Source organism: Cucurbita pepo, chromosome LG07 (genome assembly GCF_002806865.2).
Source record: "Cucurbita pepo subsp. pepo cultivar mu-cu-16 chromosome LG07, ASM280686v2, whole genome shotgun sequence".
In the NCBI taxonomy this organism is placed as follows: domain Eukaryota; kingdom Viridiplantae; phylum Streptophyta; class Magnoliopsida; order Cucurbitales; family Cucurbitaceae; genus Cucurbita; species Cucurbita pepo.
In genome coordinates, this window is record NC_036644.1 from 2205569 (window position 1) to 2272631 (window position 67063).

The 67063-nt window shown below is 36.8% G+C and overlaps 13 protein-coding genes and 1 non-coding gene across 16 annotated transcripts; 8 read left to right on the top strand and 6 right to left on the bottom strand.

Annotated features, from left to right (window-relative positions):
* Positions 1-5311: 5311 nt before the first annotated feature.
* Positions 5312-7553, top strand: LOC111798202 (pentatricopeptide repeat-containing protein At2g33680). The gene has a single exon (XM_023681209.1). It carries the CDS (start codon positions 5312-5314, stop codon positions 7442-7444), a length of 2133 nt encoding a protein of 710 aa, XP_023536977.1. The 3' UTR covers positions 7445-7553.
* Positions 7554-8551: 998 nt separating this feature from the next.
* TRNAA-UGC lies at positions 8552-8624 on the bottom strand. Its single transcript has one exon. It is a non-coding gene; the product is annotated as a tRNA-Ala (tRNA).
* Positions 8625-9209: 585 nt separating this feature from the next.
* LOC111798768 (glutathione S-transferase F10-like) lies at positions 9210-10345 on the bottom strand. Its single transcript, XM_023682094.1, has 3 exons — positions 10134-10345; positions 9897-9945; positions 9210-9805 (listed from the first exon to the last, which is right to left on the bottom strand). The coding sequence occupies exons 1-3, from the start codon at positions 10284-10286 to the stop codon at positions 9345-9347; spliced, it is 663 nt and encodes a 220-aa protein (XP_023537862.1). The 5' UTR covers positions 10287-10345; the 3' UTR covers positions 9210-9344.
* A 3483-nt stretch (positions 10346-13828) lies between these two features.
* On the top strand, positions 13829-17223 carry LOC111798766 (ornithine decarboxylase-like). Its single transcript, XM_023682092.1, has 3 exons — positions 13829-13848; positions 15710-16472; positions 16699-17223. Exons 1-3 carry the CDS (start codon positions 13829-13831, stop codon positions 17221-17223), a joined length of 1308 nt encoding a protein of 435 aa, XP_023537860.1.
* A 1345-nt stretch (positions 17224-18568) lies between these two features.
* On the top strand, positions 18569-19942 carry LOC111798957 (ornithine decarboxylase-like). The gene has a single exon (XM_023682315.1). It carries the CDS (start codon positions 18598-18600, stop codon positions 19849-19851), a length of 1254 nt encoding a protein of 417 aa, XP_023538083.1. The 5' UTR covers positions 18569-18597; the 3' UTR covers positions 19852-19942.
* A 755-nt stretch (positions 19943-20697) lies between these two features.
* LOC111799288 (thioredoxin-like protein CDSP32, chloroplastic) lies at positions 20698-22214 on the top strand. 2 transcript variants are annotated; one of them, XR_002815800.1, is made up of 3 exons: positions 20698-21259; positions 21542-22069; positions 22107-22214. XR_002815800.1 is itself a non-coding variant. In XM_023682771.1 (2 exons), exons 1-2 carry the CDS (start codon positions 20808-20810, stop codon positions 21984-21986), a joined length of 897 nt encoding a protein of 298 aa, XP_023538539.1. In that variant the 5' UTR covers positions 20698-20807; the 3' UTR covers positions 21987-22070. The 2 variants fall into 2 exon arrangements, 1 of the variants encoding a protein (XP_023538539.1); XM_023682771.1 differs by lacking the exon at positions 22107-22214 and having other exon boundaries at positions 21542-22070.
* Positions 22215-22296: 82 nt separating this feature from the next.
* On the bottom strand, positions 22297-27872 carry LOC111799287 (RNA pseudouridine synthase 2, chloroplastic). Its single transcript, XM_023682770.1, has 9 exons — positions 27452-27872; positions 27111-27254; positions 26761-26997; positions 26399-26601; positions 25323-25401; positions 24809-24984; positions 24259-24361; positions 22740-22821; positions 22297-22606 (listed from the first exon to the last, which is right to left on the bottom strand). Exons 1-8 carry the CDS (start codon positions 27785-27787, stop codon positions 22807-22809), a joined length of 1293 nt encoding a protein of 430 aa, XP_023538538.1. The 5' UTR covers positions 27788-27872; the 3' UTR covers positions 22297-22606; positions 22740-22806.
* Positions 27873-30898: 3026 nt separating this feature from the next.
* LOC111798991 (GDSL esterase/lipase EXL3-like) lies at positions 30899-34277 on the top strand. 2 transcript variants are annotated; one of them, XM_023682365.1, is made up of 5 exons: positions 30899-31156; positions 31260-31390; positions 31460-31693; positions 33576-33831; positions 33978-34277. In XM_023682365.1, the coding sequence occupies exons 1-5, from the start codon at positions 30904-30906 to the stop codon at positions 34166-34168; spliced, it is 1065 nt and encodes a 354-aa protein (XP_023538133.1). In that variant the 5' UTR covers positions 30899-30903; the 3' UTR covers positions 34169-34277. The 2 variants fall into 2 exon arrangements, with proteins under 2 accessions (XP_023538133.1, XP_023538134.1); XM_023682366.1 differs by lacking the exon at positions 31460-31693 and adding an exon at positions 32428-32661.
* A 1353-nt stretch (positions 34278-35630) lies between these two features.
* On the top strand, positions 35631-39031 carry LOC111798109. The gene is made up of 3 exons (XM_023681081.1): positions 35631-35924; positions 36337-36804; positions 37825-39031. Exons 1-3 carry the CDS (start codon positions 35814-35816, stop codon positions 38521-38523), a joined length of 1278 nt encoding a protein of 425 aa, XP_023536849.1. The 5' UTR covers positions 35631-35813; the 3' UTR covers positions 38524-39031.
* Positions 39032-39790: 759 nt separating this feature from the next.
* On the top strand, positions 39791-41834 carry LOC111799070 (SKP1-like protein 1B). Its single transcript, XM_023682466.1, has 2 exons — positions 39791-40198; positions 41426-41834. Exons 1-2 carry the CDS (start codon positions 39899-39901, stop codon positions 41597-41599), a joined length of 474 nt encoding a protein of 157 aa, XP_023538234.1. The 5' UTR covers positions 39791-39898; the 3' UTR covers positions 41600-41834.
* A 1364-nt stretch (positions 41835-43198) lies between these two features.
* Positions 43199-50883, bottom strand: LOC111798657 (UTP--glucose-1-phosphate uridylyltransferase-like). Its single transcript, XM_023681945.1, has 20 exons — positions 50090-50883; positions 49899-49999; positions 49717-49807; positions 49073-49133; positions 48906-48983; positions 48774-48824; positions 48619-48671; positions 47553-47625; positions 47036-47093; positions 46894-46940; positions 46765-46827; positions 45806-45838; positions 45529-45566; positions 45370-45445; positions 45228-45284; positions 45063-45146; positions 44858-44956; positions 44679-44783; positions 43893-43964; positions 43199-43792 (listed from the first exon to the last, which is right to left on the bottom strand). Exons 1-20 carry the CDS (start codon positions 50740-50742, stop codon positions 43763-43765), a joined length of 1923 nt encoding a protein of 640 aa, XP_023537713.1. The 5' UTR covers positions 50743-50883; the 3' UTR covers positions 43199-43762.
* Positions 50884-52233: 1350 nt separating this feature from the next.
* On the top strand, positions 52234-53480 carry LOC111799111 (UPF0496 protein At1g20180). The gene is made up of 3 exons (XM_023682515.1): positions 52234-52273; positions 52397-52892; positions 52975-53480. The coding sequence occupies exons 1-3, from the start codon at positions 52234-52236 to the stop codon at positions 53441-53443; spliced, it is 1005 nt and encodes a 334-aa protein (XP_023538283.1). The 3' UTR covers positions 53444-53480.
* Positions 53481-55638: 2158 nt separating this feature from the next.
* Positions 55639-56935, bottom strand: LOC111799110 (peroxidase 64-like). Its single transcript, XM_023682514.1, has 4 exons — positions 56732-56935; positions 56456-56644; positions 56212-56374; positions 55639-56126 (listed from the first exon to the last, which is right to left on the bottom strand). The coding sequence occupies exons 1-4, from the start codon at positions 56927-56929 to the stop codon at positions 55729-55731; spliced, it is 948 nt and encodes a 315-aa protein (XP_023538282.1). The 5' UTR covers positions 56930-56935; the 3' UTR covers positions 55639-55728.
* A 3533-nt stretch (positions 56936-60468) lies between these two features.
* On the bottom strand, positions 60469-62611 carry LOC111799039 (expansin-A11-like). Its single transcript, XM_023682424.1, has 3 exons — positions 62454-62611; positions 61234-61555; positions 60469-60781 (listed from the first exon to the last, which is right to left on the bottom strand). Exons 1-3 carry the CDS (start codon positions 62590-62592, stop codon positions 60469-60471), a joined length of 774 nt encoding a protein of 257 aa, XP_023538192.1. The 5' UTR covers positions 62593-62611.
* Between the last annotated feature and the right edge of the window lie 4452 nt (positions 62612-67063).

Below are 67063 nucleotides of genomic sequence, written 5' to 3' on the forward strand. Positions count from 1 at the left end.
TCTCACAATCTATCCTATTTTTAGGTACATGTTAGGACAGTTGACGGGGTCTTATACCATTTGCAATGGTCCAATCACACTACAAGCAAATATTGTCCATTTTGGCTCATTACATCTCATTGTTAGCCTCACGATTGAAAAATATATCTATTAGGAAGATGTTTTCACACTCTTATAAGAAATATTTAGTTTCCCTTTTCAACCGACGTGAGATCTCACACATTAATATTGAGATCATATAAGATTATTCATGTCCGTTTTACACTAAGATTATTGATTTAAGGATAGTACGTACGTGTATGTTACCTTAAATGTGAACGACATAGCATAGCGAGTTAGAGATGAAACGTGTGGATGTTTGGACATCTTTGGAGAAGGGTATTAATGGTTTCAAGACATAAAGTTAGCTTCCCAACCAAACCTAATGACAAATTTAATGAATGTTTATGGCATCTCAACGATCACACTACGAACAGGGAAGACCCATATTAGGTGGTGGGAGGCTGTGGTTTGGAGTTATTCCCATTATTGTTTAAGGTACACACACCAGCTAGCAACCCGTCTGCACCGCTCAAGCTGTTGCTATCAAACTCCAACAATTCCCCCACTTGGCATCACATTTGGGTATCTAACCTTGTAACCCTACATTTTTTATGGGTTGAATTGGTGATTCGAGTAACTCGAACTATAATCTAATTTGATCTAACCCTTTTTCTTTTGATTGGGTTGAATTGTAAACTCTATTTTTAAGTCGGGATAAAAAAACCGTTAAAAAAAAAAAAACCTGACCCAAAACTCTTATGATTTGAGTTGGGTAATCTCTGATCGTTTGAGTCATACGATGGTATGAACACTCCTACTAACCTTCTTAGCTGAAAGCACATAGGATATTTTTAGGTTGATATTAATTTAACCATGCTAAGACATGAGTAGGTTTTGATTTTCCAAACCTATTAAAAAGTGAAGTGTAACAGCTTAAGCCCACTACCGTTGGCAGATATTGTCTGCTTTGACCAGTTACTTATCGTCATACGTTTCCACGCCATCGCTAGCAGATATTGTCCGCTTTGACCCGTTATTTATCGTCGTACATTTCCACGCCTTTATAAGGAATGTTTTATTCCCCTCTCCAACTAACGTGGGACTTCACAAGCTACTCCTTAGGGGCCAGTGTTCTCGCTAGCATACTGCCTGGTGTCTAGCTCTAATACCATTTGTAATAGCTCAAATCCACTATTAGTCCACTTTGACCCATTACTTATCTTATCACTGTTAACGTCACGATTTTCAAAATGGTCTTCTAGGGAGAGGTTTCCACACTATTATAACCACTATTATAACGAATGCTTAGTTTCTCTCTCCAACCAATATGAGATTATAGGATTAGATTGCAACGCTCACAATAAAGTAAGTTTAGCTTAATAGTAAATTCATATAGTTTAAACTTCGAGATCAGAAATTTGAATCGTTTGATTTTGAACGTCGTTGAACGGAAAAGGGAAGTTAAAGCACCTTTATTCCATTGGTATATGTTGTTTAAAATGGCATTCAAGAGTACACATTCTTCTTCTTCTTCTTCTCCTTTCTTATTGGCATTTAAATTCGACTTTAGTTTGCTTTGGACTCAAAATTCAAACACCCTTTTCTTGTTCTTCCACCCTTTATCTTCTGCCATTAAAGCATTTGCCTTCCCTTTACCAAACAAATAACCTAACATAAAAAAGTGTAGGTCTTCTCATCGTCGTTTTTTTAAAGTTCGGGTTTAAATCATCCACTATTATTGCAACAGCCCAAATCGATAGCTAGTAGATATTGTTTTTTTTGGCCCGCTACGTATTGTTGTCAGCCTCACAGTTTTAAAACGTGTCTGTTGGAGAGAAGTTTTCATACCCTTATAAGGAATGGTGGTGTTGATGTGGGATCTCACAATCCACACCTTCAAGCCGAGCATCCTCGTTGGCACACTAGCCAGTGTTTAGCTTTGATACCATTTGTAACCGTTCAAGCTATTGCTAACATATATTGTTCTTTTTGGCCCGTTATCTATTGTTGTCAGCCTCACGATTTTAAAACAGATCGGTTGGAGAGAAGTTTTCATACCCTTGTAAGGAAGGGTGGTGTTGATGTGGGACCTCACAATTCACCCTTTGGGGCTCAGTGTCCTTGTTGGCACACTGGTCAGTGTTTAGCTCTCTCATACATTTGTAACAGTCCAAGCCACTGCTAACATATATCGTCCGCTTTGACCCGTTACGTATCGTTGTCAGCCTCACAGTTTTAAAACGTAGGGAGATAAAGAAATGTTTCATTTCTCTCTCCAACCGATGTAGGATCTCACAATCTACTCCCTGGGTCCAGCGTCCTCGTTGACACACTGCTCAGTGTTTGACTCTGATACCATTTGTAATCATTCAAGCCCATTACTAACAGATATTGTCTCATTTGGCCCGTGTCATCAACCTCACGATTTTAAAATGCATTCCTACGGAGAGGTTTCTACACCATTATAAAGAATGTTTCGTTCCTCTCTCCAATTGACGTAGGATCTTACAACTACAATCGGGTTTGAATTAAGATTTATAAGGGTTCAACCTAAACACTAGAAGTGGAGAAAAGGTTGATACTTTTTGTTTCTCTTTGCCTTTGAGCGACTCGAAATGGTCACCTTTATTTTCCTTCTTCAACGCTCTTTCTTTCCTTTTAGAAAAAGGCATGAGCGTCATGGTGCGATGGTGGGGAGCACTCTTATTTCTACTTGCACAGGAACCACTAGGCACCCCATCCAAAGATCTACTACCCAAATTAATAAGACCTAGCCACTGTAACAGCTCAAATTCACCGCTAAAGATACGGAACAAAATATTTTTTTAAGAGCGTGGAAATCTCTCTCTAACATACTCGTTTTAAAAATATCATGTTGACGGGTTATCGTAAAGGAGAAGTACGTGAATGAACCGAAACCACATTCAAATGAAAGTAATCTTGAGCACAGGATGATCTTAGAGCAATTCTATGTTGAGTGTTTTCTAAAAATTTTACTCGGAAGCATGTGAGTGAAAACAAAACATGTTAAAACGACTCGTGTTAGTATATGAGAATGTTGTAGGGGATGTAGGAAAATACAAATTCTGAACATAAAACGTTACAAACACTGTCGTTATGTGTTTTGCAAATTTTGTTAATATGAAAGACAAAGAACAAAGAGAAAAAAAAAAGGTGAGGCATTAGGGTTTGGGTGGCCATGGCCCCTATGGCGCAGGTCAATGGGATGGGAACCCACCATTAATAATGATCGTGAGCTGCATAATGTGGACCATATGCATACATTTATTCCCATAAGAATTAAGAGAAATAAAAGCATCTCATAATTATTCATACCAATTATCATGCCCTACCTTGCTTTATCTTTGTTGTTTCTCTACATTAAAACCATATTATATACCAAAATTACAGAAATTTATGCATAAAAACTTTGGTTTAAGAGCTCCGAAACGAAATGATGAGGAAGATTACGATGGGTTTTATGATATCAATTCATTCATTCACCCCATTCTATAATTATTACCCCTCAATGTCTTAGTGTGGTAGAATAATCATCTCTAACTTGGTCCACTCCATAATTTTTTTTTACTATGAACCTTTATGCTTCGGTCTAATATTGTTCTGAAGTTTAAAAATGGTTTAACAGATTCATAAACTTTCAATTTCGTGTATTTATAGGGTTTCGAATAGATGAGATACACCTTGAGGCCGTGCAAAGCTAACTAGAAATTTGGAGGATCTTATTTGAACAAGACGAGAAATTTTCGTTTAAATGAAGAATGACAAACGTCATTCATACATGTTTAAGGATCGTAATATTTTACACGAGCTTACATACAAACATCGGATCTTCTTCTCTAATAGAAAAGTAGAAGAAGAGGACAAAGTCTTTCTTTTCTAGTAAGGTCCCTAATTGATGGTGAATTTATCATCATTATTTTTTTTTTTTTCCTTTTATAATATATATAAATTTTTTAAACAACTCTCTTCGAGGGATTCGAATTCAGCTCTAATTAAAAATAAATAAATAAAATTAGTTTGGTCCCTATAATTTAGATTTTATTATATTTTAGTCTCTATACTTTTAAATGTAAATCTAGTCGATCTATTCAAAAGTCAGATATCTATTTATAGTTGGCTAGTCCCCACGGGTGTGTCCTTTCCTTTATGTGAGTTAGATCAGTCTTTGGCTCTTCTTACTTCCGACTCCTTATGAACCGTTTGACAATCTTACGTTTTTAAGGGACCGGCTGAACATAGGAGCCTCAGCTCATGCATCCGTTTACCACTTCTATGAAAAAAAAAATGATAGCGTTAGCATTTATTTTGCATGATTTGCAGGCCGGCCCAATTGAATTTGGGCTAAAAACAGGCCGAAGTTTGCAGTCAAGCCCAATTGATTTTGGGCTAACCTAAGTTTGCAGGCCGGCCCAATTAAATTTGGGCTAAAACGGGCCGAAGTTTGCATGCAGGCCCAATTAAATTTGGGCTAAAAACAGACCGAAGTTTGCAGTCGGCCCAATTGACTTTGGGCTAAAAAGCGGGCCTAAGTTTGCAGGCCGGCTCAATTAAATTTGGGCTAAACGCGGGCCGAGTTTGCAGGCAGGCCCAGTTTAATTTGGGCTTAAAAAGCGGGGCGAATCTTGCAGGCAGGCCCAATTTAATTTGGGCGAAAAATGCGGGCCGAAGTTTGCATGGCGGCTCAATTAAATTTGGGCTAAAAATACGGGCCAAAGTTTGCAGGTCGGCCCTATTTAATTTTTGCGCTAAAAAGCGGGCGGAAATTTGAGTCCGGCCCAATTAAATTTGGGCTAAAACTGCGAACCGAAGTTTGCAGGTCGGCCCAATTAATTTTGGGCTAAAAATGCGGGCCAAAGTTTGCAAGTTGGCCCGATTAAATTTGTGCTAAAAGCGGGCCGAGGTTTGCAGTCCGGCCCAATTGAATTTGGGCTAAACATGCGGGCCGAAGTTTGCATGTCGGCCCAATTAAATTTGGGCTATAAAGTGGGCCGAAGTTTGCAGGTCGGCGCAATTTAATTTGCGCTAAAAAAGCGGGCCGAAGTATGCAGGCCAGCCAATTGAATTTGGGCTAAAAAGCAGGCCGAATTTTCAGGCTTGCCCAATTGAATTTGGGCTTAAAAGCGGGCCTATGTTTACAGGCCGGCCCAATTTAATTTGGGCTAAAAAAGCGGGCCGAGATGCCGCAGCCCAATAACAAATGGCATAATACTGAATCGGTTGCGTCTCATTTGAAATTGAAACAGAGTTGATGAGTCTTCATCTTCTTCCTCAGCATCGCGCTCTCTTCAATTCGCTCTTACGGTACACAAGTCACAAAGATTTTCAGAAGGGCAAGGCCATCCACGCTCATCTTCTCAGAACTGGTTCAATCTCCTCAGTTTACCTTTCTAACAGCCTTGTTAACTTGTATGCTAAATGCGGAAGCCTTGTGAAGGCCAAGCTTGTCTTCGACAGTATAACCAACAAAGACGTGGTTTCATGGAATTCTTTAATCAATGCCTACTCTCAACAGGGTCCCGTTGGATCTTCGTTTGTAATGGAGCTTTTTCAGAGAATGAGGGCGGAGAACACGCTGCCGAATGCCCATACTTTTGCTGGGGTTTTCACGGCTGCTTCAAGTTTATTCGAAACTTTAGGTGGCTTACAGGCCCATGCGCTTGCTATCAAGACTTCTAGCTTTTATGATGTTTTTGTCGGCAGTTCGCTTCTTAATATGTATTGCAAAATTGGGTGTTTACTGGATGCTCGTAAGGTGTTCGACAGAATGCCAGAGAGAAATTCTGTTTCGTGGGCTACTATGATTTCGGGGTATGCAATGCAAAGGAAGGCGTTTGAGGCTTGGGAATTGTTTTTATTAATGTGCCGTGACGAGGGAATTCATAATGAGTTTATCTATACCAGTGTGCTTAGTGGACTGACGGTTCCTGAACTTGTTGACTCTGGTAAGCAAATTCATTGTCTTGCCCTTAAAAATGGATTGTTATCGATTGTTTCTGTAGGGAACGCTCTTGTTACAATGTATGCTAAATGTGGGTGCTTAGATGATGCACTTAAAACATTTGAATTGTCTGGTGATAAGAACTCTATTACATGGTCAGCTATGATAACTGGCTATGCACAAGCTGGGAACTCGCATGAGGCTTTGAAGTTGTTTTCTTATATGCATTTTAATGGGAATAAGCCTAGTGAGTTTACTTTTGTTGGGGTGATCAATGCTTGTAGTGACTTGGGTGCTCTGGAAGAAGGGAAACAAATGCATGGTTATTCCTTGAAGATGGGATATGAATCCCAAATCTATATAATGACAGCTTTAGTTGATATGTATGCTAAATCTGGAAGCCTAGTTGATGCACGAAAGGGGTTCGATTACTTAAAAGAACCAGACATTGTTTTGTGGACGTCCATGATTGGAGGATATGTTCAAAATGGTGAAAATGAAACTGCTTTGACTCTGTATTGTAGAATGCAAATGGAAGGGATTATGCCAAATGAGTTAACCATGGCTAGTGTCTTGAGAGCATGTTCAAGCCTTGCTGCTTTAGAACAAGGTAAGCAAATCCATGCCCGTACAATTAAGTATGGATTCAATCTAGAAGTTCCAGTTGGGAGTGCACTTTCAACAATGTATGCAAAGTGTGGTAGTTTAGAAGATGGGAACCTGGTGTTTAGGAGGATGCCTACTAGAGATATTGTGTCATGGAATGCAATGATATCCGGTCTTTCTCAAAACGGAGAGGGTCTTAAGGCCCTTGAACTCTTCGAAGAGATGCGACAAGGCCCGACAAAACCCGACTACGTTACTTTCGTGAACATTCTTTCTGCGTGCAGCCACATGGGATTGGTGGAAAGAGGTAAGGTCTATTTCAAGATGATGCTTGATGAGTTCGGCATTGTTCCAAGAGTCGAGCATTATGCTTGCATGGTAGACATTCTAAGCCGTGCAGGTAAGCTACTGGAAGCGAAAGAGTTCATAGAATCTGCGACGATTGATCACGGTATGTATCTATGGCGTATCTTGCTAGGAGCGTGTCGAAACTATCGAAATTATGAATTAGGAGCGTATGCAGGTGAGAAACTAATGGAGTTAGGTTCAGAAGAATCATCTGCTTATGTGTTGTTATCTAGTATCTATGCTGCATTGGGAAGGTCTGATGATGTCGAACGGGTGAGACGGGCGATGAAACTTCGAGGGGTGAATAAGGATCCAGGTTGTAGTTGGATTGAATTGAAAAGTCAAGTTCATGTGTTTGTAGTTGGCGACCAGATACATCCAGAGATTGTTAATATACGTGTAGAGTTGAGAAGATTGAGCAAACATATGAAGGATGAGCGTTCTGAATCGCAATATGATATAGATTCTATGACATTACCAGCTCAATGATTGCATGATTGAATCTGTCTCGCTCTGAGGAAGCATTGTTTTAATTAACGTTTGACTTCACCAAATACATTTTTGATAGTAACATGTTCTGTCCTGATTTTTCCTGTTAGTTATTTTAGAATAGGTGATTGAGTGGGCCTTAAAATTTTCAATATATTTGATTCTTAAATCTTAAATTTTTGCGTGTTCTCCACAATGGGATAATATTGTCCACTTTGAGCATAAGCTCTCGTGGCTTTGATTTGGGCTTTCCCAAAAGGCCTCAATGGAGAGAGTATTATTTGATAAATCTATGAACAAAATACGTCTCCCCTTAATCGAGGCTCAACTCCTTTTTCTTTTGGAGTCTTAATCATTTTTTACTATGTCTTCAAGGAGGCTCGACTCCTTTCTTTTGGAGTCCTCTGTTCGACATTTGAGGATTCTATTATCATGGCTAAGTTTAGGGGTATGGCTCTGATACCATGTTAGACAAACACGACTCTCTACAATGGTACGATATTGTCCAGTTTGAGCATAAGCTCTCATGACTTTGCTTTGAATTTCCCCAAAAGGCCTCGTACCAACGGAGATAGTATTCTTTGATTATAAACTCATGAACATTCCCTAAACTAACCGAGGTAGGACTTTCATCATCCAACAATTAGGACTCTCAATTCTTCCCGCTATGTCCCAACCTTCTAAAGAATGTGCTGAATTATCAGCTTCAAGTCCTCTGTTACGCATTTCGTCGAACATAACGTGGGCATTCCTAGTCTAAGCTTTGCTTTTGCTACACAACCACCAAATCACAAGACTGTATACGTTGAAGAAATCAAAATCATTCATCTTGTTTGATCTCATTACCTGAAAGAGTTTCAAACCTTCATCAAAATTTTCGGTCTTGAAAACAGCATTCATCGTCTCCTCGACAGCTTCCGTTCCACATGTTTGAGGCCTCAATCAATTCTCCCACACCTTCCTTTTCTGGATATGTTAATAAAACGACTGCCATTTTTTGGCCATTTATAAAGAAAATGAAGCGGAATCTAGCAGCTCGAATTTAACCAGAAAGAAGGGTGCAGAAATCAGATTTGGAGGAGCGAAAAAAAAAATGGAAATCGAAGATGGAGATGCAGGGTATCGAACCCTGTACCTCTCGCATGCAAAGCGAGCGCTCTACCATTTGAGCTACATCCCCATTTGCGTGTTGGATTATATTTTACATTAAATTTTTAAAATTAATATCCCAGAAAGATGAACAAAAATAACCAAAAACCCACCATGAAGTTTTGATCTTTTTGCCATTTTTGCAATTGGAAGCTCAAATTCAAGCGAGGAAGAATCCTTACACTGCACCGAGTATGAGGTGGCCGACGACGGTGGCGAAGAATAACAGATATTGTCCTCTTTTGAATTTCCACGTAGATGAAAACAAAACATTTTTATAAGGTTGAAGGGAAGCTCGAAAGAAAAAGCACAAATAGACTAATATTTGCTAACAGTGTGCTTGAACCGTCCGCCCACATCGATTGGAGAAAGGAATGCGAAGTCCACGTGCCAATGAGGACTTAGGAAGCTGATTGTGAGATCTCACATTAGTTGAGAGAAGAACGAAACATTCTTTGTAAGCTCTCTAACATAAGCTCTTTAACATACACGCTTTTAAAACATAGAAAGAAAACACGAAACCGAAAGCCCAAAAAAAAGATGATAATATTTGCTAGTGATGTGATTGGGTCATTACATATTTAAAATAATTAGAATAATTAGAAGTAACAACATGTTTCGTAAAATAAATTTGATTGAGAGGGAGAAAATCAAAGACTAATAGTTATAACTCTTTAATTTTTATTTAGAAAACGAAGAACACACGACCCTTTATTATCCCCAAATATTCGATCAAATGCAAAAACAAAGCTCATGAAGATCCCTGCTTCTGCATTTCAACCACCTCCTTCCAAGATTCCCTCCCGGAGATCTCATTCCACCACCGCTCCACGTTCTTCCTCGACGTGAAAAGCTCCGCCCTATCCGTCAAATTCACTAAGTAATGAATGTTAGGCAAGTGAGAAAGATCGGCCAACGAGAACTCATCTCCGGCCAAATATCGGCTCTGTTCCAGCCTCTGCTCGTACACATCAAGCACCTTCGACAGCTTCTCCTCGCTCTCCTTAATCGCCTTCTCGTCCTGTGGAACATTCATCCTCGGCGCAAAAATCAATTGAAAACCTAGAATCGTACTCGGCGGATTGAAGCTCTGCCCCTCCGCTTCAATCCATTGATCGATCGAAGCTTTCTGTAACTGATCAAGTCCGTACAGTCCTTTATTCCCCTTCTCCGCGTGTTTCTCGCAAACGTATCGGCAGATTGCTCTTGATTCTGCGCCGAATCGCACAATCGGAAACGTTAGGGTTCGTAATCGATGAACAATTTCAAGTTTAAAATAGCGACCGAATCGAAGATCAATTACCGAAGAGGGAGATGCTTTCGTCTTGAAACGCAGGGACTTGACCAAATGGCTGTTGAATCAGAAATTTACGAGTAAAACGAGAGTTGAATCGGAAATTTACGAGCAAAATCAGAGTTGAATCTGAAATTTACGAGCAAAATCAGAATTGAATCGGAAATTTACGAGCAAAATCAGAATTGAATCGGAAATTTACGAGCAAAACGAGAGTTGAATCGGAAATTTACGACTAAAATGAACCTGAATCTTAAGATATTCGGGGCTCTTGTGCTCTTTTTTCGCCATGTTCACCGGCGAGATCTGAAATGGAACATCCTTCTCGAGAAGACAGGCGAGGACTCTGGATACGGCGGTGGATAACGGCGGTCCGAACACATTCACCGGCGTCGCCATTGCTAAAGAAAGAAGAGTAATGGTTGGGTTTAAGCTTCTGTGTGCTGATTCTCACTTTTAATCTTATCTTTTCTCTATATAAAGTAATATTTTGAAGAACATTCAAAACAGACACGCGGATGAACAAAATAAATAAATAAATAAATAATGAATGTTTAAAAAGAAAATAGTTAATTTGAGATTAGTATTTAAATAGTAATATTAAATTTTAATTATATTATCAATTTATTATGATTATTATTATTTTACAATTTTTAATAAAAATTATATTAAAAAATAAAACTTTTAAAATAATTGCATATTTTTTTAAAAGAATAATAAACGAAAAAAAAAAATTACTCGCAGGAACTCGATCCCGGTAAATTATCCGTGGGAAATATAATTTTATTAAATAAATATATCAATTCTTTATAAAATTATTAGTTAAATGGGTATACAAGTAGGATTATTAATTAATTTAAGATTAGCTACTCCATAAAAATATTTTTTAATAATTATAATTAATTATTCGGATTATTTATAGTCAATTAATTATTTATTGGAATTAATTTTGACTAACCCATTTATTAATATATCATAATTTTAAAATATAATTATTTGACTCCAAAATTAAAATTAGAGACTTTTACTACACTAATTTAATAACCAGACAAAAATCGTTGTATAAATAACAAATTGCTAAATTTAGAGACAATCAATAAATAAGCCATAGTATTTTAAATTTATTAATTTAAAATAAATAAAAATATTTAATTAAAAAACTTAAAAGGATATATATCTATTAATATTAATAAAATATAAATAGCATTTGAATTTGATAACGAAGATATCAATTAATATTTAAAAATTAAGCCCCGTAAATTAATTATTTTTAATAGTCGAACTCTTTCGATTTACTGATATATCGATATATTGATGAATATTTTAATATTTAATTTTATATAAATCGAGGCTCGACTCCTTTTCTTTTGGAGTCATTTGTTCGACATTTGAGGATTTACCAATCTATTGGCACGACTAAATTTAGGGCATGGCTCTGATACCATGTTAGACGAACACGACTCTCTGCAATGGTATGATATTGTCCAATTTGAACATAAGCTCTTGTAGCTTTGCTTTGGGCTTTCCCAAAAGACCTCATGTCAATGCAGATAGTATTCTTTGATTATAAACACACGATCATTCTCTAAATTAGCTGACGTGTGACTTTCATTATCCAACAAGGTTAACCTGACTAAAAACGAGCATCTCTTTATGACTCTGTAAGAATGAACGGAAAATTAAGACATTTATTATGAAATATGTCATTTATGGTAATATAATATAATAAAAATTAAGAGATATTATTAAAAAATCTGTAGAGACAGCCAATAATAACAAATTTTACTGAAAAATAATAAATGATGAAAAAGAAAAAGCCAAAAACGACCAACAACCTAGAAGTTAATTGGAGACACACCCCTAGAGACTTCCAATATTACTCTCTTCCCCATTCATTTAATGATTTTACAATCTCCCCCCTATATTTTTATGATATTTCATAACCTAAAATATTGTTTCAAAAAATTATATTTTTATCACTCATAAGATCGGGTTTTAAAATATGGAGATACGAAAAGTTCCTATAAGTGAGAGGGGCATAAATGAACTGAGATCACACCCGAACGAGAGAAATCCCGAGAACTGATGGCTAAATAAAACTTAAAATAATTGAAAGTTACCACCTATATCAACAAGGTACATCTTTCTTTTCGGTGCCTTAAATGCATATAAAATGTTGAAAGGTCTTGTATTAGTCCGTGGGAATAGTTTTCACTCTTAATAACGTGACCATGTCGTAGAAGAATGTCGGGAGTTAGTATAAGTAGTAACTTTCAAATGCAATCTTAGGTATTACTCCGTTTTTACTCGGGCGTATAGAGCATATAACAGCCCAAGCCCATGGTTAGCAGATATTGTCCTCTTTGAGTGTTCTTTTCAGACTTTTTGTTCAGGGTTTTTAAAACACGTCCGTTACAGACAGGTTTCGTTCCTCTCTCCAACCAACCGAAGTGGGATACCACAGAACATCCCGTCCCTCTATAAAAGACGACAACAACAAAGGCAAATGAGAACATAGGGATGAAAGAAGCCATTAAGTCCTTAGGGTTTTCTTGATGAGTTTGAATATCATCATCATCCATGGCTGCCCACCCTTTTCTGATACCTCATTGAATGCATTTGGTCCTTTTGGAGGGTTTTGGTTGTCCATTGCCTTTAATGCCATCCTTCAAACCCTAAACCCTTTTCTCCCTTAAATCTCATCTTTCTTGCACATTCCCTACTTACCTCTCTTTCTTCTTCTTACAATAAGCCATTTTGTGAACGAGAACTCCCGATCGTCTTCATTTAGCTTGAAATAGTCGTTTTGATATTGGCTCGGTTCACTCAGATCAATACCTACAAGTACGATTACACTATCAATACGTCGTGCATGTAGTGGGTTTAAACCGTAGCTGAGTCTGATTGAGCCGCGCCAATATCTTAGCTGCTCTTTCTTCGTTATCTTCGAAATTTAAGTGTCTCGTCGAAAGATATCGAAACCCTTTTGAGGTACTTCCGCTTTTTTGTTCTTGTTTTTCGTTTTCTCGTTCATCGAAATTTGAAGATCTGAAATGTTGTAAAGATATCAGTAAAATGTTTGAGATTTCAAATTATTATTATTATTATTTTATTATAAAATTTTCATTTTTTTTTAAAGAAAATACGGTTTAAAAAATATAAATAAAAATTTAAAATTAGTTTTTTTTTAATTAAAAAAAATTATCAGAAGGTTTTATATTATAAATTAATGCACTTTATACAAACACATTTTAATATATGGTAATTAGTTTCATTTATATGCATGTGACATCCTTAATATTCTCCATGTCTTTTTGAATTATATATGTCGAATTTGATGGAATAAATATTGAACTTTATAATATAACTCAAGATAAATTTAAAAAACGAAAAGTTAAGATCCACCGCTAGCAGATATTGTCCTCTTTTATACTAAAAGTGTTTCGTTCTTCTCCCCAACCAATGTGGGATTGTAGAATATCACAATTCACTCCCCCCAGGACCGAGCGTCCTTACTGGCACATCGCCTCGTGTCTACCCCTTCGGAGAACAACCTCTGTCACAATTCACTCCCCTCAGGGCCAAGCATCCTTACTGGCACATCGCCTCGTGTCTACCTCCTTCGGGGAATAACCTCCTCGCTGGCACATTATCCGATGTCTGGCTCTGATATCATTTGCAACGGCCCAGATCCATCGCTAGTAAATATTGTCCTCTTTGGGGTTTCCCACTCGAACTTCTCCTCAAAGCTTTAAAACGCGTCTGCTAGGGAAAGGTTTCCACACTCTTATAAAGGGTGTTTCGTTCTCCTCCCCAACCAATGTGAGATTGTAGGATGTCACAGAAAATTTGTTGAACAAATCCCGAATCAAAATAAAACCATTGAATCGATCCATCCAAATTGTTGAACCACTCAGATTGGACCAAATTGATAAATAGAGATGTCGAAGCGTAGGGACAGGTAGTCCTTCCCGATCCCATCTATGTCTCCACCTCTTATTTCAATATTTATTATCGTAAAAATTTTCATTTATTTTCATGGAAATAAGCTCTCGTATAATTTTTTTCAATATTATAATATAGTTTTTCACTCTAAAAAAAACTTTAGAACGGTAGAGAAATGAATTACTAACCACGATTCATGACTACAACTATCACAAGGGCAAAACCCGTAATTGAGCAGTTGTGCGAGCACGAACGGGACAATTGTGATTTGTTGCATGCATATTAGTACACAAATCTATGGTTTAGCCACAAAAGTGAGCTAGAATGAAAATCACGAACATCACCTATTAGAATGGTAACTAGAGTCTTGTCGAACAAGTTACCTCGAACATCGTCTATTAGAATGGTAAATAAAGTCTTGTCGAACAAGTTACCAAACACATCTGTATTAAATTTACAGCCAATAAAATTACATTAAAAGTTAAATAGTGTATTAATTTAATTATTCTATTGCAAGAAATTAATTTGTTAAAATTATACTTATTTTTATATTAAAATCATATAATAACTCGATTCATTATTGTAATGCAAATGCAATAATCAATTATGAAAACATTAAATTACTAATTAATAACAATTAATTAGCATTATTTTTACTTTATTACCTAGGTTCATTTTTATAATATTTTAACTGAAGTGAAAACAAGATCGATTGCACTCACGTGCGCACGAACATAAATTAAACGAGTGGCAACCAATCACAGTAATCAAAGTGTTTACGAAGTGTATATTATCTCACACTCTCACACTACAAAGTTGCACGGTAAGATGAGAAGTAGAGAAAAGAGAGAGCGAGGAAGACAACTGGTTGAATAGCGGGAGCGACGTGGTCGGGCCTTCGACGTGTTTTTTTTTTTAATTACATTAATGATATTATTAATTTCGAGATTTAAATATTTTAATAGTAAATATCTATTTTATTCAACATAAAGCTTGTAAATATCTATTTTGTAGCTACCACATCTCCACATATATAAAAGGCCCTCTCCCACTTTTTCTAATGCAATCCCATTTCCACGTCACCTTCACCAGCTCTTCCTCCTCCCGACATTCTCTTTGCTGTCTCAAACTGCTCTTTTAAGGTATTGTCTCGTTCTCCATGTGTTATTTCGACCCGTTTTCTATCGATTACATCGACATATCGAAATAGGGATTACAGGTGATTTTCTCTCGAGAATTTTTTATTGATATTTCTAGTTCAAAGCTACCGTGACTTATAGTATGGTAATAGTGTCTTATCTATTGAAAACTCTGCTCAAACATAATTCGTTATTGTAAAGAAAATTTAGACCGATTGGGTTGGTGACTCGAGTAATCCAAATAGAGTTCACAACACAACTCTCTATTTTCGGATTGGGGTAGGTTGGGATCTCATAAAGCTCGAATATCAAACATTTACAAGTAATAATGCATCACTAGAACTGGTTACAAAGGTCAAATATTCTTAATCTTCGTAATAAGTAGAGTAGGGTTGGGTTGAGTTGACTTGTAACCCTATTTTCGGGTTGGTTTGTTGACCCAACTAAAACAATGTCAACTTGGGAACCGAACCAAATTTTTAATTTTCTAAAAATTCAACCCAATCCCAACTGAAAAAAGTCTAGCCCAATCCAACTTTTATGATTTGGGTTGAGTAGTTCGAGTTGGTTGAGTTATTGAATCATATGAACACTCGTAGATAATTGTATTGTGTTTTTTATTTTTAATTTATAAGAAACCTTTCTAAAATTATTTATAAATTTTAGATTCCAACTAAATTTAGTTTCTAGATATCAAAATTATTTTGACAATTACTAGGTTTAATTTCCAAGTAATAGAATAGCTGTTCCTCATGACCATGGAGCAACTCTCTCCCGCGAATGCGGCGGAGACAGGTGGCGCATACAGAGCTTACAAATGGCTCCGGGGATTAATGGTCGGAAGATCACTTGGCTCAATAAAAATGGAATCTTGGGTTTGGTTCAATCCATTATTTGGAGCCAAAAGGAAGCCAAAGAACCCTTTTACATACTTGACCTTAGCCTCCTCATCAATCTCCTGAACCACTGGGCTCGTCATCTACCAATGATTCAGCCGTATTACGCCGTCAAGTGCAACCCCAACACTGCATTTCTTGGTGCCATGGCTACTCTTGGCTCTAGTTTTGACTGTGCTAGTCGAGCTGAGATCGAATTCGTTTTAGCTCTTGGTGTGTCGTCGGATCGAATCATCTTTGCCAACCCATGCAAGGCTGAGTCCCACATCAAGTACGCGGCAAGTGTTGGTGTTAACTTGACGACTTTCGACTCGATAGCTGAAGTCAAGAAGATTAAACGATGCCACCCAACATGCTCAGTGTTGATCCGAATCAAAGCTGTGGAGGACACTACGTCGCGGTCTCCATTGAGCTCCAAGTATGGTGCACTCCCGAACGAGATAGTGCCGCTCCTACAAGCTGCTCAAGCTGCAGAACTCGATGTCGTTGGCGTTTCGTTCCACATTGGAAGTGGAGGTAGCGACGTGGGCCTTTATCGTATTGCCATAGCTGCCATCAAAGCCGTGTTTGATGCTACAGTTCGACTAGGAATGTCGAGAATGAAGGTAAAATTGCAAAGGGTATCATCGAACCGGTCTTCTATAAAAAAATTTGCTAAAACCACGACACGTGAATGATAGTGAAAGTTATCTATTTATAATCATTTACAGAATCAAATAAATAAAAATAACATATACAATCTATTTGAGTGTAATAAAAGGACAAATATGATAGTGTTAATATTTGACTATAATAAAAAGTCAAATATTTAGATATTTAAATTCTTAACAGGTGCTCAATATCGGAGGCGGTTTCACGGCCGGCCCGCACTTCGACGGAGCGGTGGCGGCCGTCAAAGAAGCGATATCGGAGCATTTCTACAAGGAAGAAGGGTTGGTGATCATGGCGGAGCCAGGGCGGTTTTTTGCAGAGAAATGTTTTACATTGGCGGCGAACATAATCGGGAAGCGCGTGAGAGGAGATCGCCGGGAGTATTGGATAACTGATGGGATATACGGTTCCATGAACTGCATAGTCAACGATCATGCGGTTGTCACGTGCACACCATTAGCCACCACCTCTAACCCTAAAAATCTGACGTGTCAAAATGCTGATCTGTACAAATCCACTGTGTTTGGACCAACCTGCGATGCTTTTGATACAATTTCGACTACTTACTGGCTGCCTGACTTGGAGGTGGATGATTGGTTGTTGTTTCCTAACATGGGTGCTTACACGTCAGCAACTGGGTCAAACTTCAATGGGTTTGCCACGTCCTCCATATCCACTCATCTTGCTTACTCAGATCGTTTATGAGCCATGTCACCTCCTACCAATAATTTCTAGTATTACAATTCTTGTCCCAAAAACTTTGTTAGAGTGTAATAAAAAAAAATATTGTATTACAATTCTCCGCTCAAGCCCACCGTTAGCAAATATTGTCTGATTTGGCTCGTTACGTATAGTCATTAGCCTCATGGTTTTAAAATACGTCTATTGAGGAGAGCTTTCTACACCCTTATAAGGAATATTTCGTTCCTCAATATTTCGTTCCTCTCTCCAACCAATGTAAGATCTCACAATTTACACTTATGGGGTCCCAACGTTCTCGATGGCACACCACCCAGTGTCTGACTTGGATACCACTAAGTCCACCGCTAATAGATATTGTCAACTTTGGCCCATTACATATCATCATCAGTCTCAAGATTTTAAAACGCGTCTATTAGAGAGAGGAACCTCGCCCTTATAAATAATGTTTCCTTTCTTTCTCCAACTGACGTGAGATCTCACAATCAAAGATCTTTCATCTAGTGACGAACTCACCTCAGTCTAACCCAGAGGAGGGACATTCTAACGACAGACTTAAAACAACCAATCAAACGAAACTCAATGAGCCTAACACACCATCACGAATCAATTTTCAAACCCAAAATCTTTCGTGATAGACTCGTTGGCTGCGGCACGTAGTTTGAGACTTTTCGGTCTTGTTAGTTCAAAATTTCCATTATTGGGTTCTTGTCTCCCATTTTTCAAGCTTGTATTCAATTGAATATTAGGCACTATATGACTAAAATGGCATAGCTTTGAACCCCAATTCTAATACGCCCACCACCCCTTTGGACTAAGAATTAAACTCACAATTGGGGGCCAATTGGCTTTTGAATGCTATGAATTGGTAGCGTGGGAAGCAAGTTTCTCCTCCAATTAACAAAATTTCCGTCCACATCAACGAATAATTGACTATTATGAAGAAAAAAAATTAGGGTTTACTGATCTGAACTCTCAATTTGCGTAACACGTTCTAAGTTGCAGAGAACACACATCAGGCATCAGTGGAGATGCATCACACGAACTAACCTAACTGACCCGAATTCGACTTGATAACCCTGCAGCTGACCTGCACCTACGACTTTGCACCGACCAGCAACTCCCGACAACATTCTCTTTTTGCGTGTATGATAATTATAATTTTTAAAATTTTATCCATTTAAAAGGATATAATATTGTAACTTTTAATACATGGAAAGTACTTTTAAATTTTTAAATAAAATTAAAATTTTTGTAACAAATCCAACGGTCAATAAAGTTGTAATTAATTATATTATATTTTATAATTTGGGCTGTTTTTTATAGAGCTCTTCCCCTCCTCTGTTTCCAATTCCCGAAGTGTTCTTCTAGTCCGCCGCCATGGCCGTCGACCACCTCCTCCTCCAAACCGCACTAGGCCTCAGCCCAAAATCCATTACTCCGATTCCCCAACATGGCCTCCTCCATTTCCTCCAATCCATCGCCCTGAGCTCCGACAACCCCAACGAACCCTTCTACATCTTCGACTTAGCCACCATCACCGCCCTCATGAGCCTCTGGACCCAATCTCTTCCGACCGTTCGCCCTTTCTACGCCGTCAAATGCAACCCCAACCCGGCTCTCCTCGCCGCCATGGCCGCCCTTGGCTCCAATTTTGATTGCGCCAGCACATCCGAAATCCAAGCTGTTTTAGCTCTCGGCGTCTCCCCCGACCGAATTGTCTTCGCCAATCCTTGTAAACCGGAATCCCATATCAAATTCGCCGCCGCTGTCGGCGTTAATCTCACCACTTTTGATTCTGTCTATGAAATCGAGAAAATCCGTTCCTGCCACCCGAAATCCGCCCTGTTGCTTAGGATCAAACCGCCTGAAGATGGCGGCGCTCGGTGCCAATTGGGTCAGAAATACGGCGCACTGCCGGATGAAATTATCCCTCTTCTTGAAGCTGCTAAAGCGGCTGATCTCGCCGTCGTTGGCGTTTCTTTTCATATTGGAAGTGGGGATGCTGAAACAGAGGCTTATTCCTCTGCTATCGCCGCTGCGAGAGGGGTTTTCGACACGGCGGTCCGACTTGCCCTTCCGCCTATGAATGTGCTCAACATCGGCGGCGGGTTCACCGCCGGACCCCAATTTGAAAAAGCGGCCGTAACGATAAATTCAGCCCTGAAGGAGTATTTTCCGGCAGAGCTGAATATCACCGTCATGGCTGAACCTGGTCGGTATTTTGCGGAATCGGCGTTCACTCTGGCCGTCAATGTCATCGGAAAAAGGGTAAGAGGCGATCACCGGGAGTATTGGATTAACGACGGGATTTACGGGTCAATGAACTGTATACTGTACGATCACGCGACGGTGAGTTGCACGCCGTTGGCTTTGAAATCTAACCGGAAAAACCCCACGTGCGGCGGAATGAAAATGTACGGCAGCACCGTGTTTGGCCCCACGTGCGACGGATTGGACACTGTTTTGACAGGATACCAGCTGCCGGATTTGGAAGTTGGAGATTGGCTGGTTTGGCCGAAGATGGGAGCTTACACGGCGGCGGCTGGGTCCAATTTCAATGGGTTCAACACGGCGGCGATTGAGACTTATATCGTGTACTCCGATCAGGGAAACGGCGCCGTATTAGGTTGAATTGTATTGTCGGTGTTCTACATTTTTGTCGTGGAGAAAAAAGAGAGAAATGTTGACCAAATTATTTAACGATTAAAATAAAAAGAAAATTATTTAATGGTCAATGAAATTTAGCTTTGGGAACATACAACTAATTAGTTAGTGTGGGCTCAGACATTTAATTCTTTCCTTTTTAAAAAATAAATAAATTAATTAAAATAATAATAAATAATATTATTATTATTATTATTATAACCGCTCAAGTTTACTGCTACCATTTTTTTGTCGACTGGGAGAGTTTTTACACCCTTATAAATAATGTTTCGTTCTCTTCTACCATCGAGATGAGATCTCACAATCCTCCCCCATTCAGGGTCAGTGTTCTTTCTTTTTAGGGGTGATTTTGTATTTATTATTATTATTATTATTTTTTTTTTATCTATACCTTTTTACTGAATAACTTGGAACTTTTGGTAGGTACTAATATGGAATGTCTCTTAAACGGGCGTGAAATTTTACTGTATTTTTCGCTTATTTTGTTTTGTTTGTGTTTAATTTCGTTTTTACATCGTTACCCAATTTCTCGAAATCTCAAAATTTAGGTCGTGACACAGATAGTCTCACTCTCGTGCTATTCTCAACCCATTTTTCGAGGTATTATTGGTTACTTTTTTTCATTATGAGACGAGCTCTATTATAGAATTCAAAAAGCTACGTTCTCAAATCATATGACAGGTCCCGAAATATAAATCTTAGCTTCCCGAACCCAAGATATTACGAGAAACAAAACAAAAAAAATCATCTAAAAAACATCCAATTTGAACAAACCACAGCCACAAAGAGAATGTGTGGTCATCCAAAGCTCCCCCTTCACTAAGATCTTCTTGATAACTCCATAGCCATCCCCTGCAATTCAGAGCAGAGCAGAGCAGAAACAGAGCCTCCCCTGTTCTATTTCCTTTCTCCGCCGCACTCCGATGGCTTCCTTCTCCCACTCTCTCACCACGCCTCCACCCTCTCTCTCTCTCCACACCCACAACAACCGCCTCCTCTCCGGCGCCTCCCTCCTCCCCAATCTCATCAAACCCACCGCCTTCTCTGCAAATTTACACCTCTCCCACCGCCGCCGCGGCTTCACAATCAAAGCCACCGCTGCTCCGAGCGTGAAGAAACCCACCGGCGATGAGCGAGTCCAGCAAGTCCACAGCGCGGAGGAGTTCGATGAAGCCCTTAAGAAAGCCAAGAGCAAGCTGGTTGTGGTGGAATTCGCTGCCTCACACAGCGCGCAGAGCAGCCGGATGTACCCGTTCATGGTGACACTCAGCAAAACGTGTAACGATGTGGAGTTCATTTTGGTGATGGGCGATGAATCGGAGCAAACCAAAGAGCTCTGTAACAGAGAGAAAATCGAAAAGGTTCCTCACTTCAGGTAAATTTCTGTAATTAATTTATAATTTATTTGGTTTTTAAATATCTAAATTTTATTGAATTTAATAAAATTATTATATTAATTAACTTTTAAGATATGTTAAATTCTAAATAAAGAATAATTTTTCACAAAAAAAATTATTAAAAATGACGTGAGATGACGTAACGGTGATTAGAATTAGAATACGTGTATGGATTAAGTTTAGAGATGAGTTTAGCTTTAAAATAAAACGCTTCCTACGTTCTAAAATCACTTAAGAAAGTATCGTTTTTCGCCCTCCAGCTTCTACAAGAACATGGAGAAGATCCACGAGGAGGAAGGGATCGGGCCGGATCAGCTGGAGGGCGACGTATTATACTACGGCGACAACCATTCAGGAGTTGTTCAGCTACACAGCAGGGAGGATGTGGAGAAGCTGATACAAGACCATAAGGAGGATCACAAGCTGATTGTACTGGACGTGGGGTTGAAGCATTGTGGACCTTGCGTGAAAGTCTATCCCACAGTGATCAAGTTGTCGAAGAAAATGGACACGGCGGTGTTCGCTAGAATGAACGGCGATGAGAACGAGAGCTGTATGCAGTTTTTGAAAGACATGGACGTTGTCGAAGTGCCTACATTTTTGTTCATAAGAGATGGAGAGATTAAAGGTAGGTACGTCGGGTCGGGTAAAGGAGAGCTTATTGGTGAGATTCTTAGATACCAAGGAGTTCGTGTTACTTATTGAGTTTGAGGGTTAGGGAGTTTAGTTTCTAATTAATGGTGGGATTTTGGTGTATGACGGGTCTATGATGAGTTGTTTATTATGGTTNACTATTATATACTGTGATGAGTTGTTTATTATGGGTTAAATTCGGTGTCACTTTGAAATATGATTCAAGTTGTGACAGGTCACCGTTATATATATAACCTCGACTAAGATGTCATAAATTTTGAATCTTTCCACCGAGAAAAACATTTCATACCCTAATCCCTAAACCCTGAGATAAATAACCTTACAAAGGGATGTCGTAACTTGTAATGTTCATAACGCCTAATTTGAATTGAGTCCCAATTTACTGCAATCATGTCTTTCAAATATATTTCCAATTGAATGATGATGAATATTCAACTACATTCCTATGGATTAATAGCAATGGTGGCTGGCTTACCATCAATATTAAGTGAAACATGAGGTTCCATTGGACATGGCGATTAGGCAAATGTTCAACACAAGCAACGATCATCTCGACCGTAGAAGCACCATCAACTGTACCGATACGGTGTGTCGTTTCCATTTCTAATGCCATTGTTGCGTGCTGCTATGCCTCGATTTCGATATTGGGATATTGAGTTTAGGAACATTCCCTGTTCATATCAGATCAAATTAGCAGTGTTGAATTTCCAAGAACACCAACCAAAAATATGTCATTTACCAAAAACTTCAATAGATTTTTCAAACATCCCAACTTAAATGGTCGTATATTAGGGCCACATGTACCTTCTCGGTCTTTCATGCCCGGGTCGTTTCACGCTAAGCATATATGCCAGATACTGAAGGATCCCAATTAAGATTTGGTAACCTGCAATTTTAATCCCAACACTCTGTTAATGGTTAAACTGATACACCGCAAAAACCACCTCTCCCGCCTAGATTCTATGGCAGCAACCATTGTTCAATAGCTAATGTGGTTGTAAATCTCAAAATTATTTCAATGTGTACTATGTATTAGGACTACAAGAGATTAAACAATGAGATATGATAAGAAATTGCCTGATGATGTAGAGTTCAATATTTTGCAGGGAATTTGTTTCCAGTATAATCTTTATATCTTTTGTATAGATTATCTGGAATACCTATAAATGAAAATAAAGTGTCTATATTCATATTACATATTAGATGCAAGCGGAAGAAAGACTTTTAAGTTCTGTCTGCTCTTTAGTTATTATATTATATCTATCATGTCTCCAATGTTTTTGTATCAGCCCAAGTCCACTACAAGCCGATATTGTCCTCTTTGGACTTTCCCTTCTGAGCTTTCCCTCAAAGTTTTAAAACGCTTCTGCTAGGGAGAGGTTTCCACACCCTTATAAGGAATATTTTATTCTCATCTCCAACCAATGTGGGATCTCACAATCCACCCCCTTGGGACCTAGCGTCCTCACTGGCGCACCGCCAAGTGACTAACTATAATTCCATTTGTAACAACTCAAGTCCACCGCTAGCAGATATTGTCCTCTTTGGGCTTTCCCTTCTAATCTTCCCCTCAAGGTTTTAAAACGCGTCTGCTAGGGAGAGGTTTCCCCACCTATATAATTAATGTTTCGTTCCCCTCTCCAACCGATGTGGGATCTCACAATCCACTCCCCTTGGGAGCCAGCGTCCTTGTTGACACACCACTCGGTGACTAGCTCTAATACCATTTGTAACAGCCCAAGCCCAAGCCCACCACTAGCAGATATTTTCTTCTTTAGGTTTTCCCTTCTGAGCTTCCCGTCAAGGTTTTAAGACGCGTCTGCTAAGGAGAGGTTTCCACACCCTTATAAGGAATGTTTTGTTTGTTTTGTTCCCATCAACTCACAGTTGATGGGGATCTCAAAAAACCATTTGAAACTTTAACACATATTTTATGTATGACTAAATCCTCACTTATTCATTAAACAACTTGATTTAGTTCAGTCGACTTCATAAGTAAGAGATGAAGTACAAAAGGAAAGTAGACCTATAAAATAGACATTCAAACGAAAGAAGCAGGTACCACATGGCTAGGAAATAGAAAAGACATGGTATTAACTATCGTGTCAAGGAGGCGACCAAAAAAGAGGCACAAATGCGCGTATTAGCTATCTAGGTTATCCATACAGTAGGTTGGGCGTGTAAATCGTAGCCCCCTGACCATTCTTGATCGATATTGTTCTATTTTATGGATTAAATGCTAAATCCGTAAAACCACTAATCACCATGAAAAGAGCTTGGGTTGAGTAAAAGATAACAGAATTCATCAATACTTGAGAGATACCTTTTTTGTGCTAATTTGACGAAGCTGACCCAGAATTTCAGCAAAATCTGTAGGGGGTGGGCATGAAAATCGTATGTTCTTCCCTGTGTGAGGATGTATAAACCTACAAATTGTTCAGTGATCTTGGATTAGTTGTTTACAGAAGAAAAGAACAAGCCAAGACTCATACTACGATCTTGTTTCTTGTTTCTCACTTCTTATTTCTGGCTCTTTTATCATAAGAAATAAAATAAAAAACAAATTTCTCTAACATTTCTTGCTTTTGCACTCTCTTTTTAGTTTAAAAAAGAACAGACTGTGATTAGCAATCATTCTTGTTTATCTCTCTAAAATTTTTCTTTTAAAATGTGGAAGTTTTAACTGAAAATTAAATAAGATATTCCAAGTATATGTCACATAGATGTTTTGATATTATGCATACAATTATTAACGAAGAAAAATAGAAATTCCAAGTTTTAAAAACTTTGAAATAAGAAACCAAAATTATAAGCTATTTTAGAGAACAAGAAAGAATGTAACTAAATGAGCTCTTAAGAATTTATTTTCTAACCCGAGAGTTAGAGCATGAAGGCAAGGTCTCTCTAATGAGGAAACAAGTTGCATAAGTTGGTTGTGACAACTAGATGATGTTCTAGTCCGAAGCAGCGACATGGCCATGCTCTTGGTACCTCCATAGACATCATCTCCAAGTAAAGGTATTCCCATATACTTCGCATGTGCACGGATCTACTTCACAAATATTCACTCCTAAGATTTGAGTGGTGATAAAAACTACATTTCAATTTTCAGAAAGAGGAAAGAATTGAAACTTGGCATGATAAATATGGCTGCTTGTACGTTCAAGGTGTAACTCTGACTCATTAAACGGTTTAGCGTACGTATGCACACACTATGATTTGAAAACAAAAGCAGTAGCGTACAGAAATGTTATTGAAACAAAAGAATGTATATGTCTATGCACGTGCATACATGGTGATTGGTGAAAACGCATTGTTAGATGGATTGTAATATATATTCATTGCCCTCTGAAGCAGCTTAAGGAGCAAGAAGTGTACAATACGCACCTGATGTGTGCGGCCTGTTTCTAATCTCCACTCAACCAATGAAAAACCTCCTTGAGCTAAATTTTCAATAACTTTGTACCTGTGAAATGTACGCCATTTCAACTTAGCATAATGAATGACCAAGCTTAATAATACTAAAATAGTTTCTATAATCGAAAAATAACAAGGTAAACACAAAAAACAGAACATCTTTCTCCACTAATCCTTAAATTCATATTGATGTCACCATAATGAGAGATGGGACAAGGATGGAAATGAAAATCCCAGAGATTACTTCTTCCAAATTTTGCATGACTTTGTTGGATGAGATGTATCTCGCAAACTAGTTCGAGGGGGAGAGATGAATATATCTTTTTTCAGAAGAAAAGAATACAAAAAAAGGGCAAGGAGAAGAGGCATCTCCTCCTGAAGAGCACAAGGGGGGATCCATAACAATAGTACAGGACCCCAATCAAAATTCTTATGGAAATTTGGTACAAGAGGAGGCAGTGTACTATACAGTCACCCAACCAAAATTTTACCACTCTATTTGAACATTCTATCATTCCTTTCTATTTATTTACTCCAAAGCTTACTGCTTTGTTACTCTCTTTAAAAATCATGTTATTCCTTTCTATTTATATAATTCAAAGGATGGCTCAAGTTGCATTCTTTCAAATAGTCCTAGCTTTGCCTTTAAGCCACCAACATGACAATGTCTCTAGAAGCACCACCTTAACCTCTTCATGTAAACAACCAATCCAACCAAGAGTTTGAGCAATCTGTCCAACAGTCTGTCGGAGATGTGGAGTTTTCTTTCTAAATATTAGTTATCCAAATTTATGATGATGACAATTATATTATCATTACTTTTTAGTTCTGGCCTTATATGTAGATGATTTTTTTTACAGGAAACAGAACCCATTTCATTAATCTGATGAAATGAATACAAAAAAAGACCCTGTCTGTACACAGTTATAAAAAAATAGCTCCAATACGAAATGAGGGTAGTAACATGGGGAAGACAGCATTTCAAGAACCAGTAGATTTATAATTGTGTTTCATATGATAATAATTGACGAAGAAAAAGTAATTACCTACTCGCAGCGTACTTTGCATTTGAATTGTTATTTGTTCTAGATATTGCACTCATGCGAATACGATTATTCGGATCACGGCCTATTGGTACCTCGATACGTCCAGCAGTTGAGGGTGGAACTCCACATGTGAGACTGATATAGACTCTCTCAATAGAATGTTGCTTGAATTGAGCAGATAAGTGAGCGTGGGCATGTTCATCCTGATATTCAAATGTAACAAACGTAGGAGTTAGATATAGTTAGGGGACAAAAAAGGGAGCTATTGGGCTGCAAATTCTTGAAACACAAAACTTGAATTGTTTTGCTTTGATCTTGAGTTAAGCAGCTGCAAGGAAGCTGAAGGAGGGACAGTAAATCACCTTGGCAACAACAAGCAATCCACTAGTTCCTTTATCTATCCTATGCACAATTCCGGGACGAATAGGTGCCTCAGAAACTCTAGAAGATAAAATCTCAATGGAATTGAGCTCATCATCAGAAATATCCATGTCTGACAGAAGTTCCTCATTTGTCGTTGTAACCATTGGGAGACTGCAGTGGTTAAGAATGGCATTTACTAGTGTTCCTGTAGCATTCCCAGGAGCTGGATGAACAACCTGAATCAAGGAGAAAGTAAACCGCTATCACAATGTTTTACAAATTTCAGACACAACCTTGCCACTAAGCATATAATATCGAACTTGAGGCATAACGTCTATTGAATCATTACCATGTGCGCTGGTTTGTTTACTACTAAAACATGTTCATCTTCATAAACTATATCCAAATCAATATCTTCCGGTTCAGCTCTCAATGGCTGCAATTCCGAAATTGTACAATTAATCTTATCCCCAGCTCTAACATTGTGAGAAGCCTGCTCGAGCATAAAATATATGGTTGAAAGAAGCCAAATGAAAAACATAGAGACAATCGAAGAGTCATAAATGCAGCTGTTCTTCAGGAGTATAAGCTACAAACGTCGTTACCTTATCGATAACTCGGCCATTGACTGAAACCNTCATAAATGCAGCTGTTCTTCAGGAGTATAAGCTACAAACGAAACGTCGTTACCTTATCGATAACTCGGCCATTGACTGAAACCAGTCCGGCCCTAATACTGGACTGCACCCGAGCCCTACTAATCCCATCGATGCGGCAGGATATCCAAGAATCAAGACGAACTTTACCGGATTTTGTCTCCACGATCTCTTCCAGTCTCATTCCGGCGTAATTGGTTCTCGGTTCAGGAAGAGTTTCATCACCACACTCATCGGAACCCGAGCATCTGGCAGAGTGATTGGTGGCGATTCGAAGAACATCATAAGAGATTCTTCCACGGTTTCGAGGGAAAAACAACTGAATTGAAGGTGCAGCTTGAATTGCTCTAGCAGAGCAAATGGAAATCATTCTCCCGAGTTCGATATTTGGTTCTTGGGTTTTCGCCTATCGGCGGTTGCTTACCGGGAAAAATTAAGATTTTGTTTTTCCTACCTTTTTCAACTCTTAATTTAATTTAGAGTACATTAATAATTAATTAATATATATATATATATATATATATATATATATATATATATATATATATATATATACTATATTTTATTTAAAACATATCTCTAAATTTTAAAAAAAAATTACGAAAAATTACTCCCGCATTCTCAGCATACTTACGTTCAAAGTAGCATTAATACCCTTTACTTTCTATTTATAAATATAAAATAAAAAGTTTAAAAAATTACCCCGACATTGCATAGTTACGTTACCTATTAGTTAGGTTACTACTTTTTATATATATATAAAATATAAAAATAAAAAAATAAAAAATAAAAAGTTTAAAAAATTACCCAAATTACCCCGACATTCGTGTGCAGCATAGTTACCTTACCTATTAGTTAGGTTACCTATTTTCCCACAAACTAACACGAGTTATTCTTCCAAGATGTTTTGTCCTCGCTCACATATATCCGAGAAAAATTCTTAGGAAGTCACCCAACATAGAATTGCTCCAAGTAAAACATGAAATTCCTAGGATGTCACCCAATAGAATTGCTCCAAGTAAAACATGAAATTCCTAAGATGTCACCCAATAGAATTGCTCCAAATAAAACATGAAATTCATAAGATGTCACCTAACATAGAATTGCTCCAAGTAAAACACGTTTAAATATGAAGTTTCTATGATTAAGCCACCGAAAAGGAAGGTGCACATGGCAAACTAACACGAGTTCTTCCAAGATGTTTTGTCCAAATTCCTAGGAGGTCACCCAACATAGAATTGCTCCAAGTAAAACACATTTAATCATGAAATTCCTAAGATTAAGTCATCGAAAAGGAAAGTGCACATGGCTGGTATAGATAGTGACTTTCAATTCTTTTACGTCTTTCTTAACTATCCTATCCTATCCTCAAGATCTCTCTCATTCGGATATGGTCTCGTTTCATTCATGCATCTTCTTCTTTACTCGGGTGTGACAACTCTACTTAAAAGCCATTTATGAATCATTTTTAATTTTCAAATTTCAATGACCAATCTAAAATCAAATTTGAACATTACGAACCAAACCGTTATGAATCCATATGAACACTAATAGAAACTGCATTAAAAATTTCGAAAGAGTTATAAAAAAACGCGTATTTTTTTATTAACTAGAAGGAAACTTTAAATTAAATGCCCAACCTACCACATGGGCTACAGTCAAAATATTGTCTTTCTCTACGACGCCAAAAGCATCCAAGGTTGGAAGATCAAAGACTGATAGTTACTCTTCCTTTAGTTCAACACGTGAAACCCGAGTTATAACTTGAACATCTAACATTTTTTATTTGAATTCAACGACATATAAAGGTAGAGAATTTGAACATCTGACCTCTTAGTTAGTGAATATGTATCTAAATCAATTGAGCTATGTTCATATTGGTAAATCTCTAATTTATACATGCTCAAGTTAGTAACTTCAAACAAACGCTTAACGACATGATCGTTGATCGATCATGCCATGATTATATGAAATTTGATAACTATTGAATAGCTAGGGAAGATGGTACCGCTTTAAATAATAATATGAATTAAATCTTCTATGTCATAAACGAGAAAGGGCCAACTCATTATCTCATAAATGTGAGACCACAAATTATTTAAGATCACGTAACCACCACGAACACAACAGTTCAATAATAGACCAACTTGAAATTTCAAATTGGTTCAGTTGGTGATAACTTGAATAGAGTTCACAACTTAACCCTTGTTCGGGTCCCGTAAGTCACCAACCAAAAGACTTTTCCAGTCCAACTCGTGTATAACTTTATTCAAAATTTTATTTTTATTTTTTGAATTTTGCAAAACGTTCAAATACTTTGTTACGAAATACGAAACTATTATAGAGAAATTATAAGAAATTTAACACAAAATTTTAATTAAAAAAAATAGTTATTAAATATATTAAATTTTTATTTATTATTTCATGTTTGGTGTTAGTTAATACAGTGGGGTGGGGGGATATTAAATGAAAATAATAAATAAAATGAGATACATATTAAAAGTATATTCTACCAAAAATAATAATAATAATAATAATAAACATAAATAAATAAATAAATAATAATAATAAAGTAAAGCATTCCTTTCGAGAGGATAACACAGTAACTTCTCCCTAACAGACGTGTTTTATAACTGTGAGGCTGACGGCGATACGATGGGTTAAAGTGGACAATATCTACTGGCGGTGGGTTTGGATGGTTAAAAATGGTATCAGAGCCAGACATCGAGTGGTGTGCTAGCAAGGACGTTGGATCCCTAAAGGGAGTGGATTGAGAGATTTCACATCGGTTGGAGAGGAGAATGAAACATTCCTTATAAGAATGTGGAAACACGTACACTAGAGTTCTCGAGACGGTAGTTCAATTGGTCAAACCCCCAAGGGAGGTGGAGGACGCTAACCCTCAAGGGAGACGGATTGAGGGATCTTACCTCGATTGAAGAAAATAACAAAATATCTGTTATAAGAGTGTGGAAACCCTTACATTAGAGTTCTCGAGACTGTAGTTCAATTAGTCAACCCACACGGGAGGTGAAGGACGTTGACTCTCAAGGAAGGTGGATCGAGAAATCTCACATCGGTTGGAGATGAGAACAAAACATTGCTTACAAGGGTGTGGAAACCTCTCTAAAACGTGTTTTAGGACAATATCTGCTAGCGTTAAGTATAAACGGAAAATTTTCAAAGTTTAGAAAAATATATGAAACTTACCTGATGGTTCTCGAGACTATAATTCAGTCGGTCAAAACACCGTTCTATCAAGACAAAAGTTGCTGGTTCAATCCCGGTCAATCCCGATAGATCCATATCCAATACAAAAATAGAAGCGGTGGGCCACAAAGACGCTGTGTTCCAATCCAAATCTGCCACGTTTCCACCGGCTTTTCATTATTAGCATTAAATTTGGAAGGCACACCAAACAAATACGTACCCCTTCATACATATATAAATACCTTCACTGAATAATGGCTGAACTACACAATAGCAATGCCTTTACTCCACTTCACAATAGCACTCAAGCTCTTCCTTTGTCTTCAACTAGCTAGTGCTACTATAAACATTCCTCCCGGTTACTCGGTCCCCGCGGTTTTCGTGTTCGGGGATTCGATCGTCGATACTGGCAACAATAACAATCTCATCACTCAAGCTAAGTGCAACTATCCGCCGTACGGTAGGAATTTTCTCGATCAACAGGCAACTGGGCGATTTTCCAATGGCAAAGTTCCCTCCGACCTTCTAGGTCTAAACTAACCTCGTTCGATTAAATTGTAGAGGCTCAAATTTTTTTCAGTTACGTGGCTTGGACCAATGTTATCGGTTTCTTTTTGTTTGTTTTTTGTTAGTTGATGCGTTGGGTATCAAAGAGTTTTTACCACCGTATGCTAACCCGAGTCTACGGCCCGAAGACCTAATTACGGGTGTCAATTTTGCTTCTGGTGGTGCTGGATTTGATCCTCTGACCTCTCAATTAGCGGTAATGAATAAACTTTGAACACGGGACGATATTTTGAATGATACGCTAAATGGGTTCTTGAATTTTCAGCCAGCAATATCACTTGAAGATCAATTAGGCATGTTTAGGGAATACTCAAAGAAGCTAGAAGAACTAGTGGGAGTAGCAAGAGCAAAGTTCATAATAGCCAATGGCTTGTTCATGGTGGTGGCGGGAAGCAACGACATTGCCAACACATTTTATCTTGCAAGAATAAGGCAAATTCATTTCAATATCGACTCGTACACTGATTTCATGGCTCGGTATGCTTCCGCTTATGCTAAGGTACAAAGTTTAGTCTCTCGACTTTCATATTTATATTCAATTTCTATTTTTTAATTTAAAAAATATTTAGTTTCTGTGCAATGGAGTGGAACGAAACATTCCTTACAAGTAGATGCGTTTTAAAACCTTGAGTGAAAGCCGGGAGGGAAAGTTCAAAGAAGACAATATCTTCTAGTGATGGGCTTGGGCTGTTACAAATGGTATTAGAGCTAGACATCGGGTGGCGTGCCAGCGAGGATGCTGGGCCTCCAAGGGAAGTGGATTGTGAGATCCTACATCGGTTGGAGAGGGGAACGTTCCTTATAAGGGTGTGGAAACCTCTTCCTAGTAGACGTGTTTTAAAACCTTGAGTGAAAGCCCGAAAGGGAAAGCCCAAAGAAGACAATATCTAGGGCGATTTTCCAATGGCAAAGTTCCCTCCGACCTTCTAGGTCTAAACTAACCTCGTTCGATTAAATTGTAGAGGCTCAAATTTTTTTCAGTTACGTGGCTTGGACCAATGTTATCGGTTTCTTTTTGTTTGTTTTTTGTTAGTTGATGCGTTGGGTATCAAAGAGTTTTTACCACCGTATGCTAACCCGAGTCTACGGCCCGAAGACCTAATTACGGGTGTCAATTTTGCTTCTGGTGGTGCTGGATTTGATCCTCTGACCTCTCAATTAGCGGTAATGAATAAACTTTGAACACGGGACGATATTTTGAATGATACGCTAAATGGGTTCTTGAATTTTCAGCCAGCAATATCACTTGAAGATCAATTAGGCATGTTTAGGGAATACTCAAAGAAGCTAGAAGAACTAGTGGGAGTAGCAAGAGCAAAGTTCATAATAGCCAATGGCTTGTTCATGGTGGTGGCGGGAAGCAACGACATAGCCAACACATTTTATCTTGCAAGAATAAGGCAAATTCATTTCAATATCGACTCGTACACTGATTTCATGGCTCGGTATGCTTCCGCTTTTGCTAAGGTACAAAGTTTAGTCTCTCGACTTTCATATTTATATTCAATTTCTATTTTTTAATTTAAAAAATATTTAGTTTCTGTGCAATGGAGTGGAACGAAACATTCCTTACAAGTAGATGCGTTTTAAAACCTTGAGTGAAAGCCGGGAGGGAAAGTTCAAAGAAGACAATATCTTCTAGTGATGGGCTTGGGCTGTTACAAATGGTATTAGAGCTAGACATCGGGTGGCGTGCCAGCGAGGATGCTGGGCCTCCAAGAGAAGTGGATTGTGAGATCCTACATCGGTTGGAGAGGGGAACGTTCCTTATAAGGGTGTGGAAACCTCTTCCTAGTAGACATGTTTTAAAACCTTGAGTGAAAGCCCGAAAGGGAAAGCCCAAAGAAGACAATATCTACTAGCGATGGGCTTGGGCTGTTACAAATGGTATTAGAGCTCGACACCGGGTGGCGTGTCAGCGAGGATGCTGGGCCTCCAAGAGAAGTGGATTGTGAGATCCTACATCGGTTGGAGAGGGGAACGTTCCTTATAAGGGTGTGGAAACCTCTTCCTAGTAGACATGTTTTAAAACCTTGAGTGAAAGCCCGAAAGGGAAAGCCCAAAGAAGACAATATCTGTTAGCAATGGGCTTGGACTGTTACAAATGGTATTAGAGCTCGACACCGGGCGATGTGCCAACGAGGATGCTGGGCCCCCAAGGGAAGTGGATTGTGAGATCCTACACTGGTTGGAGAGGGGAACGTTTCTTATAAGGGTATGGAAACCTCTCCCGAGTAGACGCGAGGAAAGTCCAAAGAGCACCACATCTATCGGTGGGAGCTTGATTTAATATTAATTAATTAAATGCATTTTGTTTCATTCATCACATGCAAGTACCTTATCTTTTTCATCTAAATTTTAACATTTTATTTTCTTTAAAGGAATTGTACGCAGCCGGTGGGCGGAGAATCGGATTCTTCGGGGCACCGCCGTTAGGGTGTGTGCCGTCGCAAAGAACCTTGGCTGGCGGGATTGAAAGGGCGTGCGTGAATGAGTACAACGCTGCTGCAGAGCTCTTCAATGGAAAATTGCACATTGCTTTGAATCAACTTCAAACGTCACTGCCTAACAGCAAACTAGTTTACGTGGATATTTACAATCCTCTTCTTGACGTCATCCAAAACTATCGTAAATATGGTATTCAATCATCTCTCCCTCTCCATCTACTGAAAATTAGTGTAGACGCTCGTATGACTATTCTACTGAAAATAATAGCAAATCGATCACAAGCTTAACCGAACGATTTGAAAAGCTGAAAACGTTCGTAATTGTTATTATTTTAGGGTTTGAAGTTGCGGATAGAGGGTGTTGTGGAACTGGGAAGATCGAGGTGACGTTTCTTTGTAACAAATTCGTGAAGACCTGCAACGATCCGAACAAGTTCGTGTTTTGGGACAGTTTTCATCCAACCGAAGCTACATACAGCTACCTCGTCGCTCCGATCATTCAAAAATATATTTCTAATTTCCTATAGTTCAATTAAAGTTTAATTTTCATAAAAATAATATTACAAAATTGAAGGCAAAAAAAGGATGTGTAACTTTAATTCTCTCAATTATATATGTATTATCATTTTGTTTACATTAATGATGAGCTAATAATTAATGATTTTTGAATTAATTATTAATATATTGTTATTATTAATTCAATTTTATCAAGAATAACAAAAAGCATATAATTAATAAATATTAAATTAAAAATGAGGACACGTGGCTAGTCTTCAATTGTCACATCACTTTAGTTGGAGTAATGCAATAATCAATAAAATGAGGACACGTGGCTAGTCTTCAATTTTATTTTGTGTTCTTTAAAATATATTATATTTTATAAGCTAAATTACTTTAATAAAAATATTTAATTAAAAGTTTTATTTGTTTATTTTTAAAATACATTTTAATTTTTAAAAGTGTTTCAAAAATATCTTTGAGTTGTCGATCATCTCCGTCCACGAGCATTGTTGACTATAATAATGGAACATAAGGCATACGTACGAAAATGCTATAAAACTCAATCATAAACTAAAAATGTCAGTCGTATCCCCCTACCCGATAGTTATATGCAGTAAGCTGTTGTTGTTGCCTTTTGTCTATATTTCATATAACATCAATTTCAATTTCTCGAATCTTGCTTTCAAAACTCTCTTTCGAAATCTCTTTGTCCCCGTTTTCTAAAACTTTCTTCTTGAACCAGGGCTAGAGGCTCGAGCATACGTCGCTTGGTCGTAGGCGACGCAAGAACGAATAGATTTAACTCACTTGTTGCTGGAAGTGAGTGCTGCACAATCGTAAGTCCGCTGCCATCTAAGTGTGATTGTGATAAGTCGAATCTTGGTACAAACATTTCGGGAAATTAAGCACAATTTGATGATATTGCTTCGAACTTTAAAAATAATTACATAATTAAAATATTATATGTCGAGACGTTGGGAGGAGAAGAGAAAGAAATACAGAGAGATATGGTACCAAGACTCGGGAGGTGGTCGATATTGTGAGATTCCATATCGGTTGGAGAGGGGAACGAAGCATTATTTCTTATATAGGTGTGAAAATCTCTCCCGAGTAGATGCGTTTTAACACGGGGAAAACTTGGGAGAGAAAGCCCACAGAGAACAATATCTGTCTGCCATGGGCTTGGATGGTTACAAATGGTGTCAGACCCAGACATCGAACAGTGTGCCAACAAGGACGTCAGGCTCCAAGAAAAGTGGATTGTGAGATCCCACATTGATAATTACAAATGGTATAGAGCGAGCTTGGACGGTTACAAATGGTATTATGAGATCCTATAAATGGTACAGAGTCAGACATCCAGTAGTGTGCTAGTCCTAGGTCACAGGTGGATCTTGTCTAAAAAAAATTTAATAAATAGAAAAATAAAAATAAATAAATAAAAAGGAAAAAGTCATATGATTTTTTGACGTCTTTTAAATTCTTGATTAGATGCCCGTTTTAGTGATCTTCGGCGACCTAATTGACGGCTAACCTTGCGGTTGCCGCCGTCCTTCAAATTCAGAGCTTCAACGCGCTTGCTGAGATCGAATTCAGCTGCTTGAAGATTAAAGAGAGAATCATAGGCGACACTTCTGGTCGGTCCAATCACTGATCTTCTGGTTCCCCGAAATGGAGCCGATTACATTGATCGTCGACAAATTAAAAGATTTCGGGACCGCAAGCCACAATTTCTTCGATGGTTTAGTTCGTCGCCGCCAACAATCATCTCGCCGCCGTCCGGTAATGGTTCATGTATTATAGTCTCGTAGTATGTGTTTCTTCACGTCTGAAAATGGCGATTCTCGTTGTTCCTATGAATTGTGATACTGTTTTTAGTTTCTATTTGTCCATTTCCACTTGTGTTTGGAGTAGGAAGACTTCGATTTTACTGGCTCATTCTGTACAGAAACTTTGAGTCTCCAAAGTTAGAAGGTTATGTGTTAACACTGTTGCATGTTGCCCTATGACCGTCCTTGATGAACATTTTGGCTGAAATTTTTAATGAATATTCTCAATTGGCTTTGGAATTTTATACATTAGTGTAAATGACTCTGGTAATTACATGGCGATTAAGGTGTTTTGTTCTACCAGTTTTATTCTAAAACGAATTTAAGTAGCCAATTTAGGTAACTTTGCTGGTACATTATTTCAGATTGAAATCCTGAAGCGGCTGCAAAGGGAAACATTTTCAGATTTAATGAGACTTAGAGACAGACAAGAAAAGGTAGAGAAGGTACTATCCTTTAACAATACACAGAGGAGTAGTCCATTGCAAGAAAATGGCACTCATGTAAGAGGAGAGGTTGATATATTGGGTGCATTACTATTGATGAGTGTTATTGATAATCATAGCCTCAAAACACTTCGTAGAGCTGGAATCTCAACAGGAATTCACTCGAGATTGACTTTTGAAACGACTGTAAGAGAAAACGATTCTCTTGTTGCAGAGTTCGTAGCCAATCAGAAAGCCAAGGTGGATTTTGGTGTTGACTCTGGAAATGAACTTACTCTATGTAAAGTTCTTTACAAGGCTAGTGTGAGAGATTGGATGTCTGCAATTGTAGCGCCTATTGGAGCTCGATGTAGGGATGTTGCTACAGTTGCAAGCCCTTCTTGTCGGGTATGTTTAGTTGCGATTACGTTTTTCTATCTATTGTTAGTATGACTGTTTGCGTATCAAGTTCTATACGAGTTTACTAGATTAGTATTAAATTTCGTGGGGCACTTTTAGGTTGAGGTAATAACCTTCATCCTAATGTAGTTAGGATGGAGTAAACCACTCCATTTACTAGATTACCTTTGGACACTCACAAGCATAAAACCTTTATCATAATCCTTAAGTAGACTATCCAAGAATTAGCAAATGGATTGACATCTACCGTTTAGATTGATATAAGATTGGAAGGAGATGATATACCCCTCTCTCTCTTGCGAGTAAAGGTGTTTGAGACATTGCCCGACTTTTTTTTTTTTTCATTGAGAGAAAGAGCAACATCAAATTTGAGCTAGGTCAGTCATAGGGTTATTTCAAGTCTAGTCTAGAATCAAGACCAAACAAAGCTTCACCTTAACTACGTACAAGGTACCTATGAAAACCTTGACCGTGGTGGACGCATGCACTCACAACTCAAAAGTCAAGCGAAAGGTGCCCCTTTCAAGATAGAAAGAGAGGGTGAAATAGATCACGGCTATGAAAGATATATCATATGATTCTCTTGTAATCTCCCTCCATCAGAATGGAAGTTGCTAAGATCAAATGTGAATATAGCTCAAATTGAAAAGACCATTGTAATTTTTTGGGTCATTCTCTTTTTCTTTTATGAGTATTCCTTTCAAATTAAAGTTTGGTATCAGTATTAATCTAACTCTTGACAGTTCTGTTGTATGATCTGATGTTATAGGAATGCTTGTCGTCTAATATTTAATATCTAATATCGGCGTTGAATTTGAACTGAAATTACATGGTGGTACTTTTTGTTGCGTAAAATATTGCCTGAGACAGTTATATGTTCGTGTCGGTTACCAATTCGAATCAACTAGTTATGTTCGTGAATGCTCTCGAGTACTTTCCATCGAATACTATGTTCTAGTTGGCGTATAATTCATGAAGTTTAATCTATATGGTTTTTCTATGTGGTAGGAAAAGGGTCTTACAGACATTTCATCTTTTGGACCACCCCTTTTGGATCAGCCAAATGGTGGCGCCATTGGTTTAACGGTGAGAAGATCCAATGTTACTGCTTCCTTAGCTCAATTCATTTCAACAGAGGAAATACAACCAAGTTTTGGTCGGATTCAGCGTTGCTTTAGTACATTTGGACAACTGGTGTGTCAATTCTCAAGAGGAACAAAGCTCTCACTACTGGGTCTTCTCCAAGCGCCAAAATTATGCAACCAACACATCGATCTCGGAGCCCTTACAATTTCAGTCGGTCTTGGGAGTCGACATGAATCTTCTGAAACAGCTGAGACACCTGATTCATGTTTGTTAACAGCGTCGAGGAAAGCTATTTCAAGGGGATCTTTGGCTTTACTGCTGGAGTCGGAACTCGACGAAGTGATCAGACTTGGAGGTTGGGTTGAGGTGAGGCAATCAAATCCGAATGACGTGCAATGGGCTGTGTCGATGTCTGATAATAATAGTGAAGAGGCATTAGGTTGGGGAATGAAGTTAGGTGGGATTCATGGAGGCACATCAGGTACAGATCACTTTCAGATTGAATCATATATCAAACTGAACATGAGTAAGAGATTCAACGTAAAGCCAGGAATTGCATATGTGACCGACGGCGATGCCTATATGATGGCCTTGCTCGTTCGGTCTAACTGGTCTATATGATACCCATCTTATGAAGAAATATCATTTTGAGAGCTGTAGTTTGTCGATCCGCGCAAAGAACTGACTTAAACTTAGTCCTTGTGAAAGGTCCATATGTGCCTTCCAGCATTTGGGTGTGGATGTCAATATTACATTCATGCACGTCATAAGCAAAGGAATACCTCAAGAAATTGATATTTTTTTTAGATAAGGTTTTAAACATGTGGGAATCCGACAAAGTTTGATGGACAGGATAATCCAAAATCATCGTAGAGCATTTCAAGAAGTCGGTATTCATCTGGGTCAAGTCTACCGCTAGCGGATATTGTCCTCCTTTGAATTTTCCTTTTGGACTTTCTCTCAAGATTTTTAAAACGCGTATGCGGGAGAGGTTTCCACACCTTTGTAAAGAATATTCTCCTCTAGACTTTCTCTTAAGGTTTTTAAAACGTGTCTGCTAGGAAGAGGTTTTCGGACTCTTATAAAGAATGTTTCGTTCTCTTTCTCAACCGATGTGAGATTTCACATTCTTAAACCTTGTGGAAACCTAGAGTCATCTTGGGTTTGATGGGCGATCTAAGATAATCGAAAGCCACCTTGAAACGCTTAAATTATCTTAAGAAACTAATATTCATCTTTCTACCCGAGATTCTTAAACTTGTACTTTTAGATTATAGACCTTTTAGACTTGCGAGCCTTTTAGATTATTATTAAATATATCCTCTTCTCATATCAACCACATGCCAAGACTACGATAATAACTTTTTTCATACAATAGAAAATGTTAATGTTAATTACAAATAAAACATTAATTACGAAATTTTATGGCATAAATCTTAACATAAAATTCTCTCCGTCTCAATTAACTTACCGATCAAACCTAGTATGACAAACACCACGTGACTTCTTCTTTAAGACTCGTTCTTATTCTTTTAAACAAATTTATTGTTGTTGTCACGTGAATGCCCAGTGCAATATTCTAAACCATTAATTTTTTCGTCGAACAGTTAATTTTGAAATATTTAAGAAAGAATGAATATTATATTTTAATATTTAGAAAAATAAATTTTTTTTTTTTTTTGAATGAAACATGAAGGATTTATAATATATATAAAAATCCTATAATAAAATAAATAAATAAATAAATATATATATATATATATATATATATATATATTTATTTATTTATTTATTTATTGTAATTTAGGCTAAGAAAAGTGGTTATCGGTGGAATTTGCACTTGTTTTAAACCCATTTTGTGGTCACCGTTTGGTTTTCGTCCTCTTTAGCAAATCGCGACTCTCTCTTTCTCTCTCTCTCTCTCTTTCTCTCTTTCTCTCTCTCTCTCTTTGGGTTTCAGACCTCACCGAATCTTCGAGAAAGGAGATACGGCACCATGTCTTCAGGGAGGAAGATCACGTTGAAGAGCTCCGATGGCGAGATCTTTGAGGTTGACGAAGCCGTCGCCTTGGAGTCACAGACGATCAAGCACATGATTGAAGACGATTGCGCCGATAGTGGAATCCCCCTCCCTAACGTCAACAGCAAGATCTTGTCCAAGGTTATTGAGTACTGCAAGAAGCACGTCGAGTCTCCCAAGCCGGAGGATCGTGCTGGCTCCGTCGAGGACGACCTCAAGACTTGGGACAGCGAATTCGTCAAAGTCGACCAGGCGACCTTGTTCGATCTCATTCTGGTATGCGGATGATACTTTCTAAATTTTCTTGCGGTTTTGTCCTTTTTTTTCCCCCTCTGTATGTATGCCCTCCGATTGTTCTCTTTTTGTGGTTAATTTCGGGTCTAGGGTTTGGATACTGCTTAGATTTGGGGTAAGGTTCTTTCGGTTCTTGTTTCGTTACGTACCCTATGATTGCATAATACGTTTTCTGTTTTGGTATGATGCCTGAATCGGATATCTTACATTGTGAATAAGATATTGCAAAATTACTGAAACATGATGGCCGCCTGCTGTTATATGTGACATCTATAGCTATATTTAGTCGCTAGGGGAGTTTATTTATTGATTTATAAGGGCTTTGTATGGGAGGTTCACAAATGTTTGTCATTGAGAAGGCTTTTGATGTATTAGGCGTTTGGCTGCAATCTTTATTCCTTATATAATCTTTGTTTGGAATTGTTACACTAAAACATGCGCGGTATATGTCCTGTTTATCGAGTGATGAAATTCATGTACACCAACAATAGCCATTCCAACTTGTTTTCTGTTTAATCCGATACAATCTTTTATGTTTTGGTTATGGCTGTAACATTAGTTTAGTTGAGGTAATTCGATGTCAGTTGCTTATTTTCAAGTGGGATATGGGTGAATCTCTTTCCTCTTACCAGTTTATCTTGATCTTTCCTGGTTTTATTGATTTTATTTCTACTTTCGTTCCTTCCTAATAAGATTTAAACGAAATTTTTTATTTACCGGTTTCGAACTTGCTAATCATATGATAATTATCCTCTGTTATTCATTCATGTGTGTGTGCACGCGCGGGCGTGTTTATATGTATTGGTTTATCTGAAATTTATAGGTTCTGTGTTGTATTTAGTTGAATTATTTCATCATCTTTTTTGACAAATAAGTAACTTGAATCCACCTAAATCCCTTCGGAAGATGTTAATTGTTTTCGTTGAGAGCTTAAAAATTAGGCTTTCTACTGAACCAATCGGCTTGATAGATTAATGTTACTTGTTATGTTTTGTAAATTACATTGACAACCATAGTAACTTCATACGGTTGTTCGGTGAGAGAATAGTCGAGGTGCACACAAGATGTGCTTGGTATATATTGTTAGACGACACGGTTGAAGCTCCCCCAAGTAGAGGCATCACCGTAACTTTTTGTTTCTTTTCATTCCCTTAACTTGTGATATGGGGATAGTGATGGTCAGAATCTAATCCTACATGACATTTGCAGGCTGCAAACTATCTCAATATCAAGAGCTTGCTAGATTTGACTTGTCAGACGGTGGCTGACATGATCAAGGGGAAGACTCCTGAGGAGATCCGCAAGACATTTAACATCAAGAATGACTTCACACCCGAGGAAGAGGAGGAAGTTCGTAGGGAGAATCAATGGGCGTTCGAGTAAAAAAAAAAAGGAAGTAAACGCTTATATTCTACTTTCTCTTGTCGCATTGTAACATTTGATACTTGTTCTTTCTGTTAAACTAAACTATGTGATGTTCGTTGGGTGTTATCTTCATTCCTCAATCTCTGGTTTTCATCGAACTTTACCCGACTTGCATTTCTTCATAATATAAGACAGAACTCGTGAAGCACTCGTGTCGCGATAATGTAATAGATTGGCTGCTTCATGAATGGTTTCATTGCTGTCAACTCCTCCGGTATTATATTACTTAACTGTTCAACTCATCGAGACTTGTAGATTTTGAAACCGAACTTCTTTTTGGTGATGGATTTGACTCATGAGAATAGTCGAGGTGTTAGGCTTGAACACAGATGGATTAAAAAATTTAAACATAAACCATACTTTTCCCTTCCACCCAAAGATAGGTATGGATTTGTAACGACCCAAATCTTAGCAGATATTGTCCTCTTTGGGCTTTTATTTTCGGGCTTAAAATGCGTCTACTAAAGGAAGGTTTCCACACCCTTGGTGGTTTATTCTCCGTGTTTCACACCCTTATAAATGATGGTTTGTTCTCCTCCCCAACCAACGTGGGACATCAATGGTGGTTTGTTCGCGTCTACTAAGGAAAGGTTTCCATACCCTTGGTGGTAACTTGGGACATCAGTTCGCGTCTACTAAGGAAAGGTTTCCACACCCTTGGTGGTTTATTCTCTGTGTTTCACACCCGGTTTGTTCTCCTACCCTTATAAATGATGGTTTGTTCTCCTCTCGAACCAACGTGGGACATCAATGGTGGCTTGTTCTCCTCCCCAACCAACGTGGGACATCACAGATTTTGGGATCATAGGCCAAATATTCCCAGAATTTAGTTAGTCTGCCCAAGTTCTTTGGGTTTTTTGGTTAAATTGAGTTGAGAACAGATAATTTGTACAATAGATGCTCAATGTTGGAATGATAGGCCAAATATTCCCAAAATTTAGTCAGTCTGCCCAAGTTCTTTGGATTTTTTGGTTAGATTGAGTTCGATTGAAGAGAACATCGATCAGAAGAAAATGAAGGATTAAGGGTATGAAAATCTCTCCTTAATAGATACGTTTTAAAAACATTGAACGAAATCCCAACAGGAAAAACTCAAAAGAGAACAATATCTACTACCCCATTGAAGCATTCAAATCATTCTTTGAAGTTAAAGGTCAACCTTCTACCCCCACATGTCTAGTAGACTTGGGCTCTTGCATTACTTAGCATCATATGGTGTCCATTGAAGTATTCTTTGAAGTTAAAGGTCAACCTTCCACCCCCACATGTTTGTACTAAAAATTACTTAAATATGGCATGCGTGTTTGTGATCTCTTACTTCAGGACAGGATAAAGATTTCTTTTTAGTATTAAAAGCATTTCGTACCCATAATTTGCAGTTCCGACGATGCCCAGGTAAAAATTGTAAATTACCCTTTCATAAAGCATTTCGTACCCTAAAAAACAAACCTTCAAACTTCCACAAACAAGTTCTCAGCAGAAACTCCAATGACTAGTAGGAGGATACCAACATTTCACAGACTTACAGGAAAATGAAGCGAAACATACAGAAGGGGAGGAAAAAAAAGTCACCCAGTTTGCTGAATATCAAATAAATTGGACCAAATGTTTATAAGCACTGGAAATGTGGCTAACTATCCTTGGAATCCAAACTTATTCCCAGAAAAAGAAACAGGTTAAAGAAACTACTCATTCTTGGAGAATAGTACCTGTTTTGATTCGATCTTTGGCGCCGACTGAATCGGATACTGCTTGAGATGAAGTATGATTTAACAAATGTTGGGGGAGAAACAAGTATGCTCATCTGAATTGATTTCCCTGTTAGGATAAGTCATCTCTCGTGGTGCCAACAAGCACAAATAAACAAAGTCGAGGCTAATTTATTGTAGCCGGAGAGTTACCGAGTGGCATCTATTTGCTAATAAGCTAATTTGTGTTTCAACCCTTTTGGGTCTCTGCTAAAGAAAGAATTGTCCCCTACTGTACCACAACTCCCCTATATACCACTCTTTAAAAGTGAAGAAAATTGTGGCTCAAAGGGAGAGCTCCAAAACAAGTTTGTCAATGAGAAAAAGAACATTATTCTATGAAAGCTTTCCGCTTCAACAAGACACAATTTCTTCATTTAAGATCTGCTGGATCGTTGATCTCCTGGATGAAAACCAAAGCACTCATTTCAAAAGTGAAAAATCGAGGAGTGAATGTAGATGAAAAATCAACTTAATATGATTCAGAACTTTGATGCATTTACCTGATTTTCAAGTACTGCACCATCTGGGATTTCCAACTTCATCCCTGGTTTTGCAACGATATCGACTTTCCCCTTCAAAACCAAACCCATCATGAAGCTAAGTAATGCTAACAGAAGAAAAAATAATGATGGATGGCATAACAGTAAATCTTTAGATCATACATTCACATAGACATTACATTTGAGTCACTAGTACATGTTCATTTCACACAGTATCATTTAAAAAAAAAAAAGAGTTCATTTCATACAGTTAGCTCTCCAAGCTTGGGACCTCACAAAGGCATGCACACACCACCTTGATTTATAATTTAGGTTAAATTACAACCTTGGTCCATATGGTTTGAAGAGAGAAATTAGTCCATATAGTTTTTAAAGTTACAATTTCGTCCCTATGATTTGATAAAACCTTAAATAGCCTCTTCCATTAAAAGTTATTAACGGGTTGAGTACATGGCAGTTAGTTATCCTGCCACATACTCACGATTCGTTGGTGTCTTTTAACAGTCACATATTCATATTCTAAAGATATGGGCTATTTATGAAATTTTATTGAACCAGGGGACGAATTCTAATTTCAAAACCATAGAGACTAAATTCTAAATTTCTCCAAACCATGGGGCAAAATTGTAGTTTTACCTATAAGTCATTGTGATGCCAGTTCAGAAAACAGAGTTTTAAAAATCAAACATAGTTCATTACTTGTGGAGACTCTCCACAAGAGGAGGCATGACAAACTAAGGCAAGGCCGATGTGGGTATAATCATATAGATGGAATGAGTATAATACCTTGATAGTCACACCTTTCCCAAACCACACATCACCTCTTACAGTCAAGCTATCCAGCTCAACAATGCTGGGGATGGCCTTGAATCGACTTTGGAAATCATTAATCTGGGAAAGAAGGAATAAGCACAAGATCTAGAATAATATTAAGCATATATTCTAGTGTAACTCACAAACTTTACCTTTTCAAATTCAGAACCTAAATCAATTGATGGATCTACAGGGTTAGCTCTAGCTGCATTTCGAACCATTAGGCCTTCATTGGATGTATACAGATCTGACTGCAAAAATTTAAACATTTGAAAATTATTATTTTCACAAGATGAGTTTTTTTCTCATTCGATATCCAGTACACAGTAACTGAAAGTTCACATAGATACACTTCACCTGTAAAAGAAGTAAATCTGACGTTGAACTCAGTTGTAGTGAACGAGAATGTGGCACAATAATCCCAATGGGTTGATCAAAGAACTGTCTCAAAAGTTAAAAGTACAGCATGAGAAAAATATTCACAATGTGACAACAAAATAAAAATCTACAATCTAAACAAACCTTTATCATTGAGCCTACTGCAGTGTTTTGCCTGAGCATTTGATCGCTGTTTCCGTCCTGATGAGACAAGTAACTTCGTCAGTATCTTCTACAAGGATTAAAATGAAAAAGTGAGTCTACTAGTGAATGGCCAAAAGATGACCTCTGAAAATGAAGAGTTCCCAATCTTTAGTGTATTTGTATCCACTAGTCTCTTAGTGGCGGTCAAATTCACCCACCTGAACAATATAGCACAAACCTGATGTCACGTGCATATACAGGAATGCCTAACGGGAAAAAAATAAAGAAAGTCCATACTCACAAGTTTCTTATATCAGAAAATTTGAATTTGTCCGTTGGCTTCAGTTGATTAACACAAAAAGAAACTTCAAATTATTAGACAAATAAAAAATGATCCACTACAAAAACAAGCTAACTAACAGCACCAAAAAAGTATAAATTTAAAAGGAAACAAAAGAGGATCATAGAAGGGACAAACTGCAAAAGCCCATCGAAAGCAAGTATAATGACAGAGCGCCCAAATTTACATTAAANTTCAACAATAAGATTCTAAAAGAGAATGGAAAGAGATTGCTTACAGACTGACTTGAATTTAGAGCAATATCTGCAAACTGCATTGGGAAACACAATGTGCATCAAACCCATTGTCAAGAACCAAATAAACACTAGTTAAGTACTAAATAATGCAGATATCACAATAATTAGTTTTTTTTTTTTTTTAAAAAAAAAAGACAGGATATATGTATACAATTGTCAAATAAATAGCCAGGGGTAGAGAACCCCCCAAAAAGTACAAAAATAAGAAGCCATCCAGTGGCAAAGGATCATAGTAAGCCTATATTTACAAAAAAGTTTCTGGTGTGTATAACACCACCAAGAGGAGGTGAACCGTAGGCAATTAAAAAGAACTCGGGCAAGGCTATCCTATCCTCAACGATCCAAGCTCTAGCGAGTAATTTAATATGAAAGGTTCACATCAGTGCTTCATCTCTTATATTGAACCTAATTTCCTTCTTGAAAGTGATATCTGCAACTAACTGTTATTGAGTTACTGGAAGATGACATTGAACTGATGACAGCAAACTGTGGACGACCAATTATTCAAGGGACCTTTTATTGTGTGCCTTCAGATTAGTATTTGCCTTGATTCAACATGTCCACATTGTAACACGACATAGTATAAGGGTAAGGTACTGTCTCTTCTCAAGTAGTATCCCCTAACAATTTATTTTAAGAACAATGCAAGTTACCGTACCAAAGATGGAGGGGTTATACTTCCTACCACATCTAGCTCTGTAAATATAATGGTTTCTTATCAATATATATATATATACATATATGTATATGTATATATATGCATGTACTTTTTTTTTTTTTCTAAATGTCACAAGACTGGAAAGTGGAAACTAGGAAAAAGGCTGAATACAAGAATGTGCAATTATCTAATATATCGTTTCATCATAACAGAAATGCCAAACCACAATCGAACTCCAATAGATACCAGTGAAAGATTGAACTGTTTCATCAGAGTACCAACCTGACACTTCTGTGGAGTTGAATAAGTGCTGGTACTCATGTCAAATGCTGCTGTAGGTGTTACCTATAAGAAGAAAAGGTGTAAGAGTTGAACTAAGGAATCATAGTATATAGTGATATCGTTGCATACCTCCATGCAGAATTCAATCTTATTTTGGATCAAATGATTTAAGATTTCTAAATCCTTCAGTTAAGAAAACCATAATTCAAAGAATATAAGCATAGTATTATGACTAAAAAACTACAGATATCAAGATCACAACCAAGGATACGTGGGTCAATAACAGCAGCCACATTATCCGAGCCAACCACCAGGGCAAACTCCTTACCCTGAGAAACAAGTTAAAAGAAAATATTAGATTGATGTTAGAATCGCTTTCTAGCAAGTCACTCTTCTTCCATCTGTAAGGTATCCCCTAACTATTATATTAACTTTCACAAAAGAGCCTCAAGGACAAGTTAACAGACAAATCCAGCCTTTTGAGAGGATGGTACTCTCTTTAATTAACCAGTTTATTTTACAAAGATAAAGCATGAAATTACAAAAGAAGCAGCAAGCAAATATATAAAGGCAATCCCCAAAATAAACCCTACACTAAAACCTACTAATCAACATTAGAGGAATTTCCCCAATTGCGCCGCCTAGCATGTCCCGACAATTGGGGGCCTTACACCCTCTTTCCCCGGTTTTTGAAAGGTCTATATAATATATGTGTGTTTCCACATATCATCTCTCTCTGATAGTAAAATACAATTGTCTGTCGGTTAACATTAAGCAAGAACTCTTACCTTTGACAATAATACATCTAGAGTTCCACCAGTCAGTAAGGAAAGGAGAACTGAGCCATGATCAGAATTATGCCTTCACAGGAAATAAAAAAGATGTGAACTCTAATTCTTATCCAAAATTTTTAAATAAGAAACTTGTGCAAAAGAAAATGTAATACTCGTCAGATCAAACAAACAGTCATGAAGCTTCTTCAATTTTCCTATCCAAGTGTATATCATAAGGGCATTGGTCTAAGGCATTACTTACAAAAGAGTAGGCATATAATTAAGAGAAAGAAATTTTCCATTAACGACATAAAAAATAAGAAAATGTTACACAAGCACCCATTTGTTCTTATCAATGTGATTTAATCAGAATATGCTGTGTACCAAACAATCATGATATTTCACAAAAACGTGGGCAAGTGGTACCCCACTTTGCATTTGTCATTTTATGTATTGCATGATCAACACGAACTTCCTTTCTAATAATAAATATTGGTGTGCCTTGGAGCTACCGTGGTGACAGTATGATACGTGAAAAAGACAAACTGAAACTAGTCCCTAAAGCATGGGGTGTTAACACATGAGAAATTGAAAATATCTAAAAAAGTGTCTGCACCACGTTTTAATAGATAGAGTCAATACCAAAGAGCCCACACCCCTATCTATTATCTTCCCTTGTACCTTCTCTCTTAATGCTGTCATCTTAAAAATTATGCTGCTTTAGAAACAAACAATATGCAAAATTCTGTAAATTATCCAGAGAGAGCAAGTATCCAGTTGATGGAAGATTATAGATGAAACTACAAATTCCAAATGACGTGAAGAATTGGATAAATTACACATAAATCATAGATGCCAGTTTTCTACCCCCCCAAGAAATCACTCCTGGTTCACCAATCTAGTTGGTTTCTCTTTTTCTTGTTCCCTGATAATGTTTACTCCCAAGCCGAGAAGCATAAGAACGATAGAAAAAACATACTCCAAAGTTTTCTCAGTAAGGAGATGCTCCTGAGAACTATAGAAAGCGGTTTCTTATTCTTAGAAAGAAAAAGTAAAATTACAAAAACAGAGTAGAACTTACAAATCATCATCTTCCCTTGGCTTTTGAGATGAGTCCAGTGGCAACTTTTGTCCCTGAATAAACAAACAATATTTTAAACGCAAATTCAATCAAATTTGTATAAGACTTCTGTTCATATAACATGAAGCTGATAAATAAGCTCTAGATTCATATACCTGAATTAAAGAATGGACATCAATTTTTGACTTCTTATGCTTTCCCACGGCCTACAGCTTATAAATAACAATTAGAACACTCTGAGGTATATCCAAGTGAAGACAGTTATAAGGTATAGAATCACATATCACCTTCAATGTCTCATCGTGAGTTTCAGAAGAATCCAAGAGCATCAATGGGACATTGCATCCATACTTGGCATTTAGGGACTGAAATTAAAATGGTAGCACCTATCAGCTAGTTATTAAGTAGACACAATGAGAATGGCTCACTTAGTTGCACTGGAGAAAAAACTGACCTCAATTTGCTCAAGAAATAAGTCAATGGGTGTTGAATCACCACAAACTTTGAGTGCAGATCTGCATAATAGACCATTTTCCAGTATTAGTATTGAACTTTCCAACGTTAAAATGATGGAATTGCACAAGCCAGACACATTTTCCAGTTAAGATATCAAACAAACCTGCTCATCCACCTTCCAGATTTATCATCGAGAAGGTTTAATGCCTATAGAAAACATCATGAAAATACAGTACAAGAAGAGCTGGTATGCTATAGCCAAATATCTATGGAGAATAATATAATTAACTTATACGATTTCATTTAGTGCAAGTTGCAGTATTCTTTACAACCTATTACAGGATTAAAGATGATGTTAAATCCCAGAGTTGATTTAATGAAGAAAAGCAGGTGTGGTTCGTGAATCTTACTCCACCTGCAGTTTAAGCAGACTAAAATTGACACACCCATATTATAAGGTACAATAGAAAGATAATTTTGAAGATAAGAACAACGCAATCACTGTGAGTTCATCAATGTAAAAAATACAGAATAACTACATAAGCTTATATATACATTGTGTACATTTGAATCACAAAAACCATACAAATTTAATAAGTTCACTTAATTGAATATAGTTCAGGCACTAAGAATGATGCTTACTTGGGCCCATTAAAACCCATTGATGTGCCCAAAGCTCCATTGAACTTCAAAACAACGAGCTTGTCCAAAAGATTTTTAGTTTTTGCAATGTCTGCAACATAAGTAATATCGAATCATTAGACGTGATATCGTTTCCATGCTGTAAAATTTTTTTAAATTGTGCAGCAAAAACTACATATTACCATCTGTCACTGTTGCCAAACTCTCATATGGAACAAGAAGCACTTCTTTCTTCAGAAAATCAATGCTTTTGGTCTGCTCCTCTACTTGATCCAGTTTCTCTCTTACAAATGATGCAAAAATAATGCAGAGAGTCTCAATTTTCATTAATCTAAGACTTCAAAGGAGTTTAAAAAATAACTGAAAATTGTACCTTGGTTGAGATTTGGGAAGGTCTTCTTTGACGGCAACTGCACTAGTAGAAGCCAAGCGCTTCTGTTCATAAAGGAAGGTCTTCGTTATCAAGTTACAGAACAAATAGATAAATTGAACTGAATCATTGGCCGGAATAGGATAAGCAATCCTCTTATAGATCTCCAATGGCATGCTCGAGTCCACAAGAGCCACAATCGGAATCTGCAATCTATCTGCTTCCATAATCACCGATGATTTCCTCTCCGTATCAATAACCACCAAACAATCGGGCGGTTGAGTTGGTCCAAAACAGAGCCTCTTATGCCTCGACTTGAACTTCTTAGGACTTGCACTATTAGTGAGAATTCCACTCATCTTCCACAGTGAAGCGGCGCTAGGGCTATAGCATCCAATCTTCTTCGTCATTTCTTCAATAATTTCATCGAAAAGCCAATTGGTATTGACGAACATGAAACGCCCCTTCTGGCGGACCAATGAGCCAATGAAGTTCAAGGCATTGCGCATACAGATTAGGGTTTTATCGGAGTCGATAATGGCCATTCGATTGCGAAATCCATAGGTATATAACTTGAAATGGTGAGTGGCAGCTTGCCGGCCGACATGAGCTTTGGTGCTTAGTAGCTTCTGAATCACAATGGAGTGAAGAGTCATCTTCGCCGGCGAGTGGTTTTCTTCGGACGGTGAACTTTTCTTCTCGCTGCCCACTCAGACAACCTCACACACCCATCGCCACCTTCCCCATCATCGGAATGTTGCTATCAATTGGCGCTGCAGAGACGAACGCCAATTTTATGTATTTTAGGGTTTAAGGCTAAATCGTAAAAAAAATTAATAATTAATAATTAATAATTAAAAAAATTAAATTATATTACATTAATATTATTTATTTTATTTTATTACATTTAAAATAAAAGACCATTTATTTTTTATTCCGAATGTTTTTTCCATTTAAAAATAAAAAAATTATTTTGTTAGCTTGAAATTAAAAGAATATTGTGAAGTTAAAAATTTAGCGACCAGGATCGATTTGTTCATTGAATAAGTAACTCGTCGATCAGTTGATCGATTTGTTTGTTGCAAAATTGACTTGTTAGTCGAGTTGACTGGTGAGATAAAATTACCCTAGTCCAACCTTCCACATCTTCACGTACACGTGCAGCTCCCTCCCTCATCCTCTATCATTCTCTCTTGCTCGACATTCAACAGAGTCCCTTACCATCTTCTTATCCCGTCGACATAATCCCTCATCATCGTCGTCGTGTCTTCCCTCTACTCCACTGATGATGGCCTCCTATTCGATCATCACGTCTTCCTTGGCTTCCATCGCTACCATGTCATCTCTCATTTTTCTCCTCGATGATATCGTCTTTCTCCACTATCACACTTTCAAAAATACCGTTATCTTTCAAAATTTCCAATATTACCCTTCACCTCTTTTTAACCTTTCAAAATTGGGACAGAAAATCATTAGAATGTTGGACAAGTCAACTTGTGTTGACGTAATTCTTTATAACTTATCTCAAACAAGCATTCTAATCATAGTCACGTCGCTTCAGGTCATTACTTTATCACATTTTCGTCAAATATTCTAATAAATTTTTATTACAACAGTCCGTTTTTCCTCGTTACGTGTCATTGTCAGCCTCACGATTTTAAAAACGCCTCTGCTCGGAAAAAGTTTCTATGCTCTTATAAGGAATATTTCGTCCCTCTACGACCAATGTCAATCTCACAAACCCTAAACCCTAAACCTTATTCTAAATATAGCGAACCAAGTTGATTATAATATATATTTTCAATTAAAAAAAATACACAACAACAACAAAAATGATTTTTTTGAGGAAAAAAAATAAAATAATAAATAAATAAATAAATATATATATATATATAATTAGAAGGAGAAAGAAGCAAGTGTATCAGACGCGGAGGATGGTGCGTGTGAGGGACGATAAACGTGTAGAGAAAGTGATAAAAACAACCAATGAATGCAGCCGGACACTAATCGCCACGTGTCCCCTCTTCGTTCCTTCTGGACCTCTCCTATCCTGCCACGTGTCCCCTTCTCCTTCCCTTCTGGACTAGCCTTGCATATAAATAACAAACCCCCCATCAATTCCAAACTCCACATTTAGGGTTCCCAAGATGAAAACTTCCCATTGGATCAGCCTCTTTAATAAGACAGGTCAGCATTAAAATTAATTTTTATTAAAACTAATTATTTAATTTATAGATTTTTTTATTTATTTATTTATTGTTATTTTTTTAATCATAATCTAATGGATAAATGGTTATGATTTGGTCACAGACAGATCATCATCGGACAAAAACAAGGCTATTATGAATGCCTTGTCTCGCAAGTTAAACATTAACGAAGAGTACAAACAAGCCTTTAGAACCACCTCCTTCATTGAATTCACAACCACCAACAAAGACAATAACACGATATCGTCGTCGCCGCCGCCATCGCCACCGCCATGTCGGCTCGAACCAGACCAAAAGCTTCTCACCGAGATGTTCCAGAGCTGCAATGGCCGCCATGTCGGCCACCCTCTTCTACTTGAATATTTCGAAGCCAGTTTTCAAGCTTTCAAAGCTTGCCAATTTCTCCTTCAAACTGTCCACCAAACTCGCATCAACCATGCCACGGTTGAGCTCGCCACCACAATGGCCGACGACGACAATCAAAGCTCCGATAATAATGGAATGGTTTATAGGGAGTTGTTTCTTAGCTTACACGACACCCATTCCGAATTGCTTCGTAAACTCTCGTGTTTACGGAACAATACTCGAAGAAAGTTGAGGTAAATTTAAGCTAATGGGTTATATAGTAAATTTTAGAATTTTATAGATTAAACGTATAATTTAGTTGTATTCTTAAATTAGGTTAAGACGTTTCGGGAAGAAAGTAGCCAGGGGTTGTTTCGTGATATCGAACACGGCGGTTCTAGTCGCGCTACTAGTTTTGGCATTGCATAGTCTTGTCGGGATCGTGGCGATGCCGGGGTTGATCGTTTGCTTCGTGGGTTCGTTGAAAAAGAAGAGGAGAGATCATAAGGGGATTCTACGACAAATGGAGATTGCGGCGAGAGCGACGTATATAACCATGAATGATTTGGACACGTTGAGTCGGATGGCGGTGAGGCTTGATGGCGAGGTGGAGCATCTTAGGGCGGTGGCCGGGATGTGGATGAGAAGCGGCGGAATGCGTGAGATATTGAAGGAGTTTGTTGAAGAAGATGACGCCATTGTTGAGCAATTGAAGGAGCTTCAACAACATATATATTTGTGTTGTGTTACCATAAACAGGTCAAGAAGACTTGTTATGAATGAAATTGTGGGAGCTAAGGATTGAAGTGGTTCATGAATATAGGATTATGTGAATATTTTATTAATTTTTTTGTTTTATTTATTTAATTTAATTTGTATTATTACTCAAATTTCACCAGACAATTACTCAAATAATAGTTCAAGCTCACTGTTAGTAGATATTGTCCGTTTTAGTCTTTTAGTCTATTACGTATTATCGTTAGTATCACGGTTTTAAAATGTAAAAAATTCAACTGATGCGAGATCTCACAATCCATCCCCTCGAGGACCCAACGTCCTCACTAGCACACTGATCAATGTTTGACACTGATACTATTTGTAACAGCCCCTCACTGGCACACTGGTCAATGTCTGGCTCTGATACTATTTGTAACAGCCCCTCACTGGCATACTGATCAATGTATGGTTGTGATGCTATTTGTAATAGCTCAAACATTGATCCATGTCTGCTCTAATATTATTTGTAATAGCCCAAACATGGACTTTCATACTATTTGTAACCGCCCAAGCTCCCCAAACACTAGCTCTTATACTATTTGTAACAGCCCTCGATCAGTCCAACTCTCATACTATTTGTAACAGTCCCTCACTGGCACACTGATAACACTAATCAATGTCTGCTTTAATATTATTTGTAACAACCTAAACCCTGACTCTCATACTATTTGTAACCGCCTAATACTATTTGTAACAGTCCAAACACTTATCAATGTCTGGTTTTGACTCTGATACTATTTGTAACAACTCAAGCTCAGCCAAAACCAACCGTTAGTAGATATTATCCACCTTGGTCTATTAGATATCGCCATTTAAAACTCTGTCTTTTAAGTAGAGGTTTCCACACCCTTATCACGAATGTTTCGTTCCCTTATCCAACCAATGTGAGATCTCATATAATTTCTTAAAGAATTTTATCCGTAGAGAGCTTATACAATTCAAATGTCTGGATTTTGAATGAAATATTTTTTCAAAACTAAAAATATAATATCAACTTATAAGTCAATATTTCATGAGTTGTTCGTAATTACAATTAAGTCAAAAGCTCGTTTTGTCATTGTTATTACATCTTACACCTTAAGTACCCGTTGTCCTCTAACCAACAATCTTTTATATGATCTAATCATAAAATACGATAAAATTCCGCGTAGAGTTTTGTCAAATTAAATTAAATTTTCTTATATTAGTAAAATAATGAACATAAAAATAAAAAAACAATAAATAAAATAAATTTACAGATTATTTATTGTCAAGTTGGGCTGCTCCTGCCCACAATTTTAATTGATTTATCGGGAAAAGAAACGAGCAAAAAATAAATTTTTTTTTTATATATATAAAAATTATACTTTTATTATTTCTTTAATTTTTCATGAAATAATTAATTAAAAAATAAAATATTTTTTTATCAAGTTTAAAATTAAAAAAAGAAAGAAATAATTAAAAGTAAATCACTAAGTATTTAATTTAAATTAAATTAAAGCTCACTTATTAAATACAATTTAACCCCATAGATGAAAAAATAAAAATAAAAATAAAAAATAAAACAGCGGTTATGTTATTTTATTTTATTTTATTTGGTATTCTGCATTTTTATCACAAGATTCATTGGGACTGTCACGTGACTCATATGATTCGCTTTATAAATGCCACCTGTGAAATTTCTATAATAAATTCAGCCCATTTTATTTCCTTTTTTGGCTTTTTAAGCTTTAAATAATCTATTTTAATCCTCCCTTTTTTTTTAAAAATAATTATTTTATTATCATTTACGTAACGAAACATTTTTGAAAAACTCGTGTTAATTTATGAGAATAATCTTTAGAGATTCTACATCGGTTAGACAGAGAAACGAAATATTCCTTCAAGGGTGTGGAAACCTCTCTCTAACAGACACGTTTTAAAATCGTGAGGCTGACAGTAATCAGTTAAAACAGACAATATCTAGCCGTAATGGGCAGTTACAAATCTTATAATAAATTATTATTATTATTATTATTATTATTATTATTGGGTAAAGGAAATCATATTCATTAACTACTTGCTGTCCCCTTCTAAAAAAAGGATAAAGTCATGAAAAGATGAAAAAAGTAATTGAAATTTAACCACAAATTTTATTTTCAAATTCCAAAAATAAAAAATAAAATAAATCATTTTTTAAATTAATATATAATTAAAAAAATTAAAGTAAATAAAAGAGATAAAAAAAATATATATATATATTCCCATAATTAAATACATAATTCAAAAGCGCACACAATTCAAAGCATCAAAAACCACTCCACACAATTAAAAAAAAAAATTAAAATTAAAATATTATCTGACCACCCGGCAGTTTAGCCGGACTTCTTCGCCGGCGCCGGCGATCCGGCTCATCTTGACCATGGACTTCACAAACGCCTTCTCAAAGTGGCGTTGTTCATTGGCGAATTTAGACACCAAAGCCTTTGAATACGGCGTTGAAAGCAAAGATTGATCGGAAGAAAAAATGCTCCGCCCTTGAAGAAGCAGCTTGAAGTATGCATTGTCAAACACCGTGGTACTTGAATCCATGGCGGACCCGGCGTTCTTCACCTTGTTGTGAGCTGGACATATGCTCCGGAGACTGGCCGCGAACGATGGTTGCAACAATGGGTCGATGTCGACGGTCGAGTTGAATTTGTGGATTCGGTTTTGGAATGACGAGCAATGGGCGAATCCTAACGTGTGTCCGCCTAAAAATGCACCGTAACTTATCCGTTTAGAATAATCGATCGTGTTCGAGTTTTTGAATTAGGGATGATTTAATACAGTGTTTACCTGATAGAGCTACGAGATCTTGTATGGAAAGACCTCGTTGAGAGAAGCTTTGTTGGAGTTGGGAGAAGTTGAATGTCGGAAAAGGCAATTGTATGGTTTCATTTGCTTTCGAGATTCTTCCATCTTTTCGTCCTTTCGGAACTTCCCAATGAGGACCTCCCGACTAATTCCAATAACAAAACGTTTATTCATTCCACCCGACAAGTAAAAACAAAAAAAACGTTAAGTATTAATAACGAATTACCACAACAACAGCATCTCGAGCAGCGAGAGCTAGGATATCAGCACAAGAAACAACGCCAGGGCAAGCAGATTCAATAGCCTTCTTAGCCTTATCAATGACATAAAAAGCATGTAACGATATATTAGGAGGACCGTCTTTTTCCGCCTTGTTCTTCCCCTTGGAGTCGAGAAGCACAGACCCATCACAACCCTTCAACACAAAAACAAAATGTCTCGTAACATCAAAATCCATATGAACTACAGTGAATTAACCAAACCCTTTTAACCATTTGCTTACTCTAATGAAACAGTCATGGAAGTGCATTCGGAGCAGTGCTGCAGGAACCGTTTTGTCGTTGACGGTAGCTAGGTGGACTTCTCGAGCGACAATGGACTCGAGATTAGGGCACGTGTGGTCGTAATAACGGTAGGTCAAGGCATCGAGAGACGGAAAGAGGGAAGAAAAGAGGAGAAGAAAGGTGAAGAAGAGAGACATGGTTGTAATGGTAGAAAGTGTTGGAGATGAGAGTATTTATATGTATGGAAAAGGGAAGTGAAAGGAGTGGTTATGGAGAGGGACAAGGTTGTTGGAATATTTGGTGATCCAAAACCACTCGTCGTATTAAAGCAAAGTGTTTCGTCTTTTTCTCGAATCGAGATTACAATGACCTCAACTCAACCACGTACCATTCAATCACGACCCAGTTGATGAACCCTTCTCGTGATCTCAAAGGGAGGGGAAGAGAACCATCCACCCGAGTTTTCTCGTGACGTAATGCATACATTCATGCTGACACGAACCCTATGATTCAATCAATATCCGACTCGTCACTCGTGCAAGTAATCGTTTTAATGGAGACAGACATGCATACATATACAACATGAACGTACACGATTATAGTTAAAACATTCATTTTTTCGGGATTAAATTTTAAAATTTTAGAATTTAATTTGATAAAATAATAATTAAAAAAAAAAAAAAAAAAAAATGTAAAAGCAACCAATATATATCATAATAAATAGTTAATTATTTAAATTATAATAAAAATAAATAAATAAATAAATGAAGTGAAGGGAAAGGGGAGTAGTTAAATGGTCAATAATCACTTTATAACGGCTCCTCAATTTCAAGACCAAATTCATTATTCATAACTAATTATCAATAATTGGTTTATTTATATTATTAAAGTTAGCTCTTTTTTTTATTTATTTATTTATTATTATTATTATTATTATTTATTTATTAATGTGATAACATATGATTGATAAGAAATCTCCGTTTCAATGTGAAACAAGGGAAGGAGCTAGAGAGATTTCTCTGCATTAATTAAATAAGGTCGGGACGAGGATGACTTTCTTCATTCCCTTCAATATGTTAAAGGGTTCTATCTCGGTGTACGGAAGTTACTTGCCTCATTCCCTAAATTAGCTTCTTCTCGAGTATTTGTTCGACATTTGAGGATTCTATTGACATGGCAGACTTTAGGGCATGGTTTTGATACCATGTTAGATGAACACGACTCTCCAGTTTGAGCATAAGCTCTTATGACNGTCATTCTTAACATGGGGAGTATTAAACCTAAAGCCAAACCCTAACCAATCAGTGAAGCCTTTACCGTCGTCAATCATCCAATATCAAGAATACGTTATAAGCATCTTCAAATTTCTCACCAAGCTCAAAGGTGACATATTCAAGATGTTCGTATTTTCTTTCACAGCCTCTCAAGTGATCCAAAGCACTGATCTTGGTGTTATTATCCACTAAAGCATTTATGCATGGACCAAGAAGTGATCAGGGAGGATATTCACTTGTTCCAAATCAAATTAAATGGACAAGTTATCAATCATCGAGTCAATCATTGCAGTCTATTTCTAAAGCATTTATGCATGGACAAAGAAGTGATCAGGGAGGATATTCACTTGTTCCAAATCCTCACTTGTTCCAAATCAAATTAAATGGGACAAGTTACCAATCCTCGAGTCAATCATTGCGGCCTATTTCTGAGTCTTGCATCTTTCTTGAAAATTCAATAATTTCTTGAAAGTCTAAAAATGCAAACCAATCAAAGGCGGTCTATTTTTTTACGGATATTTTCATTACTGAGAANCAATAGCCTTCTTAGCCTTATCAATGACATAAAAAGCATGTAACGATATATTAGGAGGACCGTCTTTTTCCGCCTTGTTCTTCCCCTTGGAGTCGAGAAGCACAGACCCATCACAACCCTTCAACACAAAAACAAAATGTCTCGTAACATCAAAATCCATATGAACTACAGTGAATTAACCAAACCCTTTTAACCATTTGCTTACTCTAATGAAACAGTCATGGAAGTGCATTCGGAGCAGTGCTGCAGGAACCGTTTTGTCGTTGACGGTAGCTAGGTGGACTTCTCGAGCGACAATGGACTCGAGATTAGGGCACGTGTGGTCGTAATAACGGTAGGTCAAGGCATCGAGAGACGGAAAGAGGGAAGAAAAGAGGAGAAGAAAGGTGAAGAAGAGAGACATGGTTGTAATGGTAGAAAGTGTTGGAGATGAGAGTATTTATATGTATGGAAAAGGGAAGTGAAAGGAGTGGTTATGGAGAGGGACAAGGTTGTTGGAATATTTGGTGATCCAAAACCACTCGTCGTATTAAAGCAAAGTGTTTCGTCTTTTTCTCGAATCGAGATTACAATGACCTCAACTCAACCACGTACCATTCAATCACGACCCAGTTGATGAACCCTTCTCGTGATCTCAAAGGGAGGGGAAGAGAACCATCCACCCGAGTTTTCTCGTGACGTAATGCATACATTCATGCTGACACGAACCCTATGATTCAATCAATATCCGACTCGTCACTCGTGCAAGTAATCGTTTTAATGGAGACAGACATGCATACATATACAACATGAACGTACACGATTATAGTTAAAACATTCATTTTTTCGGGATTAAATTTTAAAATTTTAGAATTTAATTTGATAAAATAATAATTAAAAAAAAAAAAAAAAAAAAAAAAAAAAAAAAAAAAAANTCAATGAATCTCCGATATTGGCGTACCTGATCCCTTGATGTAAAAGCAACCAATATATATCATAATAAATAGTTAATTATTTAAATTATAATAAAAATAAATAAATAAATAAATGAAGTGAAGGGAAAGGGGAGTAGTTAAATGGTCAATAATCACTTTATAACGGCTCCTCAATTTCAAGACCAAATTCATTATTCATAACTAATTATCAATAATTGGTTTATTTATATTATTAAAGTTAGCTCTTTTTTTTATTTATTTATTTATTATTATTATTATTATTATTTATTTATTAATGTGATAACATATGATTGATAAGAAATCTCCGTTTCAATGTGAAACAAGGGAAGGAGCTAGAGAGATTTCTCTGCATTAATTAAATAAGGTCGGGACGAGGATGACTTTCTTCATTCCCTTCAATATGTTAAAGGGTTCTATCTCGGTGTACGGAAGTTACTTGCCTCATTCCCTAAATTAGCTTCTTCTCGAGTATTTGTTCGACATTTGAGGATTCTATTGACATGGCAGACTTTAGGGCATGGTTTTGATACCATGTTAGATGAACACGACTCTCCAGTTTGAGCATAAGCTCTTATGACTTTGTTTTGGGCTTTCCCCAAAATTTCTCATACAAATGAAGAGAGTATTCCTTGATTATAAGCCCATGATCATTTTCTAAATTAGCCGACGTTGGACTTTCAAAGGTTTAGTACAATAGGTAGCATGCGTTTTCGTTTTGACTCCCGAGTTAGAACGGAAAAATAGGCTTCTTACTAACGAGAAAGAGTCGAACAAAAAAACAATTTAAGCCGAGAAAATAAAGCTTCTATTTATATTTATATATATAGTAATAACGTTACAAATTGACTTTAAAACACTTATATGAGTAATTAAACATCTCAAAGTTGTGAAGCGACCGCTTGGTGGCGGGCTGACATTAAGGTGGCGGGCTGCTTCCGTAGCTTTAAAAAAAAACCCCACTTGGCTCGCCTCTGCCAATCCGACCACCCCAATCAGCTGAATTGGACACGGCTCCCAAACGTTTGCCCAAACCTCCAGCTCGAAGGGACAACGTTGTTGAACACTTGTGTCTGCCCGTCCGTGGTTGTCACCTTGAACGACAGAGCTTGCCCATTTAGATATGAATTCGACTGCCAATTCATGCCCCAATTCCTCGACATCGCCATCCATTGGCTGGATTTCGAGCCCTTGATCGACACCGCTTGGATGTCTCCAGCTCCTCCCACGTTGCTTATCAAAACCAGCTCAAAATAGTCTCGTCCGTTCACTGTGAACCTCACCCCTCCTTTCTTTACACAAGGAACTCTGTCGAATTTATAATCATTTATAAAATCAAATAACTTATAAAGAAGATTAGAAGAACAATAAATGAATACAAGATATTTGTCTATAATCAAATGAAAAATATGATAGCTATAATAAACCGTAATGGAAAGCTAAATATCTCAATCATACAAAATATTTGCCTATAATCAAATGAAAAACATGATATCTATTGTAAACGGTAATGAAAGGCTAAATATCTCTGTCATATGAGATATTTGCCTATAATCAAATGACAAATATGATATTGATGGTAAACCGTAATGGAAGGCTAAATATCTCGATCATACAAGATATTTGCCTATAATCAAATGAAAAATATGATAGGTATGGTAAACGGCAATAGAAGGCTAAATATATCTGTCATAAAGGGTCAAATATGATATATATGTTAAATTATAATTCACGACAAAATATGATTTTTTTTTTGTTACCTTTGGTAGAGGACGGGGATGATTCCGCCTCGGTAAATGCCGATCTTTTCCCAAGCGGGTTGAGCCATGTCGAAGTGCTTAAGGGGAGGGTTGCACCATCCGCCGTTGTTGTTGGGGAGAGCGAAGTTTGGTGGGCAAAAATTGGTGGCTGTTACGGTCACCGACGCCCCTTTGACGCACCAACGGGGGTCGGTCTTGTAATCGCACGTGATCTTGATGCACTGCCCGCAGGATGCTCCGTCGTTGAACAGCGCGGTGCTCAGCGCTGCCGTGCTTGTCCCGTAACCCGTGTCGTACAAGTTCCCATACCCACAAGCTCCTCCTGCAACGGTCAACAAGATGGTTTGGCCGGCGACAAAATTAGTGAACCATGGAAGGAAAATTTGTTATATTATATATATTTATTTGCTTACTAAATAAATAAATATTTTTTTAATGTAAAGACTAAATTTTAATATTAAAATTTGAATTTTTAAAAAATTACGATTATAATATTATATTTTTTATTTACCAAATATTATTAAATTTATTAAGGTGAAAAATATAAATTATCTATTAATTAAAAAAAAAAAAAATCATTATGTTCGTGATGGGAGGAGAACAAAACATTATTTATAAGGTTGTGGAAACCTCTCTCGAGTAGATAAGTTTTAAAAACCTACGGAGACAACTCGAGAGGAAAACCCAAAATGGACCATATTTGCTACTGGTGGGTTTTGACTTTTACAAATGGTATTAGAGTCAAGACATAAGTCAATGTGCCTGCAAAGAGGTTGAGCCCTTAGGGAGGTAGACATTAGTCAATGTGTACTAGCAACGAGGTTGAGCCCCTACCCCAAAAGGCTGTGGACACAAGGTTGCGTGCCAGGAGGCTGAGCCCTAAAAGAATGTGGACACAAGACGATATGCCAACAAGGTGTGTTAGGCTGAGCCCCAAATGGAGGTGGCACACAAGGCATGTGCCAGCAAGAAGACTGAGCCCCAAAGGGGAGTGGACACAAGGGGATGTGCCAGCAAGGAGACTGAGCCCCAAAGGGAGATGGACACAAGGCGGTGTTCCAGCAAGGACGTTGGCCCCGAAAGAAGATGGATTGGGGGGTCCCACGTCAATTGGGAAAGGAAAAATTCAATTTTCACGTGCACAAATAATTATTAAACGTATGTTCAACCAAAAAAAAAACAAGAAACAGAAACATTACGAAACAAAGTCGTTTACTTACCCATTGTCCCCGACGCATCGCTACCGCCGTAGAACGTAGCATGAGCGGGATACCATCCCGATGCACTAAAAGCATCGGCAGCAAAGAGGAAGTTGCAGAGAACGAGAGAGAAAGCGAATGCGAAAGAATGCTTCGCCATTAATGGCAATGAAGAAGAATGAAGAAGATGAAGAAGATGAAGAAGAAAGGGTTGGCATTGAATTGAGAAGCAGAGGCAGTGTTAAATAAGAACACAAAATCAGCCATCCAACAACCTCACATGTGACCTCTGCACCTCACAACCAAATTGTTGTTTCAATTTTTTTATACTTTAAAAATTATAAACTTCAGTTGCTCAACTTTGAATAATCCTTTTCAGATTTTCACAATTTTTTAATATATTCTTTTTATTTGACCTCGATCCCTTTAAACATGATATGTTTATTTTTTATGATCCACTGTCGTCTAAAATAGCGAATAATAAGCGAATGTAGTTCGACCGTTACAGATTAAATAAAATATGTTAAATTTATAAGTTTAGTCATCAAATGCTGAATCCAAATTCTGAATCATAGCCGCTGTTGAAAAATTATTTGATATATTGAAGTTTAGACACTAAATTAATAAAAATACTTATAAATTTTTAAAATTTTCAATAATAACGTACCTTCAAAAGAAGTTAAAAAAAATATTTTTATAATATTTTGTTTTAAAAATACTCTGGCAAGTTTCATTAATGTTTTTGAATTTTTTTAAAACGTTAGGTATGGCTTAGTCAGTTATTCTCGCAATTCATATAAGATTCGAACCAGGGGGTTGGGTTAGGTCTCTGAAAGCATGGTTCTTGCCTCCCTCCTTGGAGCTCGTACATTCCTTGGATGATCCCTTTCTCTCACGTTCGAGTGTTTGCTCGTCGTTTAGGCAGGTGAGTGAGATTTCTGCTCATTGCAGTCACCCCATGGTTCTTCGCACCTTGATAGTACCAGGACCCTTGATCAGATAAACCCCCTATGACTCACAACTCAAAATGAGCCTTAAGATTGAAATTTCAAGAGCGAGCATTAGTACCATTGATTAAAAAAAAAAAAAAAAAGTTTTTACTGTCAATATATGAACGAAAACCATATCAACTCGTTATAGATAATTTTTTTTTTTTAATGTTATATTTGAAAGTTCGCAAGTTTTTTTTTTTTTTTTTTTTTTAATATGATACTAATAGTAATGGTATTTTTAAACTTAAAAAAAAATAATGTATTTTTGAATCTTTCTACTAAGGTTATATAGGGTGAGCAGTTGTTATTTCTCTTGCTTGCTTATATAAAGTCTCTTTCAAAAATCTTTCTGCTCTCGTTTTCTAAAACATTATCTTAAAATCGAGGTCAGAGACTCGAGCATACGTTGCTTGGTCGTAGGTGACGCAAGAACGAATTGACTTAGCTCACTTGTCATTGGAAAATGAGTACCCGTCAAAAGTGGGATTGTGACTTAAAAGAAATTTAAGGGTATCAATGAATATTATTTTAAAAAAAAAAATTAATGATTTTCATCTAATTAAATTTTTTTAAAAGAAATTACTAAAACTTTTAAAAATTTAACTTTCTCATTAAAAAAACTAAAAAAACTAAGAATATACACATATATATATATATATACACATATATATACACATATATATAAATATATACGCATATATATATATATATATATATATATATATATATATATATATATATATATATATATATATATATAGTAAGGCTAATTAATTTAATATAATTCCCACGTTGTGTTAGCTCTTACAGCCTAACTCACATGGCCTCAAAAGAGATGTGAATATATGAAACTCTACCCCACAATTTATTTATTTATTTATTTATTTTTATTTTTTAAAATAATTTATTTTTATTTTTTATTTATAAATATTAGAATTATTTTTTTAATAAAAAATTTCCCTTCATACAACATGTTTTATGGACAATCCCACATGATTTTAAATTATTGGATTTGATTCAATATGAATTCTATTTTAAATTATTATATCTCAATTATATATATTTTTACCTCTCAAAAACTTAACTCAGTAAAAAAAATTAAATAACTATTTTTTTTTACATATAGTTAAAATTAAATAAACAAAAATTGTACTTTCTACGTTATTTATTTTAGTGTTGAGTATCTCACTAAATTAAATAAATAAAAATAAAAATAATTCTAAAAAAAAACCAAGATGGATTTTTTTAAAAAAAAATCAAATAAATAATTAGTTCAAATGTATAATAACATTAAAAAAGAGTTTAAAAAATATTTTAAATTTTTATAGATTTCATCAACTTTAAAATTTTTTTTTAATTTTTTCTTAAACTAAACAAATGTTAAAAATACCATTAACATTAATTTTGGACGAAATAATTAATATTTTATTTAAAAATTACTCTTAATTATCTTTTAAAAAATTTAAAAATACTCTCACTTAAAAAAATATTAAAGAGCAAATAGTTGGAATTCCCAACGTGATAGATTATTACAATATCGGGTAACTCCGTCATATATTTAATCCCGCCCAGATATGTTTGCAAGTGAGATAATTGTCTCTTCAACATAACGGCATCCCTTTTCGGAAGACGGTTGAGTCCCCCGTCTTTTGTTCGGTTCTCAAGTCCCTTAACTTATGGAGTCTCGTTTCGGTAGTAGACCAATTTGTTAACATCTCCCCGAACTATTTTTTATTAACATAATGACACCGAGCCCTTGTTGCAGCCCGGGCTACTGAATCCGCTGCTTTATTTTTGGTACCAACAATTAAGAATTGTTTGCCCCTACTTGCTGCATCAAAAACTAAATCACAAGCTTCTGATAAAAAACGAGCAGTTCTAGTAAGATTTATAATATGAATACCTTTNATTGATAGACGATTTTTATTCTTATTTTGACGAAAAGATTTTTCATGAATAAACATTTTTATACAGATAAATGGTGTTGATACTACTTAAAAAAATTTCATGAATATTTTTTAAATACAGTACTAAAGTTGAAGGATATTAATGAAACTTTTTAAAACGTACCAATATTTTTTGAAACACGGTTAAAAATGTGAAAAAATCTTGAAATAAAATATAAACCGTTGCCCAGTAAGAATATATATATATATTAAATTATATGTATGTTTAGCATAAAAATGAAGGAAAAAATAGAAGAAAAAATGGAAATTAATTAAGTTAATTAATGAAGATTAGCATGTGAGGATATGATAATCCAAGATCCAAACAGGACAATAAGCAAAGGGACAAAATACTTTTTAAAGGAAAATTACTCATATATGCCAACAACAGATCATATGCTCTCTTTTGTGGATTTTTAGGTTTATTATAGGCTAAATCGATAAAAATACCCGTTTAGATTTTAATTTTGTTTAGAAAATATTTTTAAATTTTCAAAAATTTCAATAATACACTTCGATTTGAAAGTAATTATTGACGTTTTTGTGTTTTGTTGATACCACTCGTCACAATCGCACTTTTAATCATATTTTGGGTATAGTAGATGCTATCATACGTACAATCATACTCAATTCATACTCAATTCGATGGAATTGTTTGATCTTAAAGGAGATCTTCTATAATTTCGCACGTGAGGGGTTATTTATTGGTTTCGTCCAGTCATTAATAACTTGATTATTTTAAGATAATAGTAGATAGAAACGCTCTCTTGAAACCAAGAAATATAGGCCTACCTACCATCCACACCAGAATAATTGAAGTTTTCCGAGAAAACCTGCCAGTAAAGGAAGACCTAAGGATAAGAGAGAGCTAAAGAGGATCTTTTGTGCGGTACTCACTTCCCAGCAACAAGTGAGTTAAGTCAATTTGTTTTTGTGTCGTTTACGGCTAAGCAACGTATGCACGAGCCTCTGACCCCGTTTAAGAAAAAAAATTTAGAAAACGGGACAGAGAGATCTCGTAAGTAAGTTTGAAAGCAAGATAGCATGAAAAAAAAGACAACAATAACGGCTTACCGTATACCAACTAATTAGCTTAAAAATTAAGATAGAACTTTTTTTTTTTTTTTTTTTTTTTTTTTTTTTTTTTTTTTTTTTTTTTTTTTTTTTTTTTNTCTTTTTATATCTTATCCACCGCCAAAATAAATATTTAATTTATCTCAATCTAATCCCATAATTTATATATATATATATATAAATAATAATAAATTTTATATTGCAAGTGGTAGAAATTCCACGAGCATTTTTCAAAGAAAAAAAAATCTAAACGTGTAACAACCCAAGCTTACTACTACCAGATATTGTCTTCTTTGAGTTTGTTAATCTAGACCTACCGTTAACAGATATTGTCCTCTTTAAGTTTTTTCTTTCGGGCCTTCCCTCAAAGCTTTAAAACGCGTATGCTAGGAGAAGGTTTCCACACCCTTATAAATGACGTTTTGTTCTCCTCCCGAACCAATGTGGGACATGAAAGAGAGAAACAGATTGAATAAAAATATTTTAAGATATAAATATAAAATTGAAATAATAAAAAAATTCAACCACCAAAATACAATTTGAAAGCAAAATTATATTAAATAATGAATATAATAAAAAGGTTTAATGTGTAATTTAAGCAAGAAATTTAAGATGGGAA

What these genes read in the sequence shown, in the direction of transcription:
- LOC111798768 (XM_023682094.1), bottom strand. Translation starts at nt 10,286, where the DNA reads ATGGCGACGCCGGTGAATGTGTTCGGACCGCCGTTATCCACCGCCGTA. An exon ending in CCGAATATCTTAAGATTCAG is followed by an intron (nt 9,946 to 10,133) that starts GTTCATTTTAGT and finishes CTGATTCAACAG; the next exon opens with CCATTTGGTCAAGTCCCTGC. An exon ending in CGAAAGCATCTCCCTCTTCG is followed by an intron (nt 9,806 to 9,896) that starts GTAATTGATCTT and finishes GATTCGGCGCAG; the next exon opens with AATCAAGAGCAATCTGCCGA.
- LOC111799287 (XM_023682770.1), bottom strand. Translation starts at nt 27,787, where the DNA reads ATGATTTCCATTTGCTCTGCTAGAGCAATTCAAGCTGCACCTTCAATT. An exon ending in ATGGCCGAGTTATCGATAAG is followed by an intron (nt 27,255 to 27,451) that starts GTAACGACGTTT and finishes ATGCTCGAGCAG; the next exon opens with GCTTCTCACAATGTTAGAGC. An exon ending in AAACAGGCCGCACACATCAG is followed by an intron (nt 24,985 to 25,322) that starts GTGCGTATTGTA and finishes TTTGTGAAGTAG; the next exon opens with ATCCGTGCACATGCGAAGTA.
- LOC111799288 (XM_023682771.1), top strand. Translation starts at nt 20,808, where the DNA reads ATGGCTTCCTTCTCCCACTCTCTCACCACGCCTCCACCCTCTCTCTCT. An exon ending in GAAAAGGTTCCTCACTTCAG is followed by an intron (nt 21,260 to 21,541) that starts GTAAATTTCTGT and finishes TTCGCCCTCCAG; the next exon opens with CTTCTACAAGAACATGGAGA.
- LOC111798109 (XM_023681081.1), top strand. Translation starts at nt 35,814, where the DNA reads ATGGAGCCGATTACATTGATCGTCGACAAATTAAAAGATTTCGGGACC. An exon ending in AATCATCTCGCCGCCGTCCG is followed by an intron (nt 35,925 to 36,336) that starts GTAATGGTTCAT and finishes ACATTATTTCAG; the next exon opens with ATTGAAATCCTGAAGCGGCT. An exon ending in TTGCAAGCCCTTCTTGTCGG is followed by an intron (nt 36,805 to 37,824) that starts GTATGTTTAGTT and finishes TCTATGTGGTAG; the next exon opens with GAAAAGGGTCTTACAGACAT.
- LOC111799039 (XM_023682424.1), bottom strand. Translation starts at nt 62,592, where the DNA reads ATGGCGAAGCATTCTTTCGCATTCGCTTTCTCTCTCGTTCTCTGCAAC. An exon ending in CGATGCGTCGGGGACAATGG is followed by an intron (nt 61,556 to 62,453) that starts GTAAGTAAACGA and finishes TGACCGTTGCAG; the next exon opens with GAGGAGCTTGTGGGTATGGG. An exon ending in ATCCCCGTCCTCTACCAAAG is followed by an intron (nt 60,782 to 61,233) that starts GTAACAAAAAAA and finishes TAAATTCGACAG; the next exon opens with AGTTCCTTGTGTAAAGAAAG.
- LOC111798957 (XM_023682315.1), top strand. Translation starts at nt 18,598, where the DNA reads ATGGCCGTCGACCACCTCCTCCTCCAAACCGCACTAGGCCTCAGCCCA.
- LOC111799111 (XM_023682515.1), top strand. Translation starts at nt 52,234, where the DNA reads ATGAAAACTTCCCATTGGATCAGCCTCTTTAATAAGACAG. An exon ending in CAGCCTCTTTAATAAGACAG is followed by an intron (nt 52,274 to 52,396) that starts GTCAGCATTAAA and finishes ATTTGGTCACAG; the next exon opens with ACAGATCATCATCGGACAAA. An exon ending in AATACTCGAAGAAAGTTGAG is followed by an intron (nt 52,893 to 52,974) that starts GTAAATTTAAGC and finishes TTCTTAAATTAG; the next exon opens with GTTAAGACGTTTCGGGAAGA.
- LOC111798202 (XM_023681209.1), top strand. Translation starts at nt 5,312, where the DNA reads ATGAGTCTTCATCTTCTTCCTCAGCATCGCGCTCTCTTCAATTCGCTC.
- LOC111798657 (XM_023681945.1), bottom strand. Translation starts at nt 50,742, where the DNA reads ATGACTCTTCACTCCATTGTGATTCAGAAGCTACTAAGCACCAAAGCT. An exon ending in ATGGGTTTTAATGGGCCCAA is followed by an intron (nt 49,134 to 49,716) that starts GTAAGCATCATT and finishes TCTATTATGCAG; the next exon opens with ATCTGCACTCAAAGTTTGTG. An exon ending in CTCACGATGAGACATTGAAG is followed by an intron (nt 48,825 to 48,905) that starts GTGATATGTGAT and finishes TATAAGCTGTAG; the next exon opens with GCCGTGGGAAAGCATAAGAA.
- LOC111798991 (XM_023682365.1), top strand. Translation starts at nt 30,904, where the DNA reads ATGCCTTTACTCCACTTCACAATAGCACTCAAGCTCTTCCTTTGTCTT. An exon ending in CTCTGACCTCTCAATTAGCG is followed by an intron (nt 31,391 to 31,459) that starts GTAATGAATAAA and finishes TTGAATTTTCAG; the next exon opens with CCAGCAATATCACTTGAAGA. An exon ending in ATGCTTCCGCTTATGCTAAG is followed by an intron (nt 31,694 to 33,575) that starts GTACAAAGTTTA and finishes TTTTCTTTAAAG; the next exon opens with GAATTGTACGCAGCCGGTGG.
- LOC111799070 (XM_023682466.1), top strand. Translation starts at nt 39,899, where the DNA reads ATGTCTTCAGGGAGGAAGATCACGTTGAAGAGCTCCGATGGCGAGATC. An exon ending in CCTTGTTCGATCTCATTCTG is followed by an intron (nt 40,199 to 41,425) that starts GTATGCGGATGA and finishes TGACATTTGCAG; the next exon opens with GCTGCAAACTATCTCAATAT.
- LOC111798766 (XM_023682092.1), top strand. Translation starts at nt 13,829, where the DNA reads ATGTCGAAGCGTAGGGACAG. An exon ending in ATGTCGAAGCGTAGGGACAG is followed by an intron (nt 13,849 to 15,709) that starts GTAGTCCTTCCC and finishes TCCAAGTAATAG; the next exon opens with AATAGCTGTTCCTCATGACC. An exon ending in TAGGAATGTCGAGAATGAAG is followed by an intron (nt 16,473 to 16,698) that starts GTAAAATTGCAA and finishes AATTCTTAACAG; the next exon opens with GTGCTCAATATCGGAGGCGG.
- LOC111799110 (XM_023682514.1), bottom strand. Translation starts at nt 56,929, where the DNA reads ATGTCTCTCTTCTTCACCTTTCTTCTCCTCTTTTCTTCCCTCTTTCCG. An exon ending in TCCATGACTGTTTCATTAGA is followed by an intron (nt 56,645 to 56,731) that starts GTAAGCAAATGG and finishes TTTGTGTTGAAG; the next exon opens with GGTTGTGATGGGTCTGTGCT. An exon ending in AGATCTCGTAGCTCTATCAG is followed by an intron (nt 56,127 to 56,211) that starts GTAAACACTGTA and finishes GTGCATTTTTAG; the next exon opens with GCGGACACACGTTAGGATTC.